This window comes from Nicotiana tabacum, chromosome 14, assembly GCF_000715075.1.
Source record: "Nicotiana tabacum cultivar K326 chromosome 14, ASM71507v2, whole genome shotgun sequence".
NCBI classification, from domain to species: Eukaryota; Viridiplantae; Streptophyta; class Magnoliopsida; order Solanales; family Solanaceae; genus Nicotiana; species Nicotiana tabacum.
Window position 1 is genome coordinate 36136553 of NC_134093.1, and position 72089 is coordinate 36208641.

The 72089-nt window shown below is 38.5% G+C and overlaps 4 protein-coding genes across 4 annotated transcripts; all 4 read right to left on the minus strand.

Moving 5' to 3' along the window:
* Window positions 1-18563: 18563 nt before the first annotated feature.
* On the minus strand, window positions 18564-27729 carry LOC107766012 (putative prolyl 4-hydroxylase 4). Its single transcript, XM_016584724.2, has 7 exons — window positions 27520-27729; window positions 27046-27103; window positions 26831-26935; window positions 21439-21496; window positions 20337-20512; window positions 19250-19319; window positions 18564-19143 (listed from the first exon to the last, which is right to left on the minus strand). Exons 1-7 carry the CDS (start codon window positions 27645-27647, stop codon window positions 18848-18850), a joined length of 891 nt encoding a protein of 296 aa, XP_016440210.1. The 5' UTR covers window positions 27648-27729; the 3' UTR covers window positions 18564-18847.
* Window positions 27730-30631: 2902 nt separating this feature from the next.
* Window positions 30632-34420, minus strand: LOC107766013 (receptor-like cytosolic serine/threonine-protein kinase RBK2). Its single transcript, XM_016584725.2, has 9 exons — window positions 34225-34420; window positions 33433-33536; window positions 32907-33322; window positions 32551-32802; window positions 32309-32463; window positions 31862-31941; window positions 31640-31775; window positions 31370-31519; window positions 30632-31175 (listed from the first exon to the last, which is right to left on the minus strand). Exons 3-9 carry the CDS (start codon window positions 33289-33291, stop codon window positions 31056-31058), a joined length of 1278 nt encoding a protein of 425 aa, XP_016440211.2. The 5' UTR covers window positions 33292-33322; window positions 33433-33536; window positions 34225-34420; the 3' UTR covers window positions 30632-31055.
* A 542-nt stretch (window positions 34421-34962) lies between these two features.
* LOC107766011 (uncharacterized protein At4g15545) lies at window positions 34963-39553 on the minus strand. Its single transcript, XM_016584723.2, has 9 exons — window positions 39050-39553; window positions 38893-38961; window positions 37246-37302; window positions 36965-37007; window positions 36380-36460; window positions 35990-36244; window positions 35507-35549; window positions 35326-35404; window positions 34963-35237 (listed from the first exon to the last, which is right to left on the minus strand). The coding sequence occupies exons 1-9, from the start codon at window positions 39311-39313 to the stop codon at window positions 35145-35147; spliced, it is 984 nt and encodes a 327-aa protein (XP_016440209.1). The 5' UTR covers window positions 39314-39553; the 3' UTR covers window positions 34963-35144.
* A 28094-nt stretch (window positions 39554-67647) lies between these two features.
* Window positions 67648-68181, minus strand: LOC142168888 (uncharacterized). The gene has a single exon (XM_075230058.1). It carries the CDS (start codon window positions 68179-68181, stop codon window positions 67648-67650), a length of 534 nt encoding a protein of 177 aa, XP_075086159.1.
* Window positions 68182-72089: the final 3908 nt, after the last annotated feature.

Sequence of the window (72089 nt, forward strand, 5' to 3'; positions counted from 1 at the left end):
ACGTTATGCATAGTTATCTGAGAAAGAACAATCATAAAATTTTTACATTTCAAAAAGTGTATCATGTAAAATTATTGTATAAAAAGTGTATCATTTATGTATACTTAATACTTATTATACAGTATACACTGACAAAGTATTTTCTAATACTTAGCAATTTGCAATAATCTATTTTGTCGACTTGTTATAATTATTTTCTAATAACACATATTCATATCTTTCCATGAAATTAAATAATTTAATTTTTGCTGCAGTTATTTCTTATCAACAAATAGACGGTGCTTTAATTTGGTAGTTCCCAAATACAATTTCACCAATTCTTCTTCGAGTTTTTTTTGTATCGACTTATTAGGAAAAAAAACTAACACATGGCGAACCAGAAATGCTTGTGAGACCGTATTCGACCCCGAACTTGTAGGGAATACCAATACTTGGGATGTAGTCAAAGCTATCTTGAGCTTTTGAAAGCTCTCCTCACACTCCTATGTCCACCTGAACGGAGCACCCTTTTGGATCAGCCGGGTCATAGTTTCTGCACTAGATGAAAAACCCTATACAAATCGACGAGAATACCCCGCCAAACCAAGAAAATTTCGGATCTCCGTAGCTGAGGACGGTCTGGGCCTACTCTATGTTGCTTCAACCTTTTTCGGATCCACCTTGATCTCCTCACTCGATACTACGTGACCCAAAAATGCAACTGAATCTAGCCAGAACTCACACTTTGAAAATTTTGCATATAACTTTTTTTCTCTCAAGGTCTGAAACACAGTCCTCAGGTGCTGCTCACGATCCTCCCAACTACGGGAGTACACCAGAATGTCGTTAATAAACACAATGATGAATGAGTCCAGATAGGGCCAGAATACACTATGCATCAAGTGCATAAATGCTGCTGGGCGTTGGTTAGCCCAAATGACATCACTAGGAACTCGTAGTGACCATACTGAGTATTGAAAGCAGTCTTCGGGATATTTGGCTCCCGAATCTGCAACTGATGATAGCATGAATACAAGTCAATCTTAGAAAACACCCTGACACCCTGTAACTGATCAAATAGGTCATCAATACGAGGTAATGGATACATGTTCTTCATTGTAACTTTGTTCAACTAGCGATAATCAATGCACATATGCATAGAATCATCCTCCTTCTTCACAAACAAGACTGGAGCACCCCAAGGTGACACACTGGGCCGAATGAAGACCTTATCAAGCAACTCCTATAACTTCTCCTTCAACTCATATAACTTAGGCGGAGCCATACAATATGGAGGAATAGAGATGGGTTGAGTGCCCGGTAACAAGTCAATACCAAAGTCAATACCCCTGTCGCGTGGCATGCCCGGAAGATATGCTGGAAATACATCTGGATAATCCCTCACTATCGGAACTAACTCAACGATAGGAGTATTAATACTGACACCGCTCACATAAGCTAGATATGCGTCACACCTCTTTTAACCATTCATTGAGCTTTAAGAAATGAAATAACTCTGTTAGGAGTATAATCTAAGGTACATCTCCACTCTAACTGTGGTAACCCTGGCATAGCCAGGGTCATGGTTTTGGCGTGACAATCAAGAATAGCATAATGTGGCGACAACCAGTCCATGCCCAAAATAATATCAAAGTCAACCATACTGAGCAAAAATAAATCGGCTATGGTCTCAAAATCACTAAGAACAACCAAACACGACCGATACACACGGTCAACAACAATAGAATCTCCCACAGGTGTAGTCACATAGACATGATAACTCAAAGAATCACGGGATACACCCAAATACGGAGAAAAATAAGATGACACATAGGAATAAGTGGAGCCTGGATCAAATAAGACTGATGTATCTCTATGACAGACCGGAACAATACATGTAAAGACAGAGTCGGATGCAACAACCTCTATACCAGTAGGAAGAGCATAATATCTAGCCTGACATCCCCCTCTAGGGCAACCTCTACCTACCCGACCTCCACCTCGAGCTGGATGAGCAGGTGGAGTGGTAGGTGGTGCTGTAACCATAGCCTGAGGACCCGGTGGAGCACGCGGTACCTGAGTAGTCTGTGGAGGTGCACCCCTCTCGAGTCTAGGGCAATCCCTCACCACATGACAAGTGTCACCACACTCAAAACAAGCTCTCATAGGACGCAACTATTGTGGTTGGCTTGGACATGATCGGCTGGACTGACCGCTGAAAGCACCCCGTGTAAGAGGTGCACTAGACAATGGCAGTGCATAATAGGGAGCCTGGGGCCTAGGATTGGCCGGAATACCGCTGGCGGCTGGAAGTGTTGAATAAACAGGGTGACTCATACAGTACCTACCATGACGAGCTGCAGCTGGGGATTGAGTACCACTATAAGTACCAGACTCTCGAGACCTCTTGGCCTCCCTCTTCTCTCTCTCCCGAATCAGCATACCCTCTAATCTCCTAACAATCCCCACTACCTGCTGGTATGCGATGTCCATCTCCAACTCTCGTACCATGCTAAATCTGATACTGGGGTTTAGCCCCTCGATAAATCGACGGACCTGCTCTCGAACTGTAGCAACCAAGACCGGTGCATGCCTAGCCAAATCACTTAAGTGAATCGCATACTCTGACACAGTCATAGAACCCTGGCGTAACTACTCAAACTGTGCGCGCCGTGAATCTCTAAGACTCTAGGGAACATACTCCCACAAGAACATATCCGAGAACTAAGTCCATGTGAGTGAAGCTGCCTCGACCAGACTACCTAACTCATATGCGCGCCACCACTGATAGGCCTCTCCTCTAAGCTGGAAACGTAGTGAAAGAAACCCCACTCGACTCTGCTACACCCATAGTACATAGGATATGGTGGCACTCCTCAAGAACCCTGGGCATCCTCTGATGCCAAGCCACTGAAAGTAGGAGGAAGGTACTTCTTGTATCTCTCAAGCCTGTGTTGTTCCTTCTCAGAAACTGCTACCCTACCCTCGGGCTGAACTGGGGCTACCGGTTGTACTGGTATGACCTATGGAACCTGGTCGACCTAAACCCGCTTGCTATGGGGTACGGGCAGCAGGAGTCTATGCTCCTTCCCCGGCCTGAAATGTGGCAGGAGCAAGTGGGATCAACCTTGCCTGAGCTAAAATGCCAAACATGATTAGAAACTATGCAAGCATCTCCTGAAGAGTTGGTGCAGTAATAGGCATCTCAGGTGCCTGCGCTCCAACTGGAGCTACTGGTGGCTCCTCTGTAGCAGCTCGTGTGGGTGCCCTAGCTGCACCACATGGACGTTCTCTGCCTCTACCTCGGTCCCGGCCTCTCGCGACTCTAGCAGGGGGCGCTGGTGTCTGGTCATCTGATCCGGCTGTACGTGTCCTTATCATCTGTGAGGGAATAGAAAGACATAAATTTAGATACCTGAAGTCAACAATTTCGCACGATAAGGAATCAAATTGGTGAAACTTTTTCCTAACAGTTCCATAGCCTCCTGAAGATAAGTACAGACATTTCCGTACCGATCCGCGAGACTCTACTAAACATGTTTGTGATTCATAACACCTATGAACCTAGGGCTCTGATACCAACTTGTCACAACCCCAATTTTCCTCCGTAGGGTATCGTGATGGCGCCTAGTCTCTAAGACTAGGTAAGCCTAACAATTATGCGGAATGATGGAAAATAATAACAGAAATAACGACTATATTTCACAGATATTTATATAATACTGAAAAATGCCGCTCGGCATATACAAATAAACCTACAACTCGAGTATAAACAACTCCCAAAACCCAGTAGGAATAAGTCACAAGCCTCTAAGAGAAATACTAAGTGTCTCTATTCATCCGAGTCTAAGGAAATACGGAAAACAACATAGAAGGATAGAGGGGGACTTCAAGGTCTACGGACGTTTGTAAATATACCATGAAGTCTCCACGTGCTCAGTGGCTCACTGATATCGGGTTTGGTAGGAGGTACTTGGATTTGCACAAAAAATATGTGCAAAAGAGTAGCATGAGTACACCAAACTGGTACCTAGTAAGTGTCAAGCCTAACCTCGGTAGAGTAGTGATGAGGCAGGTCAGGGCCCTACCTGGATGTCATGATGACACCTAGTCTCTAAGACTAGGTAGTCCCAAAAGTAAATATGCAACATGGGAGCTCCCGAGGTACCGCCTCGTAGTCCCAAAAGTAAATACACAGCTCTTAACCGATGGAACAACGAATTCACAACAAGAAATACTACAGTTAAAGACTAAATACGAATATCAAGGAAAACATTAATTCAACTAAGCATGTTGTACAGATTTCAAATAAGCATTTAAGACACGTAGACATGCGATATTAGGCTAAACATGATAACTACACATGCTGGGATAACTCATTTAAGATATAACAAGTTACTATTCGGTAAAAAATAGATTTTCAATAATTAGCCCGTGTACGGACTAGTCACCTCGCGTACACGGCACTTACATATCATAAATTATTAAAATAGTATCAAATCCTAAAGGGATTTCCCCCACACAAGGTTAGACAAGTCACTTACCTCAAATCAAGCTCAATCAGTTATAAGAACTCCTTTTCCTCGACTTTCCATCTCCGGATGGCCCAAATATAGCCAAAAGAAATTTCATACTATAAATATAACTATAAGAAACTAATCTAACTAATGAAATGAAGACTTTAACAAGAAATTAGAAAATCACCCCAAAAAGTCAACTCGGGCCCACGTCTCGGAATCGGGTAAAAGTCACAAAATACGAACACTCATTTAACCAGGAGTCCACCCATACCAAAATTATACAAATCCGATACAAAAAACTCGATTAAAATCTCAAAATTCAGCCTAAGGATCTTCCAACTCCCCCCCCCCAATTTCTCAACCCAAATCCTTTATTAATTGATGAAAATAATGATAGATTAGTAGATATTCAGCAAAAATGAGTGTATAATCCTTACCCAAATATTTCCTCTGAAAATCCCTCAAATTTTCACCTCAATCCGAGCTCTCTAAGTCCCAAAATGAAAATGAGATCAAACCCTCTATTTAGCCCTTTTTCTGCCTAGAGATTTCTCTTATGCGAGGGCTTAGCCGTGTTTGCGGCTCCGCACCTGCGGAATTTCCATCGCAAGTGAGGCCATGACTTAGGCCCTTGAACCTCACTTATGCGGCACCCTAAGCACACATACGTTTGAACTCCTGCGGACCATGTTCGTTCTTGCGATCAACATGCCTCCTAGGCCGCGCCCCTTCTTCCGCAGAAGCGACTTCGCATCCACAACCTTCTTGTCGCACCTGCAATCACTGGCCAATCCCCCTCCAGGCCACACCTGCGCTCCATAGCTTGGCGCTGAGGACTCCACATGTGCGATTACACCAGTAGGTGCCCAACTTCAGCAATTCACTCAATTCCAAATTCAATCCGTTAACCAACCAAAATCCACCCGAGGCCCCCGGGACCAAAACCAAACCTACCGACAAGTCCTAAAACATCATACAAATTTAGTCAAGCCTTCAAATCACATCAAACAATGCTAAAAATACGAATCGCATCCAATTACGGACCTACTCCATATTTACAAGCGATGCCAAAACCTATCAAAACACGTCTGATATACCTCATATTTTACACACAAGCCACACTTGCCATTACGGACGTAATCCAATTTTCGAAAATAGAATCCGACCCCGATATCAAAATGTCCACTCCCGATCAAACTTTCCAAAACTCCTCAAATTTCCAACTTTCTCCAAATAACACCGAAATGACCTACGGACCTTTAAATCAACATATGGACGCGCTCCTAAGACTAAAATCAACACACAGAGCTATTGGAACCGACGAAATTCCATGTAACGATCCGAATAGTCATTTTGAGCATTTGCACTTCGCTTGATAGTTTAGGGGCACGAGTATCTCCGTAGGATGTATTAGGACTTTTGTGCAAAATTTGAATTCATTCCGAGTTGATTTGATATGTTTCGACGCGGGTTTTTGGAAGTCGAAAGTTCTTTAAGTTTGATTTGAGGTGTGTTTCATCGTTTCGATGTTGTTATGCATGATTTGAGGCCTCGAGTAAGTCTGTGTTATGTTATGGGACTTGTTGGTATATTCGTACGGGGTCCCGAGGGGTTCAGGTGAGTTTTGTATAGAATTGGGTTGTGTTGCATTCGTTTTTCTTATGTTTCGACGTCTTTTTTTCAAGCATAAATGGTACCACATTGAACAAATGAGCTCCTATTTCTGGTTTGGTTGAAGCATTAGATACGTATCATAATTACAGATCCGTAGCAAAAAGAATCTTCGAATTTAGACATCGTATGAGGAGTTTATGATCATTTTACTAAGAATTGGGTTGCAAGATTTTTTTCAGATTAATTACGAAATTGCCACTGACTTCGTATTTAAAAATGTGCACTATTTCCAAATATTGAAACCAACATATCTCCTTCGTTATAAGGTCAGATGGAGTGATTCAAAAGCCTATCTTGACTTAAAGTTCACGAGAAATCTATTGGAGGCATCAAAAGCAAGTTTTGGGATCGTTTGTCATGCAAAACAAGGCAGAACAACTCAGCAAAAGTATTTCATATCGAAAGTTTGTTCATTTGGTCATATTTTGAGTTGGGGAGCTCGGATTTGGACAAATTTTGGAGGCGATTTTCACTATATGGATTGGGTTAAGTGTTCTATACTCGATTTTGGTTATATTTCATGAATCCATCTTCGTTTTTGGCATTTGATTGATGATTTCAAAGTAAATTTTGGGGGTTTTGTCTAAAATTTCATAAAGTGAATATTTGAGTTTTGAACATCGATTCGGAGTTGGATTTGAGTGAAACTAGTATGGTTGGACTCGTAATTGAATGGGTTGTCGGACTTTATGAGTTTTGTCGGGTTCCGAGGTGCGGACCCAACTTGGGCTTTTTTGGCCGATTTCGGGCTTTAATACAAGATATGATCTTTTACGATCGGGATTGTTTGATCCTTCAGAGGTCGGAACGCGGGGATGGAATCTTTGGAGCATCGCTTAGCTTGCTCGGTATTGGCATTGGCTCGTTCGAGGTAAGTAACTCTTCTAAATTTAGTGCTGAGGGTATGAAACCCCGCAATACGTGTTAATAGAAACTAAAGGACGAACAAATTAAAAATACATAGGGTGTCAAATTCTGCCCAGGATATGCATTGGGAATAACATCGCTGGTGGGTTTCTTTTCAGATATTGGGTCAACGATATGGCTCGGTAGAACTGGCGTGGGATAGCCATTTTCTAACATGGTATTTAGTTTTTATCCCGTATGTTTAATGCTAAGCAAAAATATCCATTACTCTATTAAAATAAATAAAAAAAGACATTTTTACCCTTTCTTCATGAGTGATGTATAATTATTAAGGACATGGTGTCCTTAACATTTACACTGCACACATGAAGTTAATGATGCCATGTCCTTTGAATTTGGACTCTGTTGTTCCCATGACACTGCATAGTGGCCCTATTTTATTGATATTTGTGTTTTCTTCATGTGATAAAGTAACTAAGCTGTCAATCATGCTAAATATTAATTTTAGGCTTTATGCTGATATTGTTTGGACCCATAGTGATCGTTTCTTGCTGGCATCTCACTGATTTTATTGATATTTTGTACTCAGTCATATGCATGCATTCATATCATATCTCAGTCTCAATTGTTGTTTATTGATACATCATATCATTATTTCGGGCTAGTTTTCATGATATTGTGAGCCTGTGAGTGAGACTGGAGAGATTGATGACTGAGTGAGGCTGAGAGCCTGATTATGAGTGATAGTTATGGGATCGGGCTGCACGCCGCAGCGGTTATACTGATTTTATGATTGGATCTGGCTTATTATAGCGCTTGGGCAGTAGGAGCCCCTCCGGAGTCTGTACACCCCCAGTGAGCACGGTTGATTATATTGAGGGATGGATCTTCCCTGTACATGGATCTTGTCCGAAACATTTATATACCTGGAGATGGATCTTCTCCATGGGGCCGGATTGGCTTTTCATCGGTACTGAGTGACTGATGGTCAGTAATGTATATATTTCGAGATGGATTTTTCCTGGGACGTATGGGCCATATACAGTACCGAGTGGTTGAGCGTGATGAGTGGAAAGTATGAGACAATGAGATTGAGTACTCTGAGAGTGTGAGTACATGATTCATCTCTGAGATACATAGCATTTGCATACACACATGACATACATGCACAAAGATGCATTTTTCTCATGCTATATGGTATCACGTCATTCATGACTTATTATACATTGATATGTGGGCATAAGAGGGATTTTATACTTGGGGGGGGGGGGGAGAGAAAATGAAATATTTTATTTATTGTATAAAGGCTATTTGGAAAAAAAGATTACAATTTTCAAACTTGCTCGTATTTTTGGCATTTTTGGTAAAAGATTTGGATTTTTTCACTGAGATACTTGAAAGCGTGAACATTTTCTGGAACTGTAAACGAGCTAAGCACTCTTACTTCAGAGATACCTTTTATTACTTGTATTATACTGTTATGAACTATTGTAGAATACCGGTATTGGACCCGACCTTGTGATAGCTCGTCACTACTTTTAACCTAAGGTTAGGTTTGTTACTTACTCAGTACATGAGGCCGGTTGTACTGATACTACACTTCTACACATTGCATGCAGATGTTGGCTATTGTTGTTGCTGTGCTCGATGGTTGCCGGATTTGAAGATGTACCTGCGTTCCCGTTGTAGCTGCCTCTTGTTCATGGTAGCCTTAGATTTATAAAAACTCTGTTTATATACTTTTCAAACATAAGATGTTTTTACTTCATATCAACTTTGTAAATTCTATTCTTAGAAGCTCATGATTTGTACTACTAGTCCTTGGAAAAAGTATAAGATTCAGAAAATTTCTTTTGTTAATTGTCTTGTTAATATTATTGAAATTGGATAATTACTAGTTGGCTTACCTAGCGGGTTGGATTAGTGCCATCACGACTAGTGGATTTTGGGTCGTGACATTTCATTCCGGAGTCGTCTTCACACAAGTCAAACTACAGTTAATTCTTACAACTCAAACTTCACATTTAGGGACTATGTGTCCCATTTCACCCCGAAACTCTCTCGAACCCGACACCAAGCACCCCGGTAAGTCGAGTAAGCATAAAATGACACAGAGGGGACAATACATAGGGGATCAGAGCTCATACTCTCAAAACGACCATCTGGGTCGTTATATTCAACTTCAATTAGTTGCTTAAGGATAAACTCGATAATGAAGGTATTTCCATGAAATGTCAAACTTCAGACTCTAGTGTATGAAATAGGCTAACAACGAAAGAGATGGCAAATATTTTCCAAATATCTTTTGGCAAATACATTTTTGTTCATAAATTTTATCCATGTTTTGGTAAATTCCCAAATCTCAAAACTAGCTCAAGAGCTTGTCTTGGCCCAAAATGTTACTATTATATTTTTTGAAAATTTTAAAAATTGCCCCAAACTTTTATATTTTATAAAAGAGCCCACCATTTATTATTTTGTAATAATGCTGCTTCGTCTTCTCGGTCATCTAATAGTGTATTATGTAGTTCATTATAAAAATCATAATTTTGTATCAAATTTATTTTATGTTCAGGACTATGATTTGTGATAATGATAATGAATGTTTTGAAAACTTATGTCCAAACACATTTTCATCTTCAGACCAAACTTCATCCAAATCAAATTTTTTAAAACAAATTTGAGAATCTATGGTCAAACGCTAGCTAAGTAACTTAACAAGTTCTTTCCAAATTATATCTGAAAATTTTAATTCGAAAAAAAAAATTCAATATGGTTCATATGTATATGATGACGGTTGAACTAGAACTACAACGAAAGAAAAAATATACTCTATATATTTAGGCTAGTATGCAACAACTCAAGAGTGATCCAAAAATCCTTTTTTTTAAAACTTTTAGTACTACTGCTATTTTGCTTTTTCTATAAATTCATTGGATAAGGATGTTTCCATTTTTTTTAAATGTTGGGTCAACAAAATCTTTTGAAATAGAAGACAAAGCCACAGTCAATTTGCTTATGTAATTTCGCTTTTTCACTGTAAGCATATGTTAAGGATCATTAATTGCTGAACTTTGCTTCGCTCAACGGCTCAAGCTTATGGACAACAGGTAATTCGGGTGTTGATATTAATGAGTAGCGTTAGTTATACCGATTTTAGCTTAGATTCATTAACGATTGATAACGATATTTCATTTTCTTCGGCACATTCATTATTCTCCGGTGGAAAAAGTGTTGCAGCTCATGCGGACCGTTATACTAACACCTTCCTGAGATACCTTGGAAGGACGACGTAAGGCTAAGCAACCGATACCCGTGCGATTACTATCCGCCAACTGATGTCCTCTCGGTACGCTAGACGAGATTGTCAGTGCCGCACGAAAAAATCAATGTCAATAGCAATTGAGAGAATAGAAAGAAAGCTTGATTGCATTAATGAAAGCTATTACAGAAAAAGTAACACAATGTCGAGGGGGAGTGACACCAGTACAAAGAATAAAAATTGTTTGCTTACTTGAATGTTTGATTGCTTGATCCTCCTAATAATGCTTAAGAAATTAAACCCAAGTTTAGAGGACTTGACCTAACTAAGCTAGAGAGACATAATGTAAATACATGAAATAAAACTACTCTATATTTACAATGAAAATGACTTAGAGCCCGTTTGGCCAATCTGCTAAAGTCTACTTATTTTGAAAAGTATTTTTTTTCAGACGTACTTTTTTTATAAGTACTTTTGAAAAAAATAGTTTGTGTTTGGCCAATTCATTTAAGAAGTACTTTTTGCAACATTTGATAATCAAATTGTGTTTGGCCAATCTTTCTAAAAAGTATTTTTGAGTGTCAAATTACCAAAAAGGATAATACTAAGGTCTTATAATTCTTTTAAAGATAAAAATAAACTTAAATATTTATCGTAAGAGACTTTTATTATTTTTTATTTTATTTATTTAATTAAAATATAAGACATAAAGTAATCAAACATATTAAATATTTAAATCAATTTTACATATATAGTTATACCAAAGCATATAATATTACTTAGTATAATTACTTATTGTTACATGATGATTTGAATAATCAAAATACATCATTCAGTATGAACTAGAAGTTTATTCCACAAATTACTATATATTGCTAATCCACCATGAAATAATAAGTAAAGTTACTCACACGTGATAGTATTTCTCAACAATTTGATATCTACTTATATCACACAACGCCTCCATATTAGTAGAAGACTTGCTTTGCATTTCTAAATAAATATCAGAAGGCCCATCTCCTTCCTTATTCTCTGTAGTAATGTCTTCATTAACATAATAGTTAAATTCCTTATCGGTAGAAGAATGTCGTCGAATGATATTATGTATAGCTATGGTAGTTATAACTAGATGATTCTGAGTATCAAACTTGAAAGATGACATTGAGCGTAAAATAGAAGTAATTTTAAATATATAACTACCTAGTTTCTAAGACTAGGTAGGCCGATAACTTACAACGATTAAGCTAGTTTTGATAATGATAATTTAAAATAGAGTTTAATATGCATACCGAAACAAAAGTGAAATAAGCCTACGCGAAATAATCATAACAACCGCCCAAGACTAGGTAATACAGAGTCACGTACTCTAGCTGAATACATGAAAAGATCTCAAAGATCAAAATACAATACTGTTCAAATGACAAGCTGACAATACAATAAAAGGAAAAGACTCCAAGGGACTGCGACGACCAAGTAGCTCTACCTTGACTCTTCGCGATCAATAAGCTAACTCTGCCCGATTCCAATATCTCCAATACCTGGATCTGCATAAAAATATGTAGAAGTGTAGTATGAGTACACCACGATCGGTACCGAGTAAGTATCAAAACTAACCTCGGTGGAGTAGTGATGAGGTACAAGTCAAGATACTTACTAGTCAAAATAACATATGCAGTATAGAAGTATAAAGCTAATAATAAAAGCAGGAATCAGTAAATGGCAGCAAGAAGCAACATATGATATAATCAGTAAAGTAATACGAACACCTGAAAGTACCATTGAAACCAAATAAGTAAAACAAATAACAACCAATTAAATCAAGCCGTTCTAGCATAAGTTTCATAACGAAATTACTCTGAGATACCTCATCTCATAATCAGAAGTCACGAGTCTCAACCCACAATCATATGCTCACGGCACCTTGTGCCCACATTTCTAGTCACAACAGCACGGAAAAATCACGTGCCAATATGTCTATCTGCCCGACATGATCACAGGCTCACAATCATAATCCGTCCATTGTGGTCACTGTCTCACTAACACAATCCTCCCTACATGGTCACATGCTCCCATAACTCAATTATTTCATAATAAGGTCCTAAGTCTACCCGGACATAAACATATTTTAGCTACGTATGGACTCTCGTCACCTCATGCGTACGTAGCACCAACAACTAGTATCATATAATAATTATATCACCTAGGGGTAGTTTTCCCCTCACAAGGTTAGACATGAGAGTTACCTTGCTCCGAAGTTCCATAACCAGCTCCAACGCCACTCTAACACTCTACTCCAAGCCAAACGTTCTGAAACTAGTCAAACAATATGCAATTCAGTCAAAATATACTCCAATGCTTATAATTAATCAATTTATAACAATTCCCAACTTCACTCAAAAAGTCAATAAATTCAACCCTCAGTGACAGCTGCTACTACACCTACAGTCGGACAGGAGTCGAAGCCCCAAATGACAGCTTCCACTAGGGGCGGAGGCCGAGGCAGAGGAAGAGTCCAGCCTCGAGCTCGAGCAGCAACACCTGTTGTGGAGCCTCAGGTGGATTTCGAAGAGGAGGTTCCAGCTCAGACTGTACCTACTGGACCAGTTTAGGTCCCGGAAGGATTCATAGCTATTCCAATACTTCAGGATGCTCTAGTCTGTTTGGTTAGCCTAATGGAGGGTGTGACCCAGAATGGTACATTTCTAGTAGCACCAACCATCTCATAGGCTGGAGTAGGAGAACAAACTCCCACTACTCTCGCCCGGAGAAGATAGCTCCCAATATCAGGTTCCAGCAGTCCCGCCAGTTGGGGTAGTTCAGCCGGTTGTTGCAGCACAGGTCGGTGATAGGCCCGCCATGTCTTCTAAGGCCTTATTGAGATTGGACAAGTTTACTAAGATCTTTCCAGTTCACTTCAGTGGTACACCTTATGAGGACCCAAAGGATTATCTTGACCGCTTCCATGAAGTGCTATGGAACATGGGAATAGTTGAAAGCAACATGGTCGATTTTGCTTTATTTCAGATGACTGGTTACGCCAAGAGGTGGTGGAGAGATTATGTATTTACTAGACCAGCTGATTCTCCTGCACTTACCTAGGAGCAGTTCTCACAGCTATTTCTGGAGAAGTTTGTTCCAATTACACTGAGAGAGGATAACCGCAGGCAGCTTGAGCGTCTCCAGTGGGGTAGTATGACTGTTATCAAGTATGAGACTCAATTTGTGGACTTAGCATGTCATTCCATTATCTTGCTTCCTAGTGAAAAGGAGAGAGTGAGGAGATTCATTGATGGACTCACTTATACTATCAAGCTTCAGATGGCCAAGGAGACAAGGAGTGATATTTCCTTCTAGACAGCCGTGAATATTGCTAGGCGGATCGAGTTAGTTCGTGCTCAGGAGAGAGGGCCAGTGTAAGATAAGGGGCCCCAATCATTCCGGCAATTTCAGAGGCGCCCCATCTGGAGGCAGGGATACTTATGGTAGGGGTCATCCTCCCAGACTATTTTATTCAGCACTTCAGGCATTTCACGGTGATTCGAGGAGTTATGGTCCATATATGTCTTACTCTGCGCAACCAACATTTAGTGCACATTCATCTCCTATCAGTGCACCACCACTCCAAACACTACATCAGTTATCCAGTTCGTTCGGGTCAACTTCAGCTTCAACAGCCACAACAACAGGATGAGTGATGTGAGTGTGGGAACATTGGCCACACCAGGAGGCAGTTCCCTAGGTTGTCGAGCAACAGATTTCCGCAGGATCCTCGTGCCATCATACCGGCATCGGTTGCTCCACCGCCCACCCAGCCAACTAGGGGAAAGGGTCAGATAGCTATATGTGGAGGTCATACTGTTAGAGGTAGGGGTCAGACTGTTAGAGGTGGAAGCCAGCCAGCTAGGGCCTGTCCCAGAGATGTAGCTCAGAGTGGTGGGGCTCAACCCCAATTTTATGCTTTTCCAGCTAGGCCTGTGGCCGAGTCATCTGATGTCGTGATCACAAGTATTGTTCCAGTTTTCCATAGAGATGCTTAAGTTCTACTTGATCCAGGATCTACTTATTCCTATGTTTCCTCCTACTTTGCTTCATATTTAGTTGTACCTCGTGATTCTTTGAGTGCTTCTGTGCACGTGTCCACGCCGGTGGGGGATTTAATCGTTGTAGATCATGTCTATCATTTGTGTGGTTACTGTTTGGAGTCTTGAGACTAGAGTGTATTTTCTACTTATTGATATGGTAGATTTTGATGTCATCTTAGGTATGGATTGGTTGTCACCCTATCATGCTATATTGGACTGTCACGCCAAAATGGTGGCCTTATCCATGTCGGTATTACCTCGAATAGAGTGGAAAAGGACTCCTAGCCATTCCACCAGCAGGGTTATCTCTTATGTGAAAGCTCGGCATATGGTCGAGAATGGGTGTCTATCTTATTTGGCTTATATTCGCGATCCTAGTGCGGATGTTCCTTCTATGGATTCAGTACCAGTTGTCCTAGAGTTTTCAGATGTATTTCCTGCATATTTGTCGGGGATTCCACTCGACAGAGACATTGACTTCTGTATTGATTTGGATCCGGGCACCTAGCCCATTTCTATTCCAACATACTGTATGGCCCCGCCGGAGCTAAAGGAATTGAAGGAGCAGTTACAAGACTTGCTTGACCAGGGATTCATTAGATCTAGCGTCTCGTCCTGGGGTGCACCAGTGTTATTTGTAAAGAAGAAAGATGGTTCAATGCGTATGTATATATATTATCAGCAGTTGAACAAGGCTACTATTAAGAACAAGTATACGTTGCCAAGAATTGATGACTTATTCGATCAGCTTCAGGATGCTAATGTGTTTGCAAAGATCGGTTTGAGGTCTGGTCATCATCAGTTGAGGATTAGGGCATCCGATGTCCCTAAGATAGCTTATCGGACTCGGTATGGGTATTATGAATTCCTAGTGATGTCATTTGGGCTGACAAATGCCCCACCAATATTTATGGATTTGATGAACCAGGTGTTCAACCCCTGTTTGGATTCTTTTGTAGTTGTATTCATTATTGATATCTTGATTTAATCCAGCATGAGCAACATCTTTGGATTGTGCTTCAGACTTTGAAGAATAATCAGTTATATACCAAATTTTCAAAATGCGAATTTTGGTTAGACTCAGTTGCCTTTTTGGGGCATGTTGTATCGGCAGGAGGCATAAAAGTTGATCCTCAGAAGATTGAGGCAGTTCAGAATCGAACTAGACCTACTTCAGCTACAGAGATTCGTAGCTTCCTGGGTTTGGCCGGTTATTATCGCCGGTTCATGGAAGGATTTTCATCCATAGTAGCCCCATTTACAAAATTGACCTAGAAGGGTGCCCCATTCAAATTGTCAGACTATTATGAGTTGAGCTTTCAGAAGCTCAAAACTGTTTTGACTATGGTGCCAATGTTGGTATTGCCCACAGGTTCAGGATCTTATATGGTGTATTGTGATGCATCTCACATTGGGCTTGGTGCAGTATTAATGCAAGATGCTAGGGTGATTGCATATGCGTCGCGGCATTTGAAAGTTCATGAGAAGCATTACCTTGTTCATGACTTAGAATTGGCAGCCATTGTCCATGCACTGATGATTTGGAGGCACTACCTTTACAGTGTTTCGTGTGAGGTATTCACTGATCATCGTAGTCTACTGTGTCTGTTCAAACAAAAATATATCAATTTAAGGCAGAGAAGATGGTTGGAGATATTGAAAGACTATGATATCACTATTTTGTATCACCCCGAAAAGGCCAATATGGTGGCCTATGCTTTGAGTAGAAAGGTTGTGAGTATGGGCAGCGTTGCATATATTCCGGTTGGTGAGAGGCTGTTAGCTGCTGATGTTTAGACTTTGGCCAATTATTTAGTGAGGTTAGATGTTTCAGTGTCCGGTCGGGTTCTAGCTTGCACAATCGCTCAGTCTTCCTTGTATGAGTGCATCAGAGAGCAACAATATGTTGATCCTCATTTGCTTGTCCTTAAGGACAGGGTGCGGCACGGTGGTGCCAAGCAGGTTATTGTGGAGGAAGATGGAGTACTGCAGATGCATGGGTTGTATTTGTGTGATGTATTTGTGTGCCTAATGTGGATGGGTTTCGTGAATTAATTCTTGAGGAGGCCCACAGTTCCCGGTATTCTTTTTATCCGGGTGCCACCAAAATATATCAAGATTTGTGGCAACATTATTAGTGGAGGAGAATGAATAATGATATAGTTGCATATGTAGCTCAGTGTCTAAATTGTCAGCAAGTCAAGTACGAGCATTAGAGACCTGGTGGTTTGCTTCAGAAGTTAGAAATTCTTGAGTGGAAGTGGGAGCGTATCACTATTGATTTTGTTGTTGGGCTCCCACGGACTCAGAAAAAGTTCAACATAGTATGGTTCATTGTGGATAGGTTGACCAAGCCAGCATATTTCATTCCAGTAGAAGTTACCTATTCTTCAGAGCGGTTAATGGAGATTTACATCCGCGAGATTGTCCGCCTTCACGATGTGCCCATGTCTATCATTTCTGATCGAGGTATGCAGGTCACCTCGCACTTCTGGAGGTCTGTACAGTGTGAGTTAGGCATGCAGGTTGAGTTGAGTACATAATTTCATCCTCAGAAGGACAGACAATCCGAGCACACTATTCAAATGTTGGAGGATATGCTTCGCACTTGTGTTGTGGATTTCGGAGGTTCTTGGGATCGATTCTTGCCACTTGAGGAGTTTGCCGACATGATATCCTTAAGTTTAACAACGGAAGGTGCAAATACAAGACACTTTGTCCTTAATATTTACACAATATTCTTGAAGTTAAGGACATCATGTCCTTAATATTTACACAACACTCATAAAGTTAAGGACACTATGTCCTTATCATTTACACTGCACACATGAAGTTAAGGACACCATGTCCTTAACATTTACACTGCACATATGAAGTTAAGGACATGAGGTCCTAAAGTTTAACAATTGACGGTGCAAATACAAGTTAATGACATTATGTCCTTAACATTTACACTGCACACTTGAAGTTAAGGACGCCATGTCCTTAACATTTACGCTGCACATATGAAGTTAAGGACATGATGTCCTAAAGTTTAACAACGGAAGTTGCAAATACATGACACTTTGTCCTTAATATTTACACATCATTCATGAAGTTAAGGACACCATGTCCTTAATATTTACACAGCACCCATGTCTAGCACAGGGGTATTTTCGCCCGGGAGGGTAAAAATGTATTAAGCACTAGCTAAAGAGTAAATACATTTTAAACAGTGGCTAAAGAGTAAAAGACATCTCTAATTAGTAGCTAACTGTACACTTCCCCCTATGGCCCGTTGGTTTCTGTTTGAAGTGATGTGTTTTATGATTTCAATTGCTAGCAGTTATAATTAGTTTTAGGCTATAATATGTATGGTATAATTTTATGGATACCGACTGTTATAAGTTTTCAGCGGGTGGCTATATGTGATTTTCTCTAAAAAAAAATATGTCATATAAATTGTTGGAGTTGGTCAAATACAAAGCATATAAAAAAACATATATACAGCTTGTTTGAATGGTTGTTATGCATAATATTGTATTATACTATATCGTTTTGATGTAATAATATTTAGATAAATTGTATCGTTTGTCATCATTTCATGTCATGTACCAATAATATGAAGAATAAACTTACAATATTACAAAGATAAGTAAGATACGATGTAGAATTATTACATAAGATTGGGTAAATGATAAAATAAGATTACTTAATAATAAAAAAAGACAAGATGAGAGGGGGAAAAAAGGTAGCGACGCAACCACACTAAATCAGTCATTACATAAAATGACACTTTTGTCGTCACATGACGACGAATTTAACGATACGATACAATACAATTTAAGTAATAACAAACAAACATTGTATTTAAAGTAACAATACAATAACTAACCGCCATCCAAATAAGCTGTCAATGAATGAAATTTAAATTCAACTTGCATACCATTGCACAAAGCTAACCAAGGAAGAGAAATTGTCCCTTTTCTTCATCCAAATAAGCTGTCAATGAATGAAATTTAAATTGAACTTGCATACCATTGCACAAAGCTAACCAAGGAAGAGAAATTGTCCCTTTTCTTATTCTCTATTATTATGCTTTGGCAATCAAAAATTTGCTAACATCTTAATCCGAACACATCAGTGTGTCTAGTCCATTTAACTAGTGGATGCACCATAATGACCAATCATTACATATCATTTACTCAATAACCATCATAAAATTAGTGCATAAGCAGACTATCATTTTGTATCAGATAATACATTCTCAGTGACAAGACCAAATTGAAGTTGGTACATACTCGTTAACTAATGTGTACATAAATGCAGTATACATATGTTTGTGTGAGACAGAAAAAACGAACTTCGCTCTATAGAAGAAAAAGGAAATAGGATGTTATTTGCAAAACTGGGTAGATCGCAAGAACAATAAGGAATAAAATGTTACTGTTTCTGAACAGATTTAGAGGAAGAAGTATAATAAGTTAACAAGCTTTGCAGCTCTTCCTACAGCTTCCTGGAAGATCTGAACTTCCAACCATGTATTCTGGATTCTTGGTGCATTCCCCAAGTGTGGCCCATCTCTCGCAATTCTCGTTTTGATCAGCACAACTTTCTTCAGATCCCACGATTTTGTCAAACGAATCCACATGAATCCACTTTGTTGCTGACCACTTCTCACCCTCAATAACAGGGCATCCTCCGTGGAGGCTCATAGGATCAGGAACGGCATTTGGATGGAGACTGAAAAAAAGAAGTGCATCTCCTTTCCGTGGTTTTGCTGAAATATTCCCCGAAAAAGAGAACCAGAAACAAATGCAGATTAGGTTTAGCAACAACTGGAATAAGGCGACAATGTTGAGCAGTTATCTATTGTATAGGCTCACCAGCTATACCCTTCCTTGCACACTCAGACAAACTATCATCAGCTGCCATTGACCTACGTCGAGTTGATTCCTGTAAAGATATCCAGTTTTACAGAGAAACATGTTTATGAAAACAAAGATCTAGGAAACACAATTTGGAAAGGAGCAAATAGCAAAGCTATTTACTGTTGGTAAATCTAAAGGATGTCACCAGGAAAATTCAATCCGTAGACGTATGAATAAAGAACAAAGAGAAAAGAAATCAATAAATGAAAGACAAAAGCCAACATTACCCTATGATTCATAAAGTCCCCTGCTTTTAAAGCACATCTTTTTGCGCGTAACGTCCAATAGAAGCAAAGATGCAGTTTTTTTTTTCTTCTAAAGGCTTCCCCTATTTAAGACAGCTATATGCCGCCACATCAACATTTTCTGGCCTCTTTCCACTCCGGCTAAAACTTCATTGAATGCAAGGTATGTTTTACCCTGATTGTATGTTTAATTTTCTTTATGATAAGTAAAGGATGAATATTATCGTTAATCATACGATTTGTTTAGGTGAAAGGAGGAAGGGCGGAGAAAGCAAAAGAGGGAGTTCAGGGTTATTTTTTTATTGATAAGGAAGTGAAAGAGGACAGGAAGCAAACGTAGAAATGTATTTTAGCTTTTTCAGTCACTCTGGAACTGGTTCAGAAGGAGGAAATACATATCTTTTACTTCCATTCCGACCCTACCAAACAACTAGAAGCAAATGATGAACACATCACCAATGGGAAACAAACCGATGAGCTTCTCATCTTTTGACCTTCCACTCCCCTTGGTGGAACCAGATGTGCTGCAAAATAAACTTGAATTCACCTTTTTTCCCCAAAACATCATCATCATGAATTTCTAAGCTAATCTCTGCTTCAAAAACCTACCTCACAAATGGTGATCCAAATGAAAAGCTAAATTTAGGAAACAATATATTCAGGGGGACAACGTAGCATGGACGACCTCATACGTGGAACCTAACTAGCAAAACGAAAAGTTATGTTGACGGCACGTGGGATAAAAGTCATGCTTGTATCAGTGTAAAGGAATTAAAAAGGGACAAAGTTGAACTAACCTCTGCTTCGGGGAAGACAGTTTCACCTCCTTTCTCGACATCACTGAGATACATGAGTACTGTGGCTAAGCGGTGTCCACCACGAACAATATTAACCTTGTCAGAGAAGTAATCATAGTGTGGCTCATATTTCTGCCCTTCCTCGTATCTTAGAACCTGTATGTCTTCTCCATTCTCTGGCAAAGAGAAAAAAGAAATATCCATCAAATTGGAACCCACAGACATAGCTAGACCTTAAAAAGGGAGCGAAGAAAGCATCTGAAGTCTATGAAAGTGAATTTCGGAATAGATTTGATTTCAAGAAACCACAGCCAAAAAATAACAAGTCCTCCAAACAGTGCTTTCATTCTTTGTCTATCACCCTTCTAACATGTTATTGTTACTTCTTATTTACACCATGAATTGTTCAATCTTCAGTTTCTCCTCTTTCAACCAGAGAATCGCCTTATAACATATTTCTTTGCACTCTCTGATATGGTAAGACAAAAGTTTCAGAAGTTTAAGATGGATAATTTAACAGTATTGCACAAGAATTACACAGTATATATAAGTTAATAAAACTAATGCTCAGTATCTCTGAAAGCAGAAGGCAGATGAGAAGTGAGTCTTCAATTTAAAAAAATAAAAAGATGAGAAGTGCACAAAGTCTTGCAAAGTCAGAATAATGAATATTAATTTTTATTGGACAAAGAAGAATAACCACTTATAACTAAAAGAAAAGAGAAACAAAAGGAATAACTTGGAAAATTATGATCTTTTCCTTTCTTTGTTTCTCCTACCTGGTGGCTCCCTTTTAACATCGTCATATTGTGCAATTGTTTCTTATAAAAGCTTTTCCAAAAGATTAGTGAAGTTTCATAAAATTATAATACTCGATTTGTTGAAGGACTGATGACACGGTATAAGTGAATTGATCAATTAGTGATGTTGAATCAATTACCACCAAATATTTTCTTGAAGTCAGTAAGAATAGCTATCAAGTCAATCTTTTTTTTTGTATCAGACATACTTTAAGTGGGAATTGAGGAGAGCCTTCAAATAGCAACTAATTGTGGATGGTTTGACTATCCTAGATTGTGATATCCTTCATGGGAAGTCAGACCTTTTGGTAGAAAAGTCCAAGTCGCTATCTTCTCCTCTATCCCAGCAACAATAGGATCCTGCAGCCCGAAAAGAAAAGGCAAAATGAAGAGCTGACACAATTAAAATACAGAAATGGAAATATTGTATGATCGGGTATGCAGCAAATGGTTAGTCCTGCTTCATGAAATCCCTAAAGGAAGCAGCAATCAATTAAAAAGGATTTAAAAAATAAACTTGTGAAATACTCTGCAGCATTTCTTTGATATGTCATGCTGAATACTCTGGATTATAGAACTGAATATAGTTCCCAAATAAACGATCATCATATAATCAATGTTACATAAATCATTTTTAAAAGAGTTATATGTGGGCATCACTTAGTTATTCTCATTCACAAAACTAATCAATCAGAAAAAAGTCATTGAATCAGGTAGAAATTCCAAACCAAACAGGCCCTAGCTCTGGTTTCTGAAAGGGTTTCTTTTTTCTTTGTGCATGTTGACTATTGACATCTCAGTAGCTTTCTTTTCCTTCGGGCATGTTAAAATTCTTTAAAGCAGATCAGGTTCCTCTTATGTATTAGTATCAACAATATTCTCCCAGTCAAACCAGCAACAAGTATAGGTAAAAGCACAAAATTTTTCTTTATTATTCTTGACCAGAACCAGCGCGTAATTTGATGCATATCTTATATTTTTCAGGATAAACCACTAGTATATCCCAAATCCCCATTTGATTTTTACAAACAGCTCATAACTTTGACTTAAATTTAGTGCTTTTACTTGAGCAAACATGCTGGCAAGATTATAACCACAATCTGTTTCTGATTGTAGCAGAAAGGTTTGATTTGACATTACTATGCGAAGCTTTCCAACTAGGTTAGCAAAGGACTCTAAACACATTGCAACAGATACATGTAATAAAATAATAGACCTTCCCAACTAAGTGCATTAATTAACCCACCACATATCAGTTGATAGTGGCCTAGCTGTTGACAATTGCAGGTTCATCCAGCTTAGAAACACATCTCATACACCAAAACTAAGGGTAGTGGAAGTAGAAATAATTATTTACTGCCTAACCAGAATTTCAAATTATCCTCATGTTTCAACATATAATTTTTGCTCATTGTGCAAAAAATCACATAAACGACATCTTTCTAAACTCATAACAATGTCATGTCTTAACAAATGAATCAGAATGCATGAAAAGTCAGCGTAGAAAATATGGGAAACATAGAAACGTTCAAAATACAGCAAATGGGGTCTATAGCCTGCTGACATTTAATTTCTTATATTACTATACACATAAAGAGAAGTTCCGATACTGAACAGAACTTTTGGATTCTGATGTTGCAAGAACTTGACAAAAGTGTCAAGCCATTAACTGATATTTGCCAAAGAGAATGCAGCAGATCCCCCTCCCCCCCCCCCGGGGGGGGGGAGCAACTTGCTTTTCTTTCTTCCAATGCACCTGGAAGAGCTCATTGCTCTTCACTAAGGCATGCCATTTTTTAGGTATAATTGTATATGAAAAATGCATTTGTGGATTGGGGTTTGAGGGGGGAGGGGGGTGTTATCGTGCCCTTTTTCAATTTAGCCGTCGACTACAGCAGAATTCAGCCGACTGATATTGAGTTCACCAATCTGCACAGAAATGGTTAATTTTTGGAATTAAGGTGTAAAATGTAATCAAAGATATATTGCAGTGAGGCAAATGAGAGACGAATTTTTTGTACTAGTTTGGAAAGCTTACATCTAGTCCCCTTGACTCCCAAGGATTTTTATTTCTTCACCTTTAGTTTTGTCTCATCACCAGCAAGGAGAGTTTTCGCACGGTCACCCCAACCATGCGGTTTTACCTACGCTCACCACGAACTTTTACAATATGATTTTGATACATTCACTACCAACATATGGTCTTAACTCGTTCACCACCAACGTATGGTTTTTACACGCTCACCACAAACGTCTAGAAGATGGTTTTCACTCGCTTACGAACAACAAAAAAGGCTGCCTAACCTTTCTCTCACTAGAACTCTAGGGCTTTTAGAGAAGTGTAGTAATAAATCATTTTAACCCTTTTATATGTTAGGGTTTCACTCAAGCACAATGAAGAGCACTCCCGGTAGTTAGATAGGCTAATACTAGGCTCAAAGTGTTGCTCTCTTGTTTTTCACAAGTGTAGACCCAAAAATATCTCAAGGATTTAAGAAGATAAAGTGAAAAACATTGTTGGGAGATGTATGTTGAGAAAAACATTGTTGAGGAGAAAAGATTTCACTATTGTTCTCCTATTTATAATACTCGTCAAAACTTTACCGTCACATCCTCTTCTTGAAACTTGCATTGATTCACTTGTAATTCTTCCTTCTTGAGCGTTGGCTTCAGTAGATTTCCTTAGGTTGTAACTTCCGTCAGCAAGCTGCTTTCCTTGTGGAGAATTTTTTGGAATCTACAGGATTTAGCTCCTTCTTTTAGATTAATTTGTTTGTTCTTGCGCCTTCTCCAGGCCTCCATTGTTTCCTAATCATCCTCTTTTTCTAGGTCTATCTCTCGCCATGATGATTCAAACTCTTCTAGCAGATGGAATTTGTTAATTTTGAACTTAGTATCTTTATTACCTTGTTTTGTGCTTTCCAAAATCTTCCATTCTTCAACGGATTTCTTCTTTGTGACATTAGTCAAATCTAATAAATCTTCTTTCCTTGTAGGTTTCAATCTTTCCTTGCTTTAAGGAATTTTCACGTGATAATCTTTTCTACCGAGATTTGACCTGAAATAAAAAAAAATCTTAGTATGATTTGATCTCCCTTGATTTTAGGAAATCTTCCTTCCTTTCAATAACATAAATTGTAGGATAATACTTTTCCATAATTGATATTAGCAATTTTGAACTCCCTTGATTTTAGGATAATTTCCTTCCTTGATCTTGGAAAATAACATCTTTCCATAACAGAGATTGTTGTGGCTTATTCAATATCTTCCTTCCATTTGTTTTTTATCAAGGTATCTTCAATGCTAGAAAATATCCCTAATAAATTTCAAACATATCCTTCATAGGATTTACATCCGTTGTAAACATCTTTTCTTAATTTTGTAGTAATACCAACACCTTTCGTCCAAACTTATAGCAAGTATATTCAAATTTGAGCATCTCTTTCATTCCATAATAACAAGTACTCTTCCTACAATTTTGGCCGAGATACTATTCCTTGATTTGGACAAGACTCTTTCATATCATCCTTGATTTCGCAATTCCTTCAATAATCAAATCTTCATAATTGTACCATATAATATCTTTTTTTCTCATATGTATCTGAATATTCAATCCAATCAAATTCTTCTCAAACCTATCCAATAACTGATTTATACAAGTAAATCCTATTTGATTAAAATCTTATGAAGTTAGAATTGAGCTTTGACTATATTGGCCTGTTATCATCAAAATGAGGTTTCATTTATTGAGATTTAAATAAACCTTAAGACCTTGAGATTTAACTATGAGGTTTCACCTATTGATATCGGTGATAACAAACCAGCATAGTCAAAGATTGATATTGACTTGCGGAGAGAGACCTCATTTGTTTTAATGATGTATGAAAAAATATTCTTACTACAATCTATGTTATAGAAAGAGACTATTTTCCAAGATCAGGGAATATTTGCTTAAATTATGGGTAAATCATACCTAGAAAATATTTGAATTCAAGGGAAGGTCAAATCTCAGTAGAAAAATTATCTTGTGAAGATTCCTTAAAGCAAGGAAAGACGATTGAAACCTAAATTAAGGACAAATTGTTAAATTTGACTGATGTCACAAAGAAGGAAGGCTTTGAAGAATGGAAGATCGGGAAAGCACAAAACAAGAAATTAATTGTTATTGAATTCAAAATTAGAAAATTCCATGATCTGCTACAAGAGTTTGAATCATCATGGAAATGTATCGAGATTCCACAAATTAGCTGAGTCACGAGAAGACAAAATAGCGAGAATCAAGAGACAGACTTAGAAAAAGAGGATAATCAGGAAGCAATCAAGATCAAACAGCTTATTTCAAGAAAAGGAACTAAAATAGTGTAGATTCAAAACCAAATCTCTGCAGAAGGAAAAAAGCTTGTTGATTGAAGATACCGCTTAAGGAAATCTACTGAAGCGACGATCAAGAATTCAAGAAGGGGGAGAAAGCATAAAGCCCTTTTCCTTCCCTCCATTCTTCAAGAACATGGCGCAGGTCAGAGACATGGTCGAACATGATGCTTGTTTGATGGACAAGTTAAGAAATAAAGTTGCGTTTTTGTTATCAACTATAGTTTTTGACATGACGGTAAGCGTTTGATCTAACCTAGGATCAACGTGCATCGTATGGCAGGTGTTCTTTTTTTTTTTTGGGGGGGGGATTTTTTTTTAACACCAATATCCTACCTATAGGAAGGCCCAAGTGATGGGCCAGGAATGGCTCAGGACATAGTTATGGTGGAACATAGTGGTTGCTTGATGCAAGGGCAGATGCATGTTTACCCGAGCAGTGTCATCCGACACTACTTGGTCGGAAAATTTTACTATATGTCTATATGCAAAAAAAAACAGAAATGCATTTTATAAAAGAAGAATGACCTTTTTTGGCATATTAGCCCAGTGGTGTAGTGGTCAGGCGCCGCATTTTCTTACTTGATATCGGGGGATCGACCTCAACTGAAGACGTTTTTTGTTTTCAGAATTTTTCGCATGGTCCTTTTGAAAAGCTAAAGTTTATAGAGAGTGGACTCTCAATTTCATCATAAAAAATAATTAATTAAACCTATGGGACATAAAGGCTTCCATATTCTATAAGTGATTAAAACAATATTTGAATGCATAAAGGAAGTTATTTAAGCATATATAACGTAATTTGGAATCATAATTTTAAAAAGATTATTCTATTTTTGCAATTTGCAAATTTAGACATGCCTACTTACTATCGTCATTCTAAACTTCTCATCTCTTTCGCTATTTGTCCCACAATTTATTCATCTGCTTAAATATCGACACCGCTTACTAAAAGTTCTACATATGCCCCTAGCTTGATGGGCTTGGTTAAGAAATAAAGTTGCGCCCTTATTATCATCTGCAGCTTTTAGCGTGATGGCAAGCCTTTGATCTTAGCATATAAACCTCTTAAAGGAACCACTATCCACGAGCACCTGGTAGAGTGACAAATCCATTGACAAACAGATCTTTTGACCCTGGCATGATACTCTACCACACTAAAGTAATAGGAATTCATAAAACTAGAAATACATGTCATATTTATGTCAAATTACCAATGTGCATACCAACTCATCTTTGCAACTTAGATAAACAATTAAACTGTTGTATTATGGAGTAACACGATTTAGCAACACAACAATGAGGAAAGTAAGAAAAACAGACCTTTGCTTTGCTAATGAACATCCCAGAGCTAGTCCTAACCTCACTGAGCTTACTTTCCCCAGACTCATTATCTGCCACAGCCGATCTTTTCAACTCCTTCTTCGCCTACACCACAATTGACAAATCAGCTTCCAAACACAAACAGATCTCAACAAATTGATCTAATCAAACATAAAATACATTCCCCAAAAAGTAAAATCGAAATTAACACTTACAAGAGATACCAAATGATTGCATTCTTCATCCGTCAGGAAGCCTTCATATACAAAAGCTCTGCGAACAGTCACAAATAGCAAACTCCATAAGGCACAACAGCACTACATAAACACCTCAAAAACTTGACTTTTTTCCCAATAACATTGCAACTTTATAAGCTTAGAAACCGTAAAATAGTGAAATACACATAGCTGAATCAGGGAAACATTACACAATTACAGAAACAAAAATTTACAAAATTGACCTTTTTTCAGCAATATTGCATTTTTCTTAGCTAAACGTAAAGCTAAATCGGTGAAACACTTGTACATTCCAGAAAAAGAAAAACTTATAATTTGACTTTTCTTCCTATAATATCAAAGTTTTCTTAGCTCCAAAACCGGAAAACAAACACTATAACATTACAGAATTTTTTATTTTTTTCTCAATAATTGCATTTTTATCAGCTTTTAGCTAGGAAAACAGTGAAATACCTAGGTTTCCATGAAATTTGCTTGACTTTAGAGGGATTGATGATGGCGGAGCATGATGATTTAGTCACGAACGCGGCGGCGATCAAGATGAAGAAGAAGAAACTGGCGATCTGCGAAAAGTTATTCATAGTGTGGATTTTTCTCGGGAAAATGTAAGTATCCAACTTTGAATCCAATTCGCGTGAACTGTTACTTCAACATTCAGCACATGATTTAGTCGGTCTTTATATACGACTTCTTATAGTTGGGAGGACGTGGTAGTTTCCTATTTTTCTTAATGAAAAATACCTGCTACATTTATTTTTTGTCATAGATTTTGGCTTAAAATATTATTTGTTTATGACATATTATCATATTTTTGAAAAACAAAAAATAAAAAAATTCAAGTTCTCAAAAACTGATTTAGTAGATAATTTTTAGGTGAAAATTTTTCTTTCACTCACAAAATTTCAATATTTCTTCAAATAAAATACATGTACAATACGTAACTTCAACTTTTAAAATTACTAGTAGTCGTACCCACGCGATGTGCGGTTAATATTAATTAAATTAAATTATGATCGAACTTGTTTGAACATATTAGATCGTATTGCTTTAATAAATTTCAATTGTCATCTTATTTGTCAATATGACATACCTAATAATAAAATCTCTATTAAATTAAAGGTACTTATATAATCATTGAATAGCTTTTTTGTTCTATATTTTTCTTTATTCTATTATCCAATGTTTAGTATTTTACATTGTTAATAGAAATTTTTATTAGCAAATTACTTTGTTTAATATTTTTGTCTACACGTTTTCTTTTTATAATATAAGAGAAGATATATATTTTATTAATGTTGAAATATTTTTTATTTTAAATTTTATTATGTTGTTGTCAATAATATTATCTGAATTTTAATGAATAAAATCTCTATTAAATTAAAGGGGCTTATATAGTCAATTAGTTATTTTGTTATATATTTTTCTTTATTATATTATCTAATATTTAATATAATTGTATTGTTAATATAAATTTTTATTAGCATATTACTTTGTTTAATATTTTTGTCTACTATTTTTTTTTTGTAATATAATAGAAGATATATATTTTATTACTCTTGAAATACTATTTTTATTTTAAATTTTATTCTAATATTATCAATAATATTGTTTGAATTTTACTGAATAAAATCTCTATTAAATTAAAGAGACTTGTATAGTCATTGAATAACTTTTTTGTTCTACATTTTTCTTTATTATACTTATCCAGTATTTAGTATTTTCACATTAGTAATAGAAATATTTATTAGCATATTACTTTGTTTAATATTTTTGTCTACTATACTTTCTTTTTGTAATATAATAGAAGATATATATTTTATTACTAAATATGTTTTATTTTAAATTTTATCCTAGTGTTCTCAATAATATTATCTGAATTTTAATGAATAAAAGATCTATTATATTAATCGAATAACTTTTTTGTTTTGTACTTTTCTTTATTATATTATCCATATTTAGTATTATTGAATTGTTAATAGAAACTTTTATTAGCATATTACTTTATTTAAATTTTTGTATGCTACTTTCTTTTTATAATATAATAGAAGATATATATTTTTATATTTTATATTTTATTCTATTATTCTCAATAATATTTTGAATAAATAAACCTTTTATTTTTAAAAAGAAAAACAAAAATTATTAAGAAAACCAAAGAAATTTTGAATTGGCATTTTTTTATTTTTTGTAATTTTAGCTTTTTATTTTAAAATAATTTAAAAACTCCAACTTGAAACTATCCTCCAATTTGAATGGACAGTTTTTTTAATTTTCGTTTTTTATTATAAAATATTTTATTTTATTATTTTATAAATATTTAAATTCAAAAACAATAACCAATAACTAATTGTTAACTACTTAGATCATGTGACTTTTTTTTAAGCTGCCGCTTGTCTTAAGGAGAGGGCTTTTTCCCCTCCTTTTAATAATATATAGATATATATAGATATAGATTTTTCAACACAACTTCAAAAACTATTTCTTTAAGTTTCAATCAATTCTATGTCCAAACTTTGTCTACAAAAATTTGGATATAAGAACAACAACATACCCGGTATTATCCCAAACTGTGGGACTTTGGATATAAGAAAAAGTCACTTAATATTTTACATTTTTCCTTTTATTATTACTCCTCCTTCAGATTAATTATACGAACCTCCTTTGGAGTTTTGTCCTAATTACAGAATTGGTCTTCGAAAAAGTAGTGAACTGAAGTAAGATTTTATACATGATGATTTTTATTTTTTTTTTGGAAAATATTTTAAGGATCATATTTTGGTGTGGTTGATTATTGAGGTTAATAATTGAGTGGTCTTTTGGTTATGTATCATTTATCAATAATTCATAATGAATAAATTGTTTTACTGATTAATTTGTTATAGGTAGATTACTTACTTTAAAAATTATTTTTTCTTTAAATAATTTAATTCAGTATGTTGATATGTATTGTTATTCCACATTATGTCCCACAATTCTCATAAAATAATACATTCATTTCTGCATAATTTAATGTGGGGTAATATTTGATATTGCCAACCAAATGTTGCGATAGTTACCAATTACTTTTTTTCTCGTGCAACCAGTCAAACACTATTATCTTATACAATTGATTATATGTTGGAGATAATTATTCCATACCATCATCCAAACGACCTCTAACGGTATAAAAAATTTGTTGTGTGCATGCTTAAAATTAGGTAATTACATGTCTATATATATATATATATATATATATATATATGGCAAATTCCTATAGCAAGTTAAATCCTTCCAAATAATAACAAGATGTATCATCCTCATACCTTTATTTCGTTTTTTGCTTTTATTTGGAGACTTCACTCTATTTCAAGAACCCTCCATTTTAATAGTTTCTTTACTTTTGAATTTGAATAAACCATGGAGTGTGTAATCTTGGGTCATCCATTTCATTTGGAACCAAATTCCTATTGAAAAGATATATAAAAAATAAAGCAAACAAGAAAAAGGAAATAGCAAAATATGTATTTGAAATTCTTCAAAGAGCGTTCAATAACAGCTCATTAGGCAATAATCTGCACTTTGTGACTAAAAGAATGTACTATGCATATTTATTTGCTGACCATATCAAACTCAAGTACATACAATCTAGTATATAACATTTCACCTACATATATCTACAATTTGTAGTTCTAAACATAGTACTTAAACAAAAATGACATCAAATAGAGATGAATACGTTTGCTGGAGAAAGCTACTACGCCTGTCAAATATTGAAACTCTTTGAAGCATTATACTTGTTATTTTGATTTCTTGTCCCAGTTGGATTATTATTCAGTTGCTCAGATTAATTCCGTCTTAACTGGTATAGAACTTTAATCACCTAACAATGCTTGTGTCTATGGTGCAGACATCAACTACAGAGGGCTCAATCGCATCAAAAGATCCTCTCACTGCTAACAAGGTCTAGTTCTAGCTGATTTTACTGGTTTGGATTATCTGTAAACTTATGGTTAGGGAGACTCAAGTAGTGCATCCAGTTCTATGGCACATCTTCGCTTGAGGGGAGGCCATCTTTTAAACTTTTTCTTGCTTTGTAGAATGCCGTCATCACCAATTAACATTTGTTCGACCTGCATGAAAATATCCCATCATGCATTAGCTTAGTTCCTAGAAATATAAGAAGCATGAATATGGAAGATACCCGAAGATGGCAAAATTTGCAGCAAAAAACCCATACTTTCTTTTAAATGGTTATTATCAACATTTCTGTTACTATGATCATATTGGTATTGGCTATTCTCCGACTAAAATTCATGTTACTTGCCTGGCTCATTGAAGGCCGATCTGCTGAATCTTGCTGTATGCACAATGAGGCAACCATAAGAATCTGATTAAGCTGTTCTGAGTCATAGGCATCTCCGAGTGATGGATCGACTATCTCATTATGTTTCTTGCCGAGAAGCAAAGGTTTAGCCTGTAAAGTTATTTGGTTACAGTTTATCCTACCACTCTGATTGATACTTGAAACAATAGGCAATTTGTATTACTACGTCTACAGTTGATTAAATGAAGGGGAGTTGAGATGATTACATACCCACATCACAACACTATTACGAGATTCATCCAAAGCTGGACGTCCGGAAATGAGCTCCAACAGTAACACACCAAAAGCATAGACATCAGTTTTTTCATCCACAATGCCATGCATAAAGAACTCAGGAGGGAGGTAACTGCCATGAACATGTAAGATGAAAGTTACTACAAGGGATCCTTATCGCATATTTACAATAGGTAAAAAGCTTAGGTTCCCACAAACCCAAAGGTGCCTTCAAACTGCGATACAGTGAGGTGAGTCCACTTATCAGGGAGCCATTTTGCAAGCCCAAAGTCAGATATCTACAGAAAACCAAAAGATGAGCAACAACAAATCCTGCTATTTAATGTGGACAAAATAGAACCCCTACAGTTTCCTTGTAGAACTTGTGACTCCAAATTTCTAGACATAAATCAGTAATTAGTAATCTGTAAATAAACTGCATTGAGTTTTATCCCTAAAGTAATAAGAGTCATCGAGTTCTGACACTTGAAGAAAACTTCGTGTTTGTAACAAGTAATAAAACTCATAGTTGAGATTATGTATTATATGCAGGTATTATAAAAGATAACATTCCAAAAACATAGAAATGAATTCAATTGCATGTCAATAAAGCCACTGCAAGACACCACATATTTTCATCGCGTGATGACTGGTACAAAGACATACCTGAGCCTCAAAGTCTTCTGTCAACAATACATTAGCAGCCTTTATATCTCTGTGGATAATCCTCCTCTGGCACCCCTCATGAAGATACGCAAGGCCTGCTGCTGCGCCCAGAGCAATATTATACCTTATGTGCCAAGTCAATTTACCCCTCTCACCTAAAAATGTGAAATACATAATAAAAGAAAGTTAGTCAAAAATCTACATAAGGTGTAATTTCATGAAAAGAAGATTAGGGAACATACCATTAAGCATATTAGCTAAGCTCCCATGAGGAGACAAAGGAAGAACAAGGTGCATCCCACCTTCAACTCCATAGCCAATTACATTGGCAATGTTTGGATGTTTGACATGTACTAAAATTCCTAGCTCAGATAAGTAGTCAGATGTCATTTCCTCTTGAGATCCCCTAGTCAACCTTTTCACTGCCACAGGTTGGCCATCTTTGAGATGTCCTTTGTATACTTCAGAATAACCTCCCTCACCAATCAAATTCTCTTCAAAAATGGCAACAAAAAGATTAGGCATCACAATGTGGTTCTAGAACAATAGTAGGAGCAATTATAAAGTAAAAAGCCAGGATACATATAGAAAGCGTTACCAGGGCTAAAGTTGTCGGTAGCTTGCTGAAGTTCTGAAAGGGAGAAATTCTTCCAGTTAGCTTCAAAGCAGTATTGCAAATCAACATCTAGATTAGGAGCAGGCAACATTGGCATGCTCCGTCGTGCACTCCTACTTTTTCTTTTGGATAGCATCTTTAAGGAAGGTAGTGAAGGTAGGGAAGGCATGTTAGGATGGAATGTATGCAAATGTATGGATGGCCCTTTCTTTAGTCTTTTAATGAATCCTTGCCAACCATCGGAATCTGAAGTGCTAGGCTTGGAAGTGGTTGATTCAGACTCTGTCTGATTCTCTGAAGCTTCTCTTATCGACTCCTCATATACTTTATCCTCCTCGATAACTTCTCTAGTAGAATCCTCATCCATATGATCTTCCCCATGCTTAGACTTCGAAACTCTAGCATAAAATGATAAAAAGGTTAAAATATGGAAGAGATAAACAGATATATAAAAACAAGTAATTAAGATAATATGAAGAAGAAACTAGCGTGTTCAAAGGATTCTCACCTTCAGCGGAGAGAGAAATGGAGGAAGCACAAAATAGTAGCTTGTGTCCTATCTTGAAAAGCTCCTCGTCTGACTCTTCTTCATTGGCATTGCAGGTATTCTCACTGTTAACACAATTTTGGGAAGCCAGAGATGTATAAATAAGATCATTTCTTGAAAAGCACTGATTTTATTAAGTTTTAGAAAATCATGCAAATATTCCACAAAGATTTTACAGGCATACAAACAAGGAAAAAGCTTCTTCTCCCATTTCTTCGTCCATTTTACAGATCACATGCCCCTAAATTGTTTAAAAACTATGTTATCTGAATCTACCTGCAGCCTAATTCAGGAAAACGACGCAAAAATCACAGATTATATTGAAGAGTGAAGGCCATGCCCAGAAATTCAATAATTGTCAAAGCAAACTGGCAACATCATTTCTTGCTTTACCCCCCAATATAACAAATGTTAATGTGTTTCTACCTTTGTCATCCGAATTTTATCATATGACAATTATCCACATAAAGGAGGAGAGTCGTGATAGATTGATGATCAACGTGACAACGGTCTAATATAAGGAATCCTCCGGCCCAATTACTAATTTGGGATTGAGAGGTGGTTGATATGATAGAGATATACAATGATCCATATACAAACACAAAGATTAGCAACTATCTGGTTAACAATACATATTAGCTAAAATTAACGGGGCTGCCTATTTCCTATTTAGCCAAAAGAGGGAACTTTATGAAGTAACAAACCAAACCAAAAATCATCATAATCATACCAAATGAAATTGAGAATATATACCATGGAGAATTAGCTGAATGTTCAAGAATAGTTTCCATGGATCCTCACAGAAAGAACACAAAAATAAACCAAAAAAGGATGAATTAGGCTTCCTCCACAGAATCCAAAAATGGGAGAATAGCAGAATGAATGAGAGAGAAGTATAGGGAGAGGAGGAGGAGATGATGAGAAAAGGAAAAGTTGGAAAATAGCGGTTGTCATGTCGTCAACCTGCATTTGCATGCACCTATATCCCAAAATTGTGGAACGTGCAAAAATAAATATTGTTGGGACCTACAACAAAGATTATATAATTTAAGAACGTTCAAAATATAATTTATGATAGCATATTAGTAGGTATACTCTTAATAGTATAACTTTTTTTTATATTTTATATTCAGCATTAAATTTTGCATGCAGACCAAGATTCTTCAAATAGGGATCACTAATGTCATACTCAAAAAGGTTTTTTTTCTTCGTTCCTCTTTCGAGGTAGATGAAGTCAGGGCGAATCTAGAATATAAATGCTGTGGTCTTCCAAGTTAATCCATATTTAATTCTATCTCTATTTGTTTTTACACACATATATATAGAATTTGATCCGAACATTGAGTTCCGCCGAACCTGCTAACTCATTCTTGGATTTAATACCCATAGGACTTGGTGAGATTTGAAGCCTTACATCACACAAGGTGACATTGAGGTACTACATTATCAAACCTCAAAATATTTGAGTTGAATAAAATGTACATGAAATGCTTTTTGCTGGTGAATCTATAAATTAATTAAGATACAATATATCGGCTACAAAAGAAGGGAGCTCCAACGTAGTGAAGCAATAATTACAAACTTTTGGTACATTTAGTTTATTCATTACTTTACAGTAAAAACACATGCAACAGGCTCCAAACTAGGAAGATTATATTGAAGCTTTGGACATTTTATTGGGCATTACGAGTGATCAACCCTTCAAAGATGGTATATAGGTCCTTGTTTTCATCACCAAAAATTTCAGCTGCTTTCCGCAAAGTATCCTAAAATGTTCAAAATAAGCTGTTATATTTGTAAAAAGTGTGGTAGTTAATGTCATAAGATCAAGTGATATACTTGGGGAAATCATACCTCTTTTGTTTGCTTGTGCGAGTTTAATTCCTTAACATTTGTTAGAAAGGCACCAAACTGCTCGTATGATAGCCGACTCCTGATAATGCATAAACCATCCATGGTAATGAAACAGAAGCTCAAAAGGGAAAATAGGGAACATATAAAGATGAATCACAGATGATAGTGGCAATAGCTTTACCTGACTTGTCGGAAGAACTCCTTCCCATCCACTCGAGCTCGTGCTGGGATAGTACATGAGAAGGTGGTGAGACTCATGTCAGACATCAAAACAACATAAGGCTTTAATTTTGTTAAATTAAGGAGGAGCGGTAATGGGTATGCATTAATGCATTATATATAGGTGTGAAAGAGTAGTGGCGATTAAGCTGTGCATGCTATCCAGTAGAAGGTGGTGATTGCAGACAACAGAACAATCCCTTCATCCTTGAATTAACTTATTCAACAATAGGCCCTTTATTGGGATGAATGTATTTCATTAACTAAAATTTATTCATCCCAACAATTCCACACAAAAGAAGTTGTCCATTATAGACCAACCTTTGAGCTTAAGACAAAAGTGCTGCACTTTTAGATTAAACAAACATCACAGATATCAATTTATGCATGCCAAACTTGAACATAGACAGGAACACAATTCAATTTCTTCAAAAGAAGAACAAACCAGTTTGTGATCCTGTTTCAAGGCCTGACATCGAGCCATACTGGCTTGAGGTTGAAGAATATACTGAAGATCTGTCATCAAACATGCCTCTTGTTGTTGAGAATGAAATGGAATGTCTCCTTGGAGATAGTGGTCTTGGTGACCTTGAAGGAGACACAAATGCCGAAAGACTTGGAGGGGAACCAGGAGGAGTAAGACGTGGAGTACTAGTCTGTGATGCTAACAACAAGCCTGGCGATATGCGAGGCCTAGAAGCTGCAACCATTGATTAAAAATATAAGTTTATGTTTAAGTTACAGAATGTAAATTTTTTTCGTAGATCAAAAGTTGCTTAGCTTAGAGGTCATTGACAATGTCACGAGACAGACAATTTTGGGTTTTAGAGCTTACTTTCTGACTCGGCATCCTCTGAATATGATTGTCCACTCTCTGTTGACTGTGTCCGAGGAGGTGGCAGGGAAGCATCTTCATCTGAATAATTTAAAGCGCTCAGAGATGATATACTTTTCAGTTTAAAGAATTGGCAAAGTTAATTGTTTCCTCTAACCTCTATTTACCCCAAATAGAAAAAGAAGTGTCCAGTACATATGCTAAGAGAAAATCAAAAGGGAAGAGGAAATGACTCAAAGTATAGTAGAATTAGACTACATTGACTACGTTTGACAAAAGATGCAGAATAGATTCTCAAATCAATAAAAAACTTTTAATCCTTAGAACCAATAATAGACAACTTCATGCGTCGAAATATCCTCGTGAGAAGACAAAAATTCCTATATCTAAAAGCTGTGGAGAAAATCCACTCTGATAAACGTACTTCACATAGTAAACTCTGGAACATATGTCACATTGTAAACTTCGGAGCATATTTCACATAGTAAACTTCGGAGCAACACAACACATTCCCAAAATAGATATTGAATATGAGCAAATCGCTGAAAAAGAATATAGACATCGAACATGACAAAAAAGACAAACCTGATCGGCTTTGTCCATTTTTGGCAAGATTTGGAGCTCCAGCCTGTCAAACACCAAAAGTGACGGAGTATTAATAAGGATAGCACATCCTCTACATAGCAAGATTAGGAGGTACTAGTGTTGCCAGTTTATCCTGAAAAAGTTTCAGCACCCGGAAATTCAAGTCCATATCCACGTAATAGTTCAGTACCGTCACAAGCATTGTTTTAGTTCCAGGAGTACTATACTTCTGTGTAGTTAATAAACAACAGGAAGATGGAGAAATCCTTCAATTGACTTACCGGGCTGTCTTCTTCCTCATTGAGTGATCTCATAAGTGTCTTTCTGAAGGCTTCCAACTGTAATTTTCAAGACAACAAATCTTTTTCAACAAATAAATTCCAAAATCAATAGTCTAAATACCATAGAAGATACATGACATCAGAAATTTGGGTCAAGAGGAATAGCGCCTTTATGGGGGTAAGCGGATTGTGGGTGTAAGAGGCTGAGTTAAAAGAAGCTAACACATGTTACGTATCAAAAAAGTAATGATCAAAATAAAGTATAATATAAAACAGACACACACACACACACACACACACACACACACATGACACAGCTTAATTAGAGAAAAGAGAAGATTATCATTAGCTCCAAGTAGTTATGTAGTCTGTACTACAGCACTAGTCCGATGGCAATGCTATATGAGTAAATGTAAGTGCTAGTTCTGGATTTCATCTACAAATTTTAAGCCATTATACACTCTGGATAGTGGGTTAATGAGGCATGAATAACTACCACTAGTGAATTGGGGTGAGGTGAGGTGAGGTGTACGAATAAAGCTCCATTCATATGTTAAAGTGAATAATGTACTTGAATAGACAGTATCTCATAATACTAAGTCCGTGCAGAAAGGATGACTGATACAATAGCATTATGTAATGTATGTAACTGCTCTAACCAGAGGACATTACTGGAAAGTATAAAAATGCTTGTTTGTATAATTGCTAAACTGACAATTACATGCTCTATAACCGGTAGGAGCTTTCGTCACTCCACAAGGTCTTTAACAAGCTACAAATTCCTCCGAATAAAGTGAAGCTATTGGACAAATACCCCTAATAATCTTGTTTTCCCGCCCTTTTTTCCCCTTCCTCTTTTACATTACTCTCTTAAATCTCTTATCGAGACATAAAAGCATATTGCTATTTCAACTAGCTTCTAGATTAAAGGTCACCGAGTTCAGACCTTGGGAATGGAGTCCTCTTCACTCTTCAGCAAAGAACGCTTTACCCCCTTAGTAGGCTTTCCCCGCAACTAGCCTAAATCCGAATTAGTCGTGTCAGTAACTTTTGAAACTGGATGCTTAAAGGAAAAAAGAAGGGGAAAGAAACCTTCTACATTATGTCCAATTAAAAAGAAACCAAATCCACAGGTTCGCCTATTTAAAGATCCAAACATTACTTATTTCTAGCTATCTATAAAAAGATTTAAAGAAAAAACTTTGAGACTCGAAAGCTATAGTCTTTAGACAAATGCTAGTATGGACCAAGTACACCAGCATCATTCAGTTGACAAATTGCGATAATTTGCCCAACTCTAAAAACCCATAATCCAGCTTTCTCGTTTCGCCCATCCCCAACGCCACCCCCAAATTTTCAAATGAGCACAACAAAAACTATGTTTCAATCACAAACTAGCTGGAATTCGCTATTTAAATCCTCTATATCCCTTATGCTTCATCCAGCCCCAAACAAACTAAAAACTACTCCTTTGTCCAAAAAGAATATCACATTTAATATTCAGAAACAATTTAACTTTAATTTTACCCTTAATAACATGAATCATAACTTTTTTAAGACCACATGTATCAAAAGTGTTTCTTTTCATCTTAAATTTTGTGTCAAGCCAACACTGCCACGTTGGGAAGGAGTAAGAGTTAATAATACCTTCGCAACATCACGACTAAGCTTCTTTACAGTATTGGATAGCGCTGCATTCTCTTTCACCAAACTCTCCTGCAAAAATTCAAACACGGTAAAAAAGTCAACCCCTAGTCCAAGAAGAAGAAGATACAACACGAAGCCCAAATTGGTCGGGTCGGACCTTCTCTTGCTCGGCGCGGGAAAGCTTGTCGGATGCATCGGAGAGGGAGGAGTCGAGGGAGTCGAGCTGGGAGTGTAGGTCTGAGATGACGTCATCCCTCTCCGACAGCTGGCGGCGGAGGGCGTCGGCTTCCGATTCCAAGGCGGAGATGCGCGTGGAGAGGGCAATGGAGGTGATCTTACGCGCCACATCTAGCTGTTCAAATGGATCTGACGGCAGTACTTCCAATACTTCCTCGGGAAGATCGAATTCCTTTGACAACATTTTTTAACTTAGTTTACTACTACTATAGTACAAGTACTATATTATTAAAGTTTGTAATTTGTTTTCACAACCCTCCATTGTTTTTTTTTTTTTGTGAAGGTGAGGAGGATAAGGTTATTTTTGGACTTATTTGGTCATTTCTATGTGTGGTTGATTTTCTACTTTCTAGGAAGGTTTCTTGTTTTGTCATGTTTGTGTGTGGTTGCTTCTCAGTTCTCGCCTTTGTAGGAAGATTTGGTAGTTTGCTTTATGGCTGTTGATGCCTTGTTTAAAGATAAAAAATCATATACAGGGAAGTTGATTAAAAGTATATTAATATTAATTATATCTAATTGGGAACACATTAGATCATACAAAAATAACATTTAGTTAATGTTGTTGATCTTATGTTAAATTTAATACTTTTATCTAGTTTGAAACTTGTATGACATTCCACCTAATATTTGATTCAAATGGACATGAGCATAAGGGCATTGATAAAGATGATTAGAAAATATCAACAATGATAAATTAATTTGAATTTGCAACATCCACGATTTAAATTATAATGCTTTGACCACCAAACTATTCTTGCAAGGACGTTCTTATTGACTTGTTCATTGAGCAAGGATTACAAACTCACATGTAATAAAAAACTAGCCACTCTTTAATACGGAGATAAGATTTAGACAAAAATACAAGTGGAGTTTGAATATTTGTAAGCTTAAAATCTATTCATTGTTCCTGGGGTATGACAAATACATTTGGAAATAATTGTTGGACTTTGAACATCTATAAGTTCAAACTCCAAAAATTATTTCTGGGTTTTAAATACTTTTGTGTGACAGAATTGATGGTGTTTGCCTCAGCAGCTTAGAGGTCGTTTGGACAAATGGTGATTTGATTTGATGGAGAAGAAAAGTGGTAAAAATTGCATGGGGCGCCCTATTTGGTCGCCCCTTTATGTTCGCTCCTTTTTAACTTATACCCGTTTTGTTTTTCTGCGTGCATCCGTATCCATTTTTTTGTTAAAAGTATTTTAAAAAGACGATTTTGCCCTTATTTAATAAAAAACTATTGACAAAAATGTAGACTGCACGGGCAAAATTTCAGCATGTTTTGGTATGAAATTTTAGCAAATGAACTAAATAACTTCAGCATGCATTAGAAAAAACTAATTAGAAAATTATATACTGCAAGATAAAAACTTAAGCATGTTTAGTCTGAAATTTTAACAAATGACCTAAAAAAACTTCAGCTTGTTTAGACTGAAGTTTCAGATAAAACTCATGACAAAACTGTAGACTGCATGTCAAAACTTTAGCATGTTTTGGTATGAAATTTTAGCAAATGAACTAAATAACTTCAGCATGCATTAGCAAAAACTCATTAAAAAATTACATAATACAAGACAAAAACTTAAGCATGTTTAGTGTGAAGTTTTAGCAAATGAACTAAATAACTTAAGCATGTTTAGTATGAAATTTTAGCAAATGAACTAAAAAACATCAGCATGTTTAGTCTGAACTTTTAGCAAATGAACTAAATAATTTCAGCATGTATTAGCAAAAACTCATTAGAAAATTACATACTGCAAGACAAAAATTTAAGCATGTTTAGTCTGAAATTTTAGCAAATGAACTAAATAACTTAAGCATGTTTAGTCTAAAATTTTAGCAAATGAACTAAATAACTTAAGCATGTTTAATTTGAAGTTTTAGCAAATGAACTAAAAAATTTAAGCATGTTTAGTCTGAAATTTTAGCAAATGAACTAAATAACTTAAGCATGTTTAGTGTGAAATTTTAGCAAATGAACTAAAAAACTTAACCATGTTTAGTTTGAAGTCTTAGCAAATGAACTAAATAACTACAGCATGTTTAGACTGAAGTTTCGGATAAAACTCATGACAAAACTGTAGACTGTAGGATAAATAATTTCAGCATGCATTAGCATGAAGTTTTAGCTTCAATGTGAAACAACTTCATGCTATATTAACATGAAATTTAGCTTCAACATGAAACAATTTCATGCTACATTAGCATGAAGTTTTAGCTTTAAGGTGAGAGGAGAGGAGGAGATCTCACGCAATTAATGCGTGATGCAGTTTTTATATCTTTTGTCAAGGGTGTAATTGTCATATTATTATGGATTTGTCAGCTGACTACCAAATCAATAATTTTTAAAAATAGAGTATAGGTTAAAATGTGACACAAATATAGGGTACGACTGTAAATGCCCCTCATTATACTCTTTTTTTATTAAAAAAAATAAAGACTAATGTGATATCTATTTATTTCACAATCTACAAAAAACAAACAAAGTCCAACTGCGAGAAACTTGGGACACAATCAATTTACTTGGTCATTGGATGTCCTATCGGAAATAATTCTGACGTTAAATCCAAAATAATTAACTTTATCTCATAAAAGGTAAGGTTGTATACGGTCAAAATCGAGTCTGCCCTTCTTATGACTAATCGAGATTGGAACATGATGGTTCAAGGTTCATCATTGTAATATCGATCCATAATGCGAAGTTAGGTTGTCGAGCTCGAGCCCTAGAGCCCGATCAATATCGAGATCGACCAAGATCGAGCTCGAAACTCAAAGACCGATCAATACCGAGACCGGCCAAGATCGAGACCGATCAATATCGAGATCGTCCAAGATCGAGCTTGAGACCCATAAATCGATCAAGATTGAGATCGGTCAAGATCGAGATCGAGCCAAGAAATAAAAAAGGCGTTATAGCTACAATTGGGGGGAGAATCTCGGCGAAAATCACAGCTTAAATCAAGGAAAAGCTAATTAATTAATCTATCATGGGATCCCCACTTTGTATTTTTAATTATATCCAAAATTGGATTCCCCACTATAGAGTCGTTATCATTTGTAGAAAAACACATTCATTTTGAGATATATAGAAAAGAGAGCAAATACTATCCTTTTTTGGCTTTTGATATTTAGTCATATTGTTTCTTCTACCAATCGTTCTTCACTCAATTTGGAGGTGATAAAACTTGAAGGCTTAGGCTAGCTAGTTCATTCGGTTTGCATTCATTTCTTTTATAACTTATTTCGATATTCATTTACATATCTTTCCCAATTTGTATCAATTTATATCACGTATTCTTAGAACTACGTATAAATTCAACTCTATCCGTTTTTCGGGTAAACAATTTAGCGCCCACCGTGGGGCTAAGGATAATAGTGGTTATTTGGTATGAATCTTTGTAAAACGCACTATTTTACACTTGCTCTTGGAAGTATCTTTGATTTCAGGTTAAAAATGACGAACTCTCAATTAATGGCCCTACCTATCGACAACGAAGCTGGCCATCAAGGTGAGAATAACAACCTGATGTCCGGGTATGAAAGGCCACTCGTTGACCCCATTGGAACTCGGGTCGTAGATCCAATTGACATTAATTCGCATGTGGCCATTGAAGCGAACCAACATTCCGACCCCGAAAATAGCATTCATGGTGGAACTCGATCTGCAGTTCGAAATACCCAAAATGTTGGAGAAGACAGGATCAATGTGCGTATGATTTTTGAAATGTTGCAAGCTCAATAGGTAGCGATAACTCAGTTGCAGAGCCAAACCCAGGCACCGAGCAAGCCTGAGCTCGGTCCACCCCGAGAAGTCACCCACAAAATAAGGCCAGCTGTAGTAAGGTCAAATAAATAAGAATCGGGGACTAACCCCGAAATTATAAAGATGCTCGAGGAACTGACAAAACAGATAGAGTTAGGATAAAAGAGGATTGAAGAAAACAATAAAAAAGTAGTAACTTATAACTCCAGGGTTGATCAGATCCCGGGGGCACCACCAATATTGAAGGGTTTGGATTCCAAAAAGTTCGTACAAAAGCCGTTCCCCCGAGCGCAGCTCCCAAACCGATCTCCAAGAACTTCCGCATACTCGAGATTCCTAAATATAATGGAATAACCGACCCCAACGAACATGTCACCTCTTACACATGTGCCATTAAAGGGAATGATCTAGAGGAAGACGAGATCGAATCCGTATTATTAAAGAAATTCGGGGAAATCCTATCAAAGGGAGCAATGATATGGTATCATAATTTACTACCTAACTCTATCGATTCTTTTGCCATGCTTGCAGATTCTTTTGTAAAAGCACATGCCAGAGCCATAAAGGTCAATACCAGGAAGTCAGACCTTTTCAAGGTAAGGCAAAAATATAACGAGATGCTAAGAGAGTTCGTATCTCGTTTCCAAATGGAACAAATGGATCTACCCCGGTCACAGACGATTGGGCCGTTCAAGATTTCACCCAAAGACTAAACGAACGAAGCTCAATGGCTTCACAACAGTTGAAGCAGAACTTGATTGAGTACCCGGCTGTTACCTGGGCCGATGTACATAATCGATATCAATCAAAGATTAGAGTCGAAGACGGCCAGTTGGGGGCCCCTTATGGGTCCGTTATTAAAAGGTACATCGACCGAGAATTGAGGTTGAACAGTGACTGATACCGAGTGTATAATGGAGATCGTAGGGGCAGCGAATCAGGACGCAACTTCGTACGAGGTGAAAGGAGAAGTGATCGAGGCCAAGGGTCTCTAGGGCTGATGAACAAGAGTGGTTTCGACAGGCATACCGGACCTAAGGAAGCATCGCGGTTATCAGAGTATAACTTCAATATTAATGCATCCGCCATCGTATTAGTTATCGGACGCATCAAAGATACTAAATGGCCTCTACCTCTGCAGACCAATCCAGCCCAAAGAAATCCCAATCAAATGTGCAGGTATCATGGCGCCCAAGGCCACAGAATAGAAGATTGCAGGCTGTTGAGAGAAGAGGTAGCCCGGTTATTCAATGAAGGGAACCTTCGAGAGTTCTTAGGTGACCAGGCCAAGAATCATTTCAAAAACAGAGAGTTCAATAGACAAAACGAACAAGAAGAGCCACAACACATTATCCACATGATCATCGGATGGATCGATGTCTCCCCAGGGTCCAGTGCTTAAACGCACTAAGATGTCGATTGTAAGAGATAAGCAATCTCGAGCTCAGGATTACATACCTAAAGAAACATTATCCTTTAATGACAAAGACACAGAAGGAATCATGAAGCCCCATAATGATGTACTGGTAATATCTGTACTTATGAATAAAACTCAAGTTAAGAATATGTTAATTGATCCAGGTAGTTCGGCCTACATCATTCGATTGAGGGTCGTAGAGCAACTCGGTCTACAGGACCAGGTCGTGCCCGTAACCCTGGTACTAAACGGATTCAATATGGCATGTGAAACTACTAAGGGCGAGATAATTCTGCCAGTAAACGTGGCCGGGACCATCCAAGAAACAAAGTTTCACGTGATCGAGGGCGACATAAGGTGTAACACCCTGTTCGGGAGGTCGTGGATCCACAACATGAGAGCAGTACCCTCGACCCTTCACCAGGTTCTAAAATTACCAACACTGGAGGGAATCAAAACAATCTGCGGAGAGCAACCAGCCACAAAGGAAATTTTTGTCGTCGATGAAGTGATTCTGATATCATCACTCTCATTGACAAAGGGATCAAATTCGAAGGAAAAACGGGATACCAAATAACAATCACAAACGTCGGTCTCGACCCAACTAGAGAAGCAGAAGACTGACAAAGATGATGATTATAGGATCCCTCGATCCTTCGTGGTCCCCGATGATTCCGACGCTACCAAATCAACGGTCAAAGAACTGGAGCAAATCACATTAATCGAACATATGCCCGAACGAAAGGTATACCTGGGCACAGAGTTAAGTCCCGGGCTCAGGAAAAAGCTTATTCAATTTCTTATAGCTAACATGGACTATTTTGCTTGGTCCCATCTTGACATGACAGGGATCCCACCGAAAATCACCACTCATATACTAAGCTTGGATCCGAAATTCAATTTGGTAAAGCAAAAAAAAAAGGCCCCAGTCCGAAGTCAAACATGCCTTCATCAAGGACGAGGTAACCAAACTTCTCAAAATAGGATCCATTCAAGAAGTAAAGTACCCCAAATGGTTAGCAAACGTGGTGGTAGTCCCTAAGAAGGGAAATAAACTTAGAATGTGTATAGATTGTAAAGACCTGAATAACACATGCCCCAAGGATTCTTTTCCTTTGCCTAATATCGATCGTATGATCGATGCCATGGTCGGCCACGAGACTCTCAGTTTTCTCGATGCCTACTCCGGGTACAACTAGATACAGATGAGCCCGTAGGATCAAGAAAAGACCTCGTTTATCACTAAGTATGATACCTACTGTTATAACGTAATGCCATTCGGTCTAAAAATTACCGGTGCAACTTATCAACGCCTAGTAAATCAAATGTTCAAAGAACAAATAGGAAAATCAATGAAAGTTTATATTGATGACATGCTAGTTAAGTCCCTACGAGCAAAGGACCATTTAAAGCATTTGCAGGAAACTTTCGATATACTGAGGGAATACAATATGAAGCTCAACCCCGAAAAGTGTGCATTCGGGGTTGGCTCGGGAAAGTTTCTTGGTTTCATGGTGTCTAATCGGGGAATCGAGATCAACCCCTATAAAATCAAAGTTATCGAGGATATCACGGTAGTGGATAATGTAAAGGCCGTGCAGAGGCTGACGGGGCGGATAACCACCCTAGGACGATTCATTTCGAGATCCTCAGATAGGAGCCACCGGTTTTTCTCACTGCTTAAAAAGAAGAGCAATTTTACATGGACTCCGGAATGCCAGCATGCCTTAGAGGAACTAAAGCGGTATTTATCGAGCCCGCCGCTGCTTCATACCCCGAAAGTGGACGAACATCTTTACCCGTACTTAGCTATCTTAGAGATAGCGGTAAGTGGAGTCCTGATCCGAGAAAAACAAGGTACGCAATTCCCTATTTATTATATAAGTTGGACCTTATGCGAGGCCGAACCTAGATATCCACACTTATAAAAATTAGCGCTTGCTTTAATAAGCAATTCTAGGAAACTAAAACAATATTTCCAATATCATCCGATATGTATTGTGACAACTTATCCTCTTCGAAATATTTTACACAAACCCGAGTTTTTGGGTCGATTGGCCAAATGGGCCATAGAAATCAGTGGGTACAATATTGAGTATCGACCCCAAATCTCCATCAAATCTCAAATCTTTGTGGACTTTATGGCTGACTTTACGTCGGCCTTCATACCCGAGATTGAAAAAGAACTACTGATAAAATAGGGTACATCTTCGGGAGTCTGGACCCTCTTTACGGATGGTGCTTCGAACGCGAAGGGGTCCGGACTAGGTATCGTACAAAGATCACCCACAGGTAATGTAGTTAGACAGTCTATCAGAACTACAAAATTGACTAACAATGAGGCCTATTATGAGGCCATGATTGCAGGTCTCAAACTAGCTAGAAGCTTGAGAGCGGAGGTCGTAGAGGCTAAGTGTGATTCCTTCCTCGTGGTAAACCAAGTTAATGGGACTTTTGAAGTCTGAGAAGATCGAATACAGAGGTACTTGGATAAACTACATGTGACTCTACATCGATTTAAGGAATGGACCTTATAACACGTACCTCGAGAACAGAACAGTGAGGTCGACGCTCTTGCAAACTTAGGTTCATCAGTCGAAGATGACGAACTCAACTCGGTGACTATCGTACAACTCATGAGATTGGTAATCGAAGAAGGTCACGCCAAGATAAACTCCACAAATTTAACCTGGGATTGGAGAAACAAATACATAGAGTACTTAAAGTACAGGAAACTTCCATCAGATCCAAAGGAATCGAGAGCTCTGCTCATAAAGGTATCATGGTTCACCTTGTCCGAAGATGGAACGTTGTTTAGAAGGACGTTCGATGGACCATTGGCAATATGTTTGGGACTGGGAGATATCGATTACATCCTATAGGAAATTCACGAGGGCACTTGTGGAAATTATTCCGATGCCGATTCGCTGGTCCACAAAGTAATCAGAGCAGGGTATTATTGGACTGATATGGGCAATGATGCAAGGGAGTTCGTTCGAAAATACGACAAATGCCAAAGGCATACGCCCATGATTCATCAACCCGGGGAACTACTCCACTCGGTCCTATCCCTATGGACTTTCATGAAATGGGGAACGAACATCGTTGGCCCCCTCCCATCGGCCCCATGTAAGGTTCAGTTTATTTTGATTATGACTGATTATTTCTCTAAATGGGTTGAAGCACAGGCTTTCGAGAAAGTCAGAGAAAGGGAAGTCATAGACTTTATTTGGGACCACATCATATGTCGATTCGGGATGCCATCCGAGATTGTATGTGATAATAGAAAATAATTCATCGGCAGCAAAGTAACTAAATTTCTCGAGGATCACAAGATCAAAAGGATCCTATCAACATCTTATCATCCCAGCGGGAACGAACAAGCCGAATCGACCAACAAAACCATCATCCAAAATCTTAAGAAGAGATTGACCGACGCCAAAGGAAAATGGAGAGAAATACTATCCGAGGTCCTATGGGCATACCGCACAACATCGAAATCTAGTACCGGAGCAACACCATTCTCGTTGGTTTATGGCATTGAGGCTCTAATCCCGGTCGAGGTCGAAGAACCTAGTATCAGGTTTCGATATGCAACAGAGGAGTCGAATAACGAGACCATGAATACGAGCCTAGAATTGTTGGATAAAAGGCGAGAAACCGCTCTCGTCCGATTGGCCGCCCAAAAATAGTGGATCGAAAGGTACTACAATCGAAGAACCAATCTTCGACATTTTAACACCGGGGACTTGGTGCTAAGAAAAGTCACCCTCAACACCTGAAATCCGAATGAAGGGAAACTGGGTCCGAACTAGGAAGGACAGTATCAGGTTCTCGAAATCATCGGAAAAGGGTCCTATAAGCTCGGCATGATAAACGACAAACAAGTATCGAGCAATTAGAACGTATCACACCTAAAACGATACTACTGCTAAGGTACGACCCCCCCCCCCCCCTTATTTTTTATATTTCAAAACTAAACCTTGCAGGTGTTCGACCAGAAACAACGATGGATTCTTCAACACAAAGCCTTTAGGTCTGAAAGCACGTGTTGCACTCTTTTTTCCTTAGACCGGTTTTGTCTTAAATGGGTTTTCCAGCGAGGTTTTTAATGAGGCAACCATTGATCGTGCTAACTTAGAATAATTCAACAGTATCCGAGACCTCTTTACAATCAACCTCGAATACTGGGGGGGGGGGTATTGCCCTCGAATATCAAGTTTGATGCAAGGAAGTTACTTCATGGCAGCAGGGTCTCGATAGGAAAAATTTGTAAGGGCCAAACGGTCAAACGAACCATGTCCGTATAGTTTGCTCGAGCCCTGGCACAAAACATGTACGCATGTATAATGATTTATAAAGAGAAGTATTTTTCTTTATCGATATCTTGTACCTTAGAAAAAGTTTTTCTACTTCATATTCTCGATCTATTATGTAAACAGGCTTAAGGGCCGACCATGACCGGAGTTCAGATGATTACCCCTACAATTAGGGATTGCCGTCCGAAAAATAAACGAGATCGAATAATATAAACTCCGAAGATCATAAGACCTTTTAGGCAACCCTAGATTTTATAGGCCACGGCCACCCCACTCGGGGAATGACACTTCGGGCAAGCTCGAAGTAAAACGGGAAAATAAGCCCAAGAGGCAAATCCCTAATTAAAGAGGCTACGTCCGAATTAACACGGATCGGAGACGTCCGAATTTTATAACAAAACAGGCCTTCGAAATCTTTTATAAACCGGTTAAAAAGGCTACCCCCGGCAAAATCATAAAAGGTTTCGATAATATCAAGCTTCAAAAACTCTAATGAGTACAAAATTGTTCGAACTCTCGAACAATTCCTTATTTCATGCCAAGGCATTACAAGTTTCGCAAATACAAATAATAAGAAACTCTTTCAAGACGAAAAGGGGACAAAGCCATAAACAATCTTTTTACAAAAGCCTAAGGGCTGTTTTTTGCCTTGAGTTCGAGAGACCATCCTCGCTCAAATAAAAAACCTAAGGGTTACCTTACTTCGAGTTCGAGCAAGTACTCACTCGATCATAAAGTCCAAGGGTATATTAATTCAGTTCCAATCAAATTATCTAAACCTCAGATCTTAGAATATAAGTTCATAATTTTATAAGGCGTAAAGGAAGAAAGTTTTTATATATATGTCAGAAATTATTTACAAGGGCAGCATGGCACGATCTAGTTTCTCTTCAAAAGACCGAAACAGCCTTAAAAGAAACACAAAAAAATACTAATCCTAAAGGACTTACTCCTCTCCGGGAGAAGTATCTTCGCCCTCGAGGCCTCCTTTGCTTTTAGATCCACTCGTACTCCCGGTATCATTATCATTAGGAAAGGCCAACACTCTGGTTTCAGCTTCAAGCTCCTTAGCATTTTCGATCTCGGCTGTAAGATCGAAGCCACGAGCATGGATCTCCTCGAGAGTCTCCCTTCGAGACTGGCATTTAGCATGCTCGGCAACCCAGTTTGCTTGAACCCGATCAGCCTCGGAAACCTCCTTTGCTTGAACCTGAGCAGCTTCAGCATCGGACCGGTAGACGGCCACCATTACATCAGCATTAACCGTGATTATTTCGACCGCCGATTTGGTCGCTGCAAGTTCTGTGGCCAGTCTCTCTCGATCAGAAGTTGCCGAGCCCAACTGAGACAACTCCTCGATTTTCTTGGCTTGCACCAAGGCCTTCTCTTTCAAGCTTCGGAGTTGGGTCTCAGCCGAGACCAGTTGATCTCGGTCAACCTCCTTTTCTGAGGCAAGGCGGTCCATGTTTTTCTTCCACTCCACGGCTTCCGCTTTCACTACGTCCACTTCAACACGAAGTTGTATGATTACATCAAACTTTTGCAGGACCTGTGGGACCAAACTGTTAGCCATCACGCCCGAGTCAGTGTCATTAACTTCAAAGATTCTTTTTACCTGCTCGTCCAGATCAACTTGTTCTTTCCGAGCTGCTTCTAGCTTAACCCGTAGTCCTTTTGCTTCTCCTTCTTTTTGCTCACTAAGAAGCTTGAAGGCATCTCTCTCCTCAGTAAGTCCTCGAATTTCGGCTTCGTACCGGCTCCGCTTCCCTCGGGATTGGAAAAATACCTCGTGATGAAGCACATAGGCCTACAAAAATAGAAAGAAGGAATTATACAAGGAATGAAAAATACAAGAATAAAAATTGACAAAGAAAATATGAACTTACCCGATTTAGGGCCTATTGAGCTTCGTTGAAAAGACAAGACACTCCCACATCGCCCGAGCTCTTCTTCAGAGCCTCCAAGTAACTCAGACCGGTGACATCTTCTACCATAACAAAATAACTACGGAAAGGATCTTCCTCTCCATGGGATCCCTCCTCGTGACAAGCCTCCACGGCTTGAGCGTCACGTATCATCGACTTGGAAAATGAAGGAAACGAGGGGGAATCCCCGATCTCTATTGTCTCAAGTAGGTTTTTTAGGGTGCTGCTTCCGTTTTGATGAGCCTCAAGCCCGGTTTCTGCATCGACATCCACCGCCTCTTCAACGGTCTCTTCGCCCTGAGGTAAAGTATCTTCGATTCCCCTCGGCTCGGTAACTTGGGCCGTAGTCTCCTCCTCGACCTTATCGAGCCTAGACGGAGCAGTATCAACCTGTAAATGCCTAATTTTGGCTATTTTATTTTTCTTTTTCTTTTTCTTTTTATGTTTATTATGTGTGTATATGTAGGTTTAAGGTTTGATTGTATTTTAATTAAGAAGGGAATAAAAGGTTGGGCTAAATTGCATTTTTAAGTGAAATGGACCAAAAAAGCGGACCAAATCAGTGGCCCAAAGGCACTAACACGGTTCGGATGAGGCCATCTAGGGAGATGAGTTAAACGACGTAGTTTCATGGTGAAACTATGTCGCTTTGCTTAATGAATCAGAGGTCTAATCTCAACCATTGATTACTCTTTGATCCAACGGCCCTTATCTATCCCCCACCCTAGGTATTTAAAGCCTAAAATCCCAAAACATTGCCCCATTTCCCTTATTAAGCTCCCCCTTTCTTCTTTCCCTCTTTCTCTCTCTCACTCTCTTCCCCCCTTTGCCTGCACTACCGCTGCCGCCTGCCAGAATTCGCCACGGGCGGCAGAGCACCTCCAAACACCCCCAAATCATCACCTTACTCTCCCCTCAACCTCCTCTCTCCAAATCTCCAACCCAAACCCCTCAAAACTCGCTCAAATTCCACGATATTTAGATCTAAAAAACCCCACACCCCATTTTCCCCTTAAAATCGTGAAGATTGAACCATATCCTCTACCTAATACCTATATAGATGGATAGAGCTCGGTATGGGCTACCAACTGACATTGGTCTCAACCTAAAATTTCGGCCAGTTACCCCCCCACTGCCCGCCGACCTGCTCACACTACCACTCCACTGCCTCACCACCACGAAATGCCATGAACCTTTGTTTTGGCTATTATAGACTCAAAGACCTTCATTTCTTTTTGGCAAGACACTGAAACCCTTTTGTTTTAGCGTCTGCCCAAAAGAAACTTGCATTTCGGAGTCGGAAAACCGCCTCTTGGCATCTCTGTAGTTTTCTCGTGGCTCGAACAAATTTAAGCACACTCGTTAGGTATAATTGTCATCTCTTTAATTAATTTTTGATTTTTTTAGTAGGTTAGTTTCTGATTTTTGATTTTTATGTTTTGGTTATTTCTTGTTAATTCAGTTTCAAGTTAGGTTTATTTAATTAGTTATCTCTATTTAGTTTAGTTGTTTGTTAGATTGTTATTGATTACACATGATCTTTAGTGTATTAGTTAAATCATTCACTTAGTTAGTCGATTATTTAGTTGTTGTTAGTCGTTGTCTGATTGTTAACGATGCTCGTTCTGTTTTGAGCATTAGTTTGTGAATTTAGTTGTTTATTTAGTAATTAGTTTGCACAAATCGAATTCATTCCAATCAAGTTGGTTTGAATACTTAGTTCGATTATATTTTTAGTCTAGTTTATACTTTGTCAGTTCATAATTGTTCAAGTTTAATTTGTGTTGAGCAAGTAATTTGGTGTTGATGGTTAAAATTTGAATTTTAGGTTATTTTATCATAAAATAGGGTAATAGTAGCCTACTTTTACTACTAGGGTAACTGAAATGATATTTTTTCTCCTTCCTTCTAACATAGCAGATTTTCAGGCTGTCCATTCACCTTTTGGACAGCCTTTGAATAGTGTTTAGTACACAAAGTCAGTCCTTTTGAACAGACTTTTGGTGAACCAAAATCTGTCGACTTTATTTTCCTATTTAAGGGGCTTCTCTTTCCTCACTTCAGACGGACTCGATCACACACCTTTTACACTCATAAAAGGGGGCACATATCTTTAAAACAATCAGCAGTTGTGCACATATGGCGAGCTGAAATTTCAGAGCCTTTGTGAGTATTGCTTGTGTGCAAAATCTTTGGAAAAACAAAAAAGATCCCTTAAGTAATTTCTGGGGTTACTAGTTGCTAGTTCAAGCGCTTTCTTGCTGGGGTTTTCGGGAGTATTCTTGAGTTCTGTTACTGTTGTTTTTTGCTGTTCGTTTGGTGCTGCTGTTGCCGGGTTCTAGTGTATGCTCTGTTTGTTAGTTCAACATCTTCGAAGGTCATTTTTGCTGCTAAAATTCTGCAATTAGGTAACTCTTTCAACCTTCAGAGTAATTTTCTTTACAATAAACAATGAAAATATTGTTTTGAAATGTGTTTTGATCCTTACATTATTATAAGAAATGAAAAATGTTCAACTTTTCATTCTCTGATTGGATCTGTTTGTTTTCAGATTTAGTTGTTTTATGTACCTTAGTTGTTAATGTATAGTTAATGTGTTGGTAAACAGGTAAAAAGGAAAATTTAAAAAGAGCTTCAGCTTTCTTGCTCTTTGATATCTATACATTTTAATACATGCTTTTGTTAATATAGGGATTCTATATGAAAAATTAAGGAGCTTCACTTAATTCTGTTTGGACAGTGGTTCATTTTGCTTATCTTTTGAATGTGATTTGCAAGTAAATAAGTGAGCTTTGGATATGAAATTGGAAAAAGATTGTTTGTGTTGAAGTTTATGCAATAGTTTATTCCTCTGTTTGGTTCATTTAATTTTTCAAGTGTTAATATAGTGTGTTTAGTGGTTTAATCTCATTTTTTCAACGAAGTTGCATATCTTGAAGTATGGAATTAAGTTGTTAAACTAGTAGAAGTCTTCTGGAAATATTTGTTGAAGAGTTATGGGTATATTCTTTCTCTTAATGGAAAGAAATAAAATAGTTGGGCTTAATAAATTAAGTCCAGGCCCAAGCATTCATGCTAGTTGGTCTGGCCCTTTTAATAACCATTAGGGCCATGAAATATTGGCCCTTCTTCCATAGAAAATCCTTGCTGGCCCGATGCCAAATAAATAAATGTAGTTGAATAACTAAAATTCATTTTTTTCCTTGTAATTAAAATATTTTGACAACTTAATCACTTTAATAATTAGTTTAAACGGTAAGCAATTAGTAGGCGCGCTATAACTTCGCGAAATCACTTACGTAGCATGATGTTTAATATTTAATAAATTAATTCAATAATCTCATACCATTATCTAATTAGTTTTAGTTAATTTTTAATTTAAATAATTATTTGTTAAAATCGCGGATTCGCTTGTGTAGCGCAATAGTTGACTTTTTAATAATTTTTAAGAATTAATTTTCTCAAATGTATTAATATCTCAAAAGTATTACAAATAATTAATTGTCATTATTTTGGATTTGCTTGCGAGGCGTGTTCATGATAAGTTAATTAACTTCGTTTTCGATTACGCATTCGCTTGCGTAGTGTGGTTATGACATCTTTTTATTCAAAAAATATTTCTTAATTTTTCTAATAATCAAGCAATAAAAGCGGACATAGGTAAAACATGAAAATCAATAAAACATAGTTTATCCAAAATAATATAAGCCAAATGTAGTCAATGAAGCGACCGTGCTAGAACCACGTGACTCGGAGAATGCCTTACACCTTCTCTCCGGTCAATAGAATACCTTATACAGACTTTATTTTTGCAGACCAATAATAAAAGAGTTAAACCTTCCTTTGATTAGGGATTCAAATAAAAGGTGACCTGGAACACCAAAAATCAATTACAAGTGGCGACTCTGAATAACAAATTAATCCCTATTTCAAAATTATCACTTTAATTGGAAAAACTCTTTAACCCACAATCCACACAACATACATATTTTTTTTGGGGAGGGGGGGAGGGGGAGGAGTAAAAAAGGGGTGTGACAGCTCTGGTGACTCTGCTGGGGACACATAATTCGAGCTTGTACATGCTGACTTTTATTTGGCTTTATTACTTTTGTATATATTGTGATTTATTTGTGCCTAATGCGCTATTTGTCCGCTTTGATATCGTTGAACTGTACATATAAATTGTCTTCTCACGCACCCCTCTGAGTTTTCTTGAAATTTAATTTGGGCATTTGTTTGACTTAGCATGCTTTCTTTGAGATAGCGGAGGTGCTTATAGTCTGGTGAAGGATTTTTGTCACACATGTTTTAGACGGGGAGCACCACCAGCTAAGCCGGAAAGCAATGCTACCGGTACGCTGACCCTCCCCGGCTCGAGTTTTCTGTTTGAGTTAAGCCAGTCTAGATACTTTCTCCACCAGGATTTAAACCTAGAAGAACAAAACTCATGCCAGATATCCCTAGTAGCTTCGCTTTATTTGCATCATGTGCATTTGACTTAACATGGCTCGACACAAGGGCCGGGTTCTATTTTAGGACATGCACCTTGTTGAGACCATTATGTTCATGTTATGTGCTACATGTTACATTATTTGGGCGGCTTGCATGTCGACCGACTTTAGGATAGATCAGTTGAATGATCAGAGAGAAATAAAAATGAATTAAAAAAAATACATTCTCTTGATTTCAGTACAAATGTCCGTCATTTTAGAAAAAATAATGTGGTCTAGTGCGTATGTTTTTAAAGATTAATTTTCATAAAATATTAAAAGAGAAAACGTAATCGGTTTTACCGAACTACGCGGGTTTGATTCTCAGTGGATGTGAGATACGTAGGCGACCTCCATCAGGTTCGACCCACATTTTTTTTAAAAAAAGCATAAAAATTACACCTGTGCATAAAATTTTCGAATAAATAAAAAATTACTATTTTTGGTCACCTTTTACTGTTTTGCCCTCGTATCCAGCTGTTTTTGCCGAGACCACCTTATAATCTTCCTCGGAAGTGCTAAAGGGCTATTTTTGTAAAAATAGCTGCTTTGTCCATTCTTTTTCGCTTCTTTACCATTTTGCCCCTATGTTCGGCCATTTTTTCAAGACAGCCTAAAACCTTCCATGAAAGTAATGAAGGGCCGTTTTTGTAAAAATAGCCATTTTATTTTATTTTGTCTATTTGTTATTATTTTGTTCCATTTTTGCCGTTTTGCCGAGACAACTTTTAAACCTTTCATGAAAGTATCAAAGGATCATTTTTGTAATAATAGCCATGTTGTCTATTTTTATCTACTTTTATCATCTTTCCTTTGTGTCCGATCATTTCTGCCGAGGCGGCTTTAAAAGCTTTTCTCGAAAGAATCAAAAAGGATATCTCCATAATAATATTAATTTTTGCCCTTTTACCATTTTGTTCTTGACCCGACCATTTTTATTAAGACCATGTTTAGAAATGTTGGAGGACAATCTTTGTAATAATAGGTATCTTGATTTTCATGAACTACGCGCACTTAATTCTTGACTCTATGCAAGATACCTAGGCAACCCTTCTATGGTCTGGTGTCGCGTCTAAATCAGACAAATTGGTCAAGTCTTACCATTTGGGTCACAATGGACTGGTCTTCAAAATTGTATCTTCCTCCAACGAGGGTGTCCGCTCTTCAATAAACCCTTGCTTCAAAATATGGTTAGGGTCGATTACTTGAGTCCCGCATTGCCATTTCTAACTTTCATGAGTCAAACCCCAGGGTATTGAATATTTTTGTATTATCTAAGCTTGCATCGGTCCTAACCTCATGTTCTACCACTTAGGTGCGATATGGACACAATGAAAAGAAGATCTGACGAAAAGACCAAAAGATGACGAGCCCCCACAAATATGGCTTATGCCTAAAATACCCCGGTTGTTGAGATAATGGTAAAAATATATGGGCATTTGTGAGCAGGAAAAGATAAAGGACCATTTGGGTCACTTTGTGAACATTATGGAGGTCAACCCAAGGAGGGACTTAATAGTTTCGAAATGACTCCCACTTTGGAGGAGTTAGCTGGATACACAAGGTTAGGCGATGAGCTTCGGAAGAAGAGACCTTTGGCCCTAAGGGACATCACTGACAGTAAGTTCCTTGAGTAGATAACAATCAGCCAAAATAAAATAGCAAGTGTGGAATGAGGGCACGTTTAATTGGGTTTCTTGTACGACAGGTATGGGTGTCCAGGTGGATTTTCAAAGCACGGGAAAGTGCTTGATAATAAAATTGGATACAAAGCTTGGCAAAGCCATGGGCGAAGAGCATTCTTAGTGGCATTTCTAGGGACGATGGTTTTCCCGAGGCATGACTAAGTGGAAAGGACGTCAATATCATTCCTATGGTATTGTCAGATATTTACCGTGCCCTGACTAAGTGTCAGGAAGGAAAAGATTTCTTTGAGGGCTGTAACATCATACTCCAAATATGGTTTTTAGAGCACCTTCTCAGTCATCCCGTCTGGGTAAATTTTAGTGTCCACTGGAGCAACAATGAGCTTGAAGATAGGATTATAGATGTGACCGAAGATAGTAGCTTCCCCAAGGGCGTCGAAGCATGGAGAGGGCATCTTTAAAAGTTGACTGCTACTGAAATCACATGGAACTGCCACTAGTTCTCACCAAAAGAAGTCATATACATGTCTTACCACCATTCGTTTTTGATTTTGATGGGTCTTCGGGGTTTTCAACCGTATGTGGCTATGAGAGCCCTACGCCAGTTAGGTCAAAAATAAGTAGTGCCCACAGTGGAGCACATGCAATGATTCACGTGGAAGGTAACATCGGAGGATTCTATTCGTGAGGCTTATGCTCAGCAGGTTTGGGATAAAATTGAGGTGCTTAGATTTCACACTATGGTGGAAGATCATGATCGAGGAGAGTTAGACCCTGCATATTTTGAGTGGTTCTATGACCAAGATGCTTTTGGATCCAGGCAAGAGACAGTTCTGAAGAGCACGATAGAATGGGAGACTGAAATCAGAATAAGAGTAGGGCAGGTCAAGGAAGAAATAAATAGAGACTATGAATCCATCATCTGGGCTCTGCGTAGGGATATAAGTATCGCCAACGTGAATAGGGATTTGCAGTGCATTGAGTTTAAAGAGGAGAAAATCAGATTGACACATGAGGTTCAAGCGCTTCAAGAACAACTTCAACAAGCGAGAATAAGGGCAGCTACTCACCAACATGCAGCCATTCTATAGCACGAAAAAATGCATTACAGCCTTATCATCCATGATCTAAGGGCTTGGGCCAGGGCTACCGAATCAGGTAAGAACCAGGTAGAGAATGAGCTAGCAAAGGTTCAGAACCAGCTGAATCTAGCGTTACAATGTGAGGCGGATATATCAAACATAGCCTATAACCATGAGCTACAGATCCAATTTTTAAGTCAGAGTCAGGAGCATGTTAGAAGGAGGGTCTATGAAGTGGCTACTTATACCGCTCGAGGGTGTGTGACTTGTCAGGGTTTGACCCAAGAGCAATTTGCTACAGTAGCGCCCAATTTCATACGCCATATTGCCACAGACTTGAAGCGCATATACCATGATATAAGAGGTCAGCCGCAGGAATAAGCACCTTGACTACAATGATGCTGGTGGATTCTCCTGCAGAGATTAAAGTCTTTTTTTAGTTGGCAGTCCACTTTGATTGTTCATTTGTAGTCATCGAGTCCGTAAGAGTCTTTTGGTGTTTTGAGTCTTGTTGTTTTGCCTTTTATTTTTATTTTTATTTTATAAAAAAAAGGTCTGTTTTAGTCGAGTCCGGTCTTGTTTAAATATTTGTCTTTTAGATTGTATCTTTATGTAATTTTCCTTTGTCTTGTATCAAAAAGAAAAAATCAGAAGAAAAAATCAGAAATCAATGAAAAAGATTTTGTTTTAGAAAAATTCGAAAATGAACCAAAAAGATGTTTTTTGTACATTAAAAAAAAAGGAAAATTTTGTTTTGTAAATTAAAACAAAAACACAAAAAACACAAAAAACAAAAAAGAAAACCAAATGGTCATGTCGTGAACTACGTAATGATATTATTTATGCGGCGACATGATACGTAGGCAACCCCCAAAAGGTTCGATCGAAATATTTCTCAATAATTCCAAAATAAGGGATGAAGATAAAAAGGTGTAAAAAAAAGAAGAAGAAGAAGAAGAAGAAGAAAAGAGAAGAAAGAGAGAAAACAAGAGCGTCAATAAGCAACAGCCTTATAAGTCGGAATGAAACATGAAGCCTTCCAAAAGCATGTTAGAAGTGGTGATATTGTTAGGAGCATGGCATATTACGTATGATTCATATCTCTAAAATGCTTAACCCTAACACGTTTGTTATCTCTTATTTAGTAAGCTTAAGGCGGTTGGTTTGTGGTATAACTGCAACACATCATTACTTTACCTGATATAAGAGGAAGGTAGCAATGGCTAACAATGATGAAATCGAGGTGGTCAATGACGACCCTTAGGGTTAATCAGTTGAGCAAGAGTCGGAGGAAGTAAGAAGATTGAAACAACAATTGTCTGATGTGTATTAAGCTTGGGTCTCCGGTCAGCCTTCGCCTAAGGATCCCTCAGAGGGAACTTCCACCGTATCCCCTGGATACTCAACCACAGCTCCCCACAACGAGTGATCATATTCTACCTCCTGGGTATTTGCCAAACTATAGTTTCCATTCCGCCCCTGGTACCTCCAATGTGCGACCTCCTGCCGCACCGGTTAGGAACACCCCTCTCTTTATGTTTGGTGCGCCAGTGTATACAATCCCACCACCAAATCCTGTGACGAGGCCAAACATCAAGCCATTACATCATGCCTATGATGTCCAATACTACTCTCCAGATATGGCTTTTAAGGTTTTGACTCCACACAATCAGACCCCACAGTATGAGTCACCTAGAGAAAATGAAAAGGGTGTCAAGACAGAAGAGCCAGATGAAATGGTTAGGAAATGTCTTGAGCAGAATTTGTGCTTATTTCCTCGCATCCATTTGCCACCAGGGTTCAAGACCCCAAAATTTGAGAAATATGATGCACACAGTGACCTTATCGCCCACTTGAAAAAGTACTACAACCAGCTGAGGGGCGCGGGAGGAAAAGAAGAGTTGTTGATGGCTTATTTCGGGGAGAGTCTTGTGGGGGTAGCCTCCGAATGGTTCATTGACCAAGATATATCTCACTGACACATTTGGGATGACATGGACCAAGCCTTCTGATCACGCCCAACTATGCCTTGTAAAAAGGACTAAGCGGTCGCTGCAAATATAACCCGGTTCAAGTCCGGGGTCGAATCCCACAAGGAACTAACCTATTTACTACAACTTTAAATAATGCTAATGATAAGCTCAGACAACTTCCAGATGTAAGAGTTTTATGAATAATCAGTGGAATTTATTTAGCTAAGGAAAAATGACAATAAAATTAGCAATAATCAAGACTAAAATTGAATTCAAGGGTAAAAGGATCTAGGGCTATTGATTTCCCCAATTGCTGGAATAATTCTTAACTCTTTAGCTATAATATCGCCGTAGTACTCTATGAGGACTATGAGTTTCGGGCTACCGTAATTATCTCTCGATTAATTACGATAATTTACTAGAAGCATTCTCTCGAACTACTCTAGTTAACAATTTATGCAACTCAGAATTATCCCACCAAAGCTTCGTTATTTCTAACCCCACTTTTAAATTCAAGTAATTAATCTCTTAACTTACCCAAAAGTGTTGTTGTTCAACAACAATCTAACCAAGTGTTCTTTCTCAAGCAACACAAGGTAACTAGACACGATTAATCAAGGGCCATTTCAATTAACCACAATACAATACGTAGTTGAACAATCATAAAACAAACACAGCTCAATTATAACAAAATAGAGTCAAGACTTCATCCAACAATTGGTTCCATCATCCCTAGATAATAGATTTAGCTACTCATACTAATGGAAAACAAATCACTAAAATAATTCATAATCAACAAATAGAAGTATGAAGAAGAAGATGAAAACTCTTAGGAAATTATCCGTCTTCTCTCCCTTGTTCTTGCCTCTAAAATCTTCTAAAACTAGCTATCTCTGACTTCTGGGCGAGTTTAGGCTTCATATAGGTTTAGGTTAGTCGCCTAGGAAATTATATAATTAACCCTGCGTGTTTGGCTTTCGTCCGCCCGTCCGCGGCCGCGGATTCGACCGCGAATCTGGCCGCAGATTTCCACTACCTCACTGCCTTGAGTTCGCGGGCTAATTCGCGGCCCACTTCACGGCCGTGCACCTGGAGGGGTTGTCTCGTTTGGTTTTCTCGCTCCTTTTCAACCGGGCTAACCTTCAATTGGCCTTTCACACTCCATGTTGACTCCAAAACACTCGTTAGCTCCCTCCTAGCTAGGAATAGCTCCTGCAAAGCATCAAATTCTTAATTAGAGCATTTTGTTATCTTCTAGCATTCAAATATCAATAAAGTGTGGCTAAATTAGAGTGTAAATAGTGTCTAAATTGCATAAATATATCCTACTATCAACACCCCACACTTAAACCATTGCTCGTCCCCAAGCAATCAAACCACACTCTAAGAGGCCTAACTTCACTGAGCGACTTCCCTACTCATCACACCAAGAATATTTCACATAAATTGAGGACATTAGTGCAACATCTACTCCTCAAGAGTTGACTCCCTCTAGCCATGCAATGTTCCTAACCGGCTTACTTACTCTAATTCATAGGTCCAGACTTACCTCTCCTTCATGAATCAAATGCCTTCTTACAACGAAAGAAGACTCATTTCACAATCAGTTAAATTTACACACACTGAGGAACTTTAAAAGGAACAGAATTCACTCACCCTCAGAAATGACATTCTTGTGCCACAAAAAACGCACCATAGGCTTGCCCGTAGTGTACTACTCTACTAATTGAGCTCACTCAGTCTAGGATCAAGTAGGACTTTATTTGGATGTAATGTAGGCTGCAGGTTGGGTAGGATATATTTGGATATAATAGTAACTACACCTCCCTAAGCACTTTAATACATTTATTTTACAATCAAGTCCACACCTAAGTTAAACCAATATTTTCATCTTTAACACCACATATACCACTCCACACTTCTTCTTTGAGCACAATCACCTTAAAAGCCACCAAAGAATTATTACCAATCAACATGATACACTATTAACAATGTTCTTCTCTTTTTTTTGTTTTTCACAAGTGGCTTTTCCAACAAGATATACCTTTCTCCTTATTTCCCTAGTTCCACTCACAAGCTCCACCAACTACCCCACACTTTTTCCTTTGTAAATTCATGGTATTTCAAGTGCTTACGAGAGGTAAAGGGTTCACAAAGATGGTCAATTCAAACAAGGGATAGGGCTTGTAATGTGGTTGCCAAGGAAACAGGATTACAGGATCAACGGGGTTAACTATGGTACATAGCAAATAGGTGGGTGGAGTATGTATATATATGGTTCAACAAAGAAATGCTTATATCACTTCCCAGACTAAACAAGACTACCATTTCGCTTTGCAGACACACAGGGCAAGTTCTAGGCGTTAAATGTCGTGCACAGAATATAACAAGCCTCACACACACATGGCACATGACTCATTCCAGATTAGATCATCAGACACTCAGATCAGGGTACTTAAGCAAAATTAAGAGCATACAATTTAAGGCCTTCTTACAAGAGTCAACAAATGAGCCTAAGCGTCACACTAAAGTAACCGCTATATTCAAGGCATTACGAAATTAAGGGATCCTATTTTAATTCTTCCCATAGCCCATAAGTTCCTAACTACAAATAAAAAGCCAAATACACCCGGTTCAAACAAAACCCTTGGAAAAGAATCGTGGTTTAAAGAAAAACCAAGGGGGAATTGATACACTACACAAAAGAAAATCTTTTTGGTTTTTTTTTCTTTCTACTTTAGTCCCTCAAGAAACCCGTCGAATGATATCCATCGTAGGGCCAAGTCGAAATTGATTTATACAAATAAACTACGAACTATCTACATACAATATACAACAAAGTATCCCCCACCCCACACTTAAAAAGATGGCATGTCCCCATGTCATACAAAGTAAAGTAATGTGAGGTAAAGGAACTTCCCTGGTGGATCAGTCTTGATCGGAGACAATGCCAGGGTCGAGATGATATGCTCTCCCTAGCGCACGCAGCCAGCCCATGATTTTCTTTTCTGACTTCGCATTTTGGGTGGCCAAATCATCAACTCTAGTCCCCAATTCCGTGACAGAAGTGCGTAGTCCTGCCATGTCTTGTTCTAAGGCTGTCATCCGTGTACTCCGTCTGACCTGGGATGGTCCTTCAGCCGCTGCAGCTTGTTCTTGTGGGGGTGAGGCAGGTTCAACCTCCTCCTGCCCTTCATCGCCCTCTTCCGACGCATTAGAATTATCACTATGAGTTGCCCCTGGTGCCACCGGGTCTTTTCCCGATGGTCACTTTGTCTGCCCGGAACTTTGCTTCTTTCTTTACCATGCCATCCGCATTTGGGTTTTCAGGCATCCTTGCTGCCCGACACAATCTAGTGATCAGAGAGGGGAAAAGGAACCCATACCTCTTCTGTGGTGAACGGACAAATATCTCAGACTAAATAACCTTGGCCACATCAAAGTCGTGGCCATTCACGAAGCACCAGATCAAAACAGCTCTTGGACCATTTACCTCTGTGGTGTTGTGGGACGGCAACAAGCAATTGTTGCTGATGTACAACCAATACTTTCCTTCAAAAGTGAGTGAGGCATAGTGTAGCTTCGATCCCGACACAACCCACACTACCTCTTTGTCTGGTGCACAGATAATTTTGAAAAACCTGTTCCATATGATGGGTTCTCTCCTGTAAGTATCATAGAAATCCTCCTCCCCATTGAATTCAGGCAATCAATACACTCTCCTGATGGCTTCTATCGAGGCATCCACCCTCGTGTGTCGCACAATGCATATTCTATCCTCATGTTCGGGGCAGTTGGAATAGAACTCCCAAACAAGCATCAAGTTACCCTCCTCCGGCTCTTCAAAAAAGTTATCCAACCTGCGCCTGATCAAAAATCCTGATACATATTAGGGCACTCATCCTGGAGGGACGCCTTGTCAATACCCCTTTTCGGTACATATTTTTTAGTGGCCTTCAAACTGAAATGGTCTTGGGCAGCTCTGGAGACAAACCTGGTACGATCAAACTGAGCTGTACTGGCCGGTGCCCCTCCCTGAGATGAGCCTCCATGACCACTTGATGAGGCTCCAGTAGCGCGTCTCTTCCTTGAAGGTTGCATGTTACCTACACAATAAATACTACTATCAGTGGAGAGAGGAATATGTGACCCAATGGCGGTTACTCAGACTTCACTTGCACAATTGGTCACAATTTATATTCAACACTCATTAAGGCAAATCAACAAGCAGGTAGTGTGCATATATCCCCCCAAGTCACCCAAAGACCCAATTAGACTACCATTCCTCACAAACCCAACAATGGCTTCCCCCAAATTAACCAATTCAAATAGCCTCCAGATACCACATATAAACCACAATCCAAATCCCACACAAAAGCACCTATGATTTTACTCCCCTATACATACAATAGCAAGGGAAAAGATTGAAAAAAAATCACTGAAAACAAAAAAATAAAAATACTAATAAAAAGGAATAAAATCATGTACTTACTTGGAGATCTTGAGAAGAACAGAGGTTGGAGTTTTGTTGAGTGGAGAAGAGAAGAAAGGAGAAAAGTCTTGTGTTGAAAGGAAAATATGGGGGAAGGGAGGGGGTTGTTTTAGTTGTGGGGGGAAGGAGAAGGGTTTGGGGACTTGAAGTTAGGAAGGAAAGAATAGAAGTGGGGGAAGTGGGAAGGGAAGTGGGGGTGGTGGGCGTTTAAGTTAGGAAAGAAAATAAATAAATTTGACTAAAATTAAAACATATCTTACCTGGACACACCCCATATCACCACTCTATCTTTTTTCTCTTCGACCATTCCAAGGTAATGTTTCAACCTTTGCCCATTTACCGTGAACTTGTTTGTCCCATCTTCAGATTCAATCTCTACAGCTCCACTTGAGAACACTTTCACCACTCTGAAGGGTCCTGACCATAAGGACTTCAACTTACCCAGAAAAAATCTCAATCTCGAGTTGTATAACAACACTAGATCTCCGGGCTTGAAGTTCTGATCTAAGATGTGCTTATCATGAATCATTTTCATCTTTTCTTTGTATAATCTAGCATTCTCAAATGCATGGAACCTGAATCCCTCGAGCTCATGTAACTCAGTGACTCTGCTGGTGCCTACGGTCTCTATATCCAGATTCAACTGCCGCAGTGCCCAAAGTGCTTTATGTTCGAGCTCTACCGGAAGGTGGCATGCCTTTCCAAATACCAACTTGTACGGTGACATACCAATTGGAGTTTTGAATGCTGTGCGGTATGCCCATAATGCATCATCCAACTTCTTCGCCCAATCAGTCCTTGTTGCATTCACTGCCTTTGCCAGGACACTTTTAATTTCTCTATTGGACACTTCAAATTGCCCGCTCGTCTGTGGGTGGTACGGTGTGGCTACTTTGTGGCAAACTCCATACTTTCCCAACAGACGTGCAAACACTCTATTGCAAAAATGGGTTCCACCATCACTGATTATCGCTCTCGGAGTGCTAAAACATGTGAAGATATTTTTCTTTAGAAAACTTGTTACCCCTTTTGCATCATTGGTTGGGAGAGCCACCGCTTCGACCCACTTGGAGACATAGTCAACCGCTACCAATATATATTTGTTACCATACGAGCTGACGAACGGCCCCATAAAGTCGATCCCCCACATGTCAAAAACCTCCACCTCTTGAATTATGGTCATCAGCATCTCGTGATGGCGAGATGTGTTGCCCGTCCTTTGGCATTCATCGCAACTTTTGACCCAAGCATGGGCATCCTTGAACAGGGTAGGCCAATACAATCCCGATTCCAACACTTTTTCTGCTGTCCGGATTCCTCCAAAGTTTCCACCATATGATGAAGCATGGCAAGCCTGCAAAATAGAAGGTTGATCTTTCTCGGGGATACACCTCCGGATCATGTTATCTAAACATATTTTAAACAATAGAGGTTCGTTCCAATAATAGGCTCGACAATCGCAAAAGAACTTTTTCTTTTGAATTGAGGAGAGTTCATAAGGTACAATACCGCTTGCTAAATAGTTAGCAATATCAGCATACTATGTCATCTCCTCCATTATCACAACAAGTAACTGTTCATCCGGGAATGTCTCTGTTAGGTCTTCAACCTCCATTCTCTTTTCAGCTCCTTCCAATCTTGAGAGGTGGTATGCCACTTTATTGTGCGTCCCCTTTCTGTTACGGATTTCCAGATCGAATTCTTATAGCAAAAGAACCTAGCGAATCAAGCATGGCTTTGACTCCTTCTTTGCTATCAAGTACCTAATTGTTGCATGGTCAGTATAAACAATAACTTTTGAACCAATTAAGTACGACCTGAATTTGTCGAAGGCAAACACTACAGCCAGCATTTTATTTTCCGTTACAGTGTAATTGAGTTGTGCACCGCTGAGCATCCTGCTTGTATAGTAAATCGGGTGCATCATCTTGTCTTTGCGTTGCCCCAAGACCGCTCCTATAGCATAATCACTGGCGTCACACATGAGCTTGAATGGTTGCTCCCAGTTGGGTGCAACTATGCATTCACCAATCGCTTCTTCAGCTCCTCAAAAACCAACCTGCAATCATTAGAAAACACAAAGGGCTGATCCTTTTCAAGCACCTTATATAAGGGGTTAGCAATTTTGGAAAAATCTTTAATGAATCGCCTATAGAACCCGGCGTGCCCAAGGAAACCTTTATCGAAGTGGGTTGTGGCAGCTTCTCAATCACATCAACCTTGGCATGGTCAACTTCAACGCCCTTGCTGGACACTCGATGCCCCAACATTATTCCTTCCTGTACCATAAAATGGAACTTTTCCCAATTCAGCACCAAATTTGTCTCCACACATCTTTTGATCACTCTTCTTAAGTTGTGAAGACAATCTTCAAATGAATCCCCCACCACGGAGAAATCATCCATAAACACCTCCATAATATCCTCACCATGTCAGTGAAAATGGCTAACATGCACCGCTGGAATATAGCCGGTGCATTGCAAAGTCCAAAGGGCATTCTCCAAAAGGCAAAGATGCCATATGGACAAGTGAAGGATGTTTTCTCTCTGTCTTCCAGGGCTTTTGAGATCTGGTTATACCCCGAATATCCATCCAAGAAACAGAAGTGGGACCGCCCAGCTAACCTATCCAATATTTGGTCAATGAAAGGCAATGGGAAATGGTCATTTCGAGTGGCTGTGTTCAGGTTCCGATAGTCCATGCAAATCCGCCACCCCATGACTATACGAGTCGAGATCAACTCGTTATTCTCATTTTGTACGACCGTCATTCCTCCCTTTTTCGGCACACATTGGACAGGACTGACCCTGTTGCTGTCAGTGTTGGGGAAGATGATACCCGCATCCAGCCACTTGATCACTTTCTTCTTTACTACTTTCTTCATATTCGGGTTCAGCCATCGTTGATGCTCCCTGGAAGGTTTGTGCCCCTCTTCCAGAAGAATCTTGTGCATGCAAAAGGCTGGGCTGATACCTTTTATGTCTGCCATGGTCCAACCAATGGCAGTCTCACATTCTTGCAGTACCTGTAATAGTTTCTCTACCTGCACAGCTAGCAAACCAGATGATATAATAACAGGAAAAGTAGAATTAGGCCCCAAGAAAGATACCTGAGGCGGGCTGGAAGCGGTTACAATTCCAGCTATGGTGGCTCCTCTATTGATGGTTTTGCAGGTGGTGTTTCTCTCTCTTCTAAGCGTAGGGGATCGAACTGAGGTTCCCTTTTCCAGAATCCTTGACCTTTGAGAGCCATGACCCACTCTGCCAACCCTTCACCGTCCATCTCTTCCAAATTCATCAAGAAGGCTTCTAGTGGATCCTTGACATTAAGGGTCTCATCCTCTTCTTGCAGTATCACATCCACGGCCTCCACTAGTGAGCAGTTTGCAAATTCACTGGGTCTCCTCATGGATTATTGAACGTAGAATATTATTTCTTCATTGTTCAACCTCATTTTCAACTCTCCAGTCTCACAATCAATTAATGCTCTCCCAGTGGCTAAGAATGGCCTTCCCATAATTATGGGTATCTCTTCATCCACCTGACATTCAAGAATAACAAAGTCTGCAGGAAATACAAATTTCCCCACTTGCACAAGCACATCATCAAGAATTCCTATCGGTCTTTTGACTGTACGATCAGTCAGTTGCAGTAACATTGAGGTTGGTCTAGCTCTGCCAATGCCCAGTTTTGTAAAGATTGCCAAATGCATCAAGTTTATGTTGTCTCCCAAGTCACACAATGCTTTAGCAAAAGCATAACTCCCAATAGTGCATGGGATAGTGAAGCTACCTAGATCAGACACCTTTTGGGCCATAGGCCTTGTCACTACCGCGCTGCAAGTTTGTGTCAGAGTTACAGTGGACAGATCCTGGAAGTCAAATTTCCGCAACATCAGGTCCTTCATCATTTTTGCATACCCTGGCATTTTCCTCAAAGCATCCATCAGTGGAATATTCAATTGAATCTATCGAAGCATTTCCATGAATTTCCTAAATTGATCATATTTCTTTTGTTTTGCCAATCTCTAAGGGAATGGTGCAGGAGTCAACCTCTGTCCACCACTTGATGTCTTTTCTTTGTTGGAAGCTTCTGGCACAAGAGGTGCCACCTGTTCTGAGACTTGTTCACCTTCGTTCGCCTTACCCTTGTCAACCTGTGCTTGTTCAACTACCACCTCGGTGAGCTCTGCTGACCCATCTGCCTCTAATGTAACTGGAGTAGTTGGCGTAGTCTCTCTCCTAGATTGAACAACTGCTTTCTCTCTATCTAAATCTCTTCCATTCCTGAGATTCACTGTCATTAGCTGATTTGGGTTTTGCTCCTTTGGGTTAATATTTGTATCTGTAGGCAATGTTCCTTGGGGGCAATTTCTCAAGGCCATAGACAATTGTCCCAGTTGAGTTTCAATTCCTTTGATTGTTGAATCATGTGCTGCTAACTTTTCTTGCATCTTACTATTTGTTCCAATGAGTTGTTGCAGCATACCCATGATTTCTACCATGTTGTTGAAGAGGTGGTTGGTAGGCCAACTGTTGTTGGTGCTGCTGATTATAGCCTTGTTGCCTTTGATAAGGCACAACTTAACCTTGTGGTCGTGTGCCTCCAGAATTGGGGTTGTGTTGTGGCAGGTTGGTTCTGTACTGTTGGTTTGGTGCTAGTCCCCATTATTGCCCACCTTGCCTCTGACCTCCAAAATTATTGACATAATTCATGTCTTCTCTGAATCCCTGGTTTTCATTCTCTCCACTCCACGAGCACACATATGTCTGGTTTATGCAAGGAGTGCACAATCCTCCATTTGTTGTATCAACAATGTGCACTTGCTTTGTACCCATATCATCAATTTTCTTTGTCAGTATGCTCATCTAAGTCATGAGAGTGGCTATGTTCTCTGCATGGGAATTGTTTGGGTCAAGAGCAACAGAATGCACTATTGGTGTAAGTGTCGTACCTCTAGCCATCCAGCATGAATTTTGAGCCAACTTGTCAAGAAGAATCTTGCAGTCTATGAATGTCTTGCTCAGAAATGCACCCCCAGCTGAAGCATCTACATTGGCCTTCAAACTGTCTGCTAAGCCCATGTAGAATCTCTGTCCCAGCATCTGATCTGGAATGCCATGGTGTGGACACTTCACTAGCATACCCTTGAACCTTTCCCAGGTTTCTTGCAAGGTATCAGTTGGTTTCTGCCCGAACTGCAATATCTCATCAATCTGCCTTGCAGTCTTGTTGGGAGGATAAAACTTGTTTAAGAACTGTTTGACTAATTCTTCCCAAGTGGCAATGGAGTTTATTGGGAGCGAATTCAGCCAAGTTTGAGCCTCTCCAGTCACAGAGAATGGAAACAGTAATAGCTTGATGGCTTCGGGAGTCACATTCGGTTGTCTTTGGGTCACACATATTGATAGGAAATTCTTCAGATGTTGTTGTGGGTCTTTAATGTATGACCCGGAGAACAGTCCCTTATTTTGCAACAGATGCAACATGTTGTTGGTGATCTGGAATGTCTCCGCTTGTATCTGAGGTACAGCAATGGCGGTGGCTAGGTTATCAGCAGTTGGTTGTGCCCAATCATAAAAAGCAGCTTCTGGCACAAGAGGTGCCACCACTTCATTGTTTGGGTCAATCCGATTATTTCGATTATTTCTGTTGACATCGTCCACGTTGTCCAATTCAATTTCAAGTGTGTGTTTTTGTTGTAATTGTTTGTTCTTCTTGTTGGCTCGATTTAATCCCCTGAATGCTTTCTCGGGGTCTAAGAGTCCTTCAAAAAGTTCACCAGTCCTCGAATAGCTTCTAGGCATACACCTGAGTCACAGGAGAATTCAAACGTGAGAATTTCAATGAAAAATCTAAACACCATAAGAAATTGATCTAAACTAAGAATCCTAGCAATTCTTCTAAGTTGTAATAAATAACACCGTTAGTTCTTCGGCAATGGCGCCAAAATTTGATCACGTCCAACTATGCCTTGTAAAAAGGACTAAGCGGTCGCTGCAAATATAACCCGGTTCAAGTCCGGAGTCGAATCCCACAGGGAACTAACCTATTTACTACAACTTTAAATAATGCTAATGATAAGCTCAGACAACTTCCAGATGTAAGAGTTTTATGAATAATCAGTGGAATTTATTTAGCTAAGGAAAAATGACAATAAAATTAGAAATAATCAAGACTAAAATTGAATTCAAGGGTAAAAGGATCTAGGGCTATTGATTTCCCCAATTGCCAGAATAATTCTTAACTCTTTAGCTATAATCTCGCCGTAGTACTCTATGAGGACTATGAGTTTCGGGCTACCGTAATTATCTCTCGATCAATTACGATAATTTACTAGAAGCATTCTCTCGAACTACTCTAGTTAACAATTTATGCAACTCAGAATTATCCCACCAAAGCTTCGTTATTTCTAACCCCACTTTTAAATTCAAGTAATTAATCTCTTAACTTACCCAAAAGTGGTGTTGTTCAACAACAATCTAACCAAGTGTTCTTTCTCAAGCAACACAAGGTAACTAGACACGATTAATCAAGGGCCCTTTCAATTAACCACAATACAATACGTAGTTGAACAATCATAGAACAAACACGGCTCAATTATAACAAAATAGAGTCAAGACTTCATCCAACAATTGGTTCCATCAACCCTAGATAATAGATTTAGCTACTCATACTAATGGAAAACAAATCACTAAAATAATTCATAATCAACAAATAGAAGTATGAAGAAGAAGATGAAAACTCTTAGGAAATTATCCATCTTCTCTCCCTTGTTCTTGCCTCTAAAATCTTCTAAAACTAGCTATCTCTGACTTCTGGGCGAGTTTAGGCTTCATATAGGTTTAGGTTAGTCGCCTAGGAAATTACATAATTAACCCTGCGTGTTTGGCTTTCGTCCGCCCGTCCGCGGTAGCGGATTCGACCGCGGATCTGGCCGCGGATTTCCACTGCCTCACTGCCTTGAGTTCGCGGCCCACTTCGTCGCCGCGCACCTGGAGGGGTCGTCTCGCTTGCTTTTCTCGCTCCTTTTCGACTGGGCTAACCTTCGATTGGCCTTTCACACTCCATGTTGACTCCAAAACACTCGTTAGCTCCCTCCTAGCTAGGAGTAGCTCTTGCAAAGCGTCAAATTCTTAATTAGAGCATTTTGTTACCTTTTATCATTCAAATATCAATAAAGTGTGGCTAAATTATAGTATAAATAATGTCTAAATTGCATAAATATAGCCTACTATCACCTTCGTCAAACAATTCCAGTACAATATTAGTATTGCGTCAGACCACAATTCCTTCTCGAATATGAAGAAGAAACCAACGGAAAGCTTCAGGGAATATGCCATTAAGTGGAGAGAGCAAGTATCTAGAGTTAAACCACCCATGGACGACCACGAGTTGATCACTGTCTTCCTTCAGGCTCAAGAGCCTGATTATTTTCAAAATATGATGTCCGCAATGGGCAGACCTTTTGCTGAAGCAATCAAGATGGTAGAAATGGTTGAGAATGGCCTCAAGAGTGGCCTAATTATAAGTCAAGTGACTCTCAAAGCAACCACCCAAGCAATCCAGAATAGGTCGGATAACCTTGCTAACCAAAAGAAGAAAGATGAAGAGACCATGTTGGCATCAGGGTCTAAAAGAGGTCAAAAGGGAGCATCTCAACAATATAGGCACTCTCATCATGTTTCCTATGGTACCCCACAATACTACTATCCACCAAAGGATCCTCAATGCTTAGTTGCTCTGCAGTAAGCAGCATTCAATGCTCAGTCTTATGCCGAATCATCCAATCGCCAACAAATGCGGGGCCCAGCTCCAAGAAACCTTCATCCGCAATAACAGAACTCTCAATCA

Bases quoted from the DNA above. Each gene is read 5' to 3' on its own strand.
- LOC142168888 (XM_075230058.1), bottom strand. From the start codon at position 68,181: ATGGATGCTTTGAGGAAAATGCCAGGGTATGCAAAAATGATGAAGGAC.
- LOC107766011 (XM_016584723.2), bottom strand. From the start codon at position 39,313: ATGTTGTCAAAGGAATTCGATCTTCCCGAGGAAGTATTGGAAGTACTG. The intron at 38,962-39,049 runs GTCCGACCCGAC...GAATTTTTGCAG, and splicing joins CCCGCGCCGAGCAAGAGAAG to GAGAGTTTGGTGAAAGAGAA. The intron at 36,461-36,964 runs GTTTGTCTTTTT...TAAATTATTCAG, and splicing joins AAATGGACAAAGCCGATCAG to ATGAAGATGCTTCCCTGCCA.
- LOC107766013 (XM_016584725.2), bottom strand. From the start codon at position 33,291: ATGGATGAGGATTCTACTAGAGAAGTTATCGAGGAGGATAAAGTATAT. The intron at 32,803-32,906 runs GTAACGCTTTCT...CCATTTTTGAAG, and splicing joins TACCGACAACTTTAGCCCTG to AGAATTTGATTGGTGAGGGA. The intron at 31,942-32,308 runs GTATGTCTTTGT...GGTTTTCTGTAG, and splicing joins CAGAAGACTTTGAGGCTCAG to ATATCTGACTTTGGGCTTGC.
- LOC107766012 (XM_016584724.2), bottom strand. From the start codon at position 27,647: ATGAATAACTTTTCGCAGATCGCCAGTTTCTTCTTCTTCATCTTGATC. The intron at 26,936-27,045 runs GTAAGTGTTAAT...ATTGTGGTGTAG, and splicing joins GCAATCATTTGGTATCTCTT to GCGAAGAAGGAGTTGAAAAG. The intron at 19,320-20,336 runs GTTAGTTCAACT...ATATCTTTACAG, and splicing joins CTGTCTTCCCCGAAGCAGAG to GAATCAACTCGACGTAGGTC.